At 45.8% G+C, this 72,089-nt stretch overlaps 2 protein-coding genes across 4 annotated transcripts; both read left to right on the plus strand.

Moving 5' to 3' along the window:
* Positions 1-15,169: 15,169 nt before the first annotated feature.
* On the plus strand, positions 15,170-28,139 carry LOC109744392 (uncharacterized). Of its 2 annotated transcripts, none has more exons than XR_005767663.3 (20): positions 15,170-15,488; positions 16,636-16,692; positions 17,170-17,197; positions 17,311-17,433; positions 17,593-17,704; positions 18,721-18,758; positions 18,866-18,919; positions 24,729-24,797; positions 24,868-24,984; positions 25,095-25,163; positions 25,636-25,715; positions 25,828-25,959; positions 26,031-26,304; positions 26,385-26,477; positions 26,582-26,746; positions 26,830-26,946; positions 27,040-27,160; positions 27,410-27,534; positions 27,611-27,772; positions 27,863-28,139. XR_005767663.3 is itself a non-coding variant. In XM_020303505.3 (20 exons), exons 1-20 carry the CDS (start codon positions 15,394-15,396, stop codon positions 27,900-27,902), a joined length of 2,079 nt encoding a protein of 692 aa, XP_020159094.1. In that variant the 5' UTR covers positions 15,173-15,393; the 3' UTR covers positions 27,903-28,139. The 2 variants fall into 2 exon arrangements, 1 of the variants encoding a protein (XP_020159094.1); XM_020303505.3 differs by having other exon boundaries at positions 15,173-15,488; positions 26,830-26,954.
* A 1,448-nt stretch (positions 28,140-29,587) lies between these two features.
* Positions 29,588-34,444, plus strand: LOC109744397 (protein TPX2). Of its 2 annotated transcripts, none has more exons than XM_020303513.4 (20): positions 29,588-30,007; positions 30,097-30,191; positions 30,298-30,356; positions 30,543-30,649; positions 30,735-30,945; positions 31,040-31,148; positions 31,222-31,338; positions 31,474-31,575; positions 31,921-32,097; positions 32,187-32,249; positions 32,326-32,406; positions 32,485-32,564; positions 32,644-32,722; positions 32,800-32,928; positions 33,005-33,094; positions 33,167-33,286; positions 33,359-33,525; positions 33,622-33,730; positions 33,834-33,893; positions 34,004-34,444. In XM_020303513.4, exons 1-20 carry the CDS (start codon positions 29,824-29,826, stop codon positions 34,181-34,183), a joined length of 2,319 nt encoding a protein of 772 aa, XP_020159102.1. In that variant the 5' UTR covers positions 29,588-29,823; the 3' UTR covers positions 34,184-34,444. The 2 variants fall into 2 exon arrangements, with proteins under 2 accessions (XP_020159102.1, XP_020159103.1); XM_020303514.4 differs by having other exon boundaries at positions 29,643-30,007; positions 30,738-30,945.
* Positions 34,445-72,089: the final 37,645 nt, after the last annotated feature.

Consider the following 72,089-nt stretch of genomic DNA (forward strand, 5'->3'; position numbering starts at 1 on the left):
TCAAAATTTATAACAGCGATTTATGCATAGCTTTGTTTTCAGTACTTTTCAAAGCAGTTCACCGATGATTACCTCTCGAACCACCTGCATGGTCAAGAGGCAAGGAAGGTATTCATTCAACACCCACGGTACAATATTGAAGTCTTGCTGAAGAGGACGAAGGTTGGGCGGGCAATTATCCATAGCCACTGGCCTAAAGTTGCAAGGACATTCAACATCACTGAAGGCTCAAAATTTGCCTTCCGCTTCTGCAGTTTCCCAGATGAGATTCATCTGTCTATTTACCATGTATGATGCTACTTTCCAAAGGTTTTTGATGCTGCATGTGAAACTTGGTGTTGTTGTGTAATGGCGTAACTGAGTGCCGAAGCTATTTGATGTAATTCGATTATGAAATCTTGGTTGCTGTTATACGGATATGAAATATCTGGTGTGTTTTACAAGAAATATCAGTTTGATTAGTACATGGATTATCAATAATAGGCTAATTACCCTGATTATTGGGGTTTTCTATTGCAGACGGTTACTCAGACAACACCGTGGGCGATGAACTCAAACAACCCGCACGGTTTCTAGAAAGTAGGCGTGTTCGATCAACTAACAATCACACACGGCTTCCGGTAGCGAACTGTTTGCGTTAGGCCACCTTGCACAAACGTTTCCACACAAAGAACTGTGTGTGATATACATACCTATGAAAATGTTTTCTAGGATTCACCGTGTGGGATGTACATACCTACGGAAATGTTTTTTCTGGGATTCACCATGTGGGATGTACATACCTACGGAAATGATTGGGTTTCGATGCCTCGCCCGATCGCACACGAGCTCATTTGGTGTCCCAGGAGGGCCTATCCCCGACGATTTCTAGGTCATGTGGGAAGGACCCACCAAACGCCCACACTCACTTGGTGACGGTTCCAAATGCCTTCGCGGAAAGGGGTTAAAAACCGTTTGTATAGCACGTCGATGTACCAGTGTTACCCCCATTATAAGGTTGCTTGCCATTACAACGCTGATTTTTGAACCTTGTATTAGTGTTAGCCACAAAATCTGACCCGCCGTCGGGATGTCTTCGCTTTCCACCATTGCCATGGTTATTGTGATTACCATTCTGTGCTGAGGCATTCTGTTGCTGACCCTTGGCACCATCGTTTTTATTGCCCTTACTCGAGTTATCCTCATAAGAGCCGGGATCCCTTGTTCCGTCAGAGTCGACATATCTGGTAAGTACATCCATAAGATTGCCCATGTTCATGCACTTACGCTTAAGCCGTCCTAACTTCTGGTTAAGGGACTCAAAGTGGTAGTTCTTCTCAAGGATCAGAACGGCTTGAGCCGCCCCAATGTTTCCGGAGGAGTGGATAATGGTAGCGACTCTACTGGCCCAATGATGGGCCGACCCATCTTCACGGTGCACACAATGCTCCAAATCCACATTTTTCATCGGTTGCTTGCAGGTTCCTTGAAAATTTCTGATGAAACACTCCTTCAACTCCGCCCAGGTGTTGATAGAATTTGGGGGCAGGTTTTTCAACCAAGTGCGAGCCGGCCCCTCCAACATCATTGTGAAATACTTGGCACATACTGCATCACTGACATCCAACATATACATGGCTAGCTCATTGCTCTCAATCCAAGCCTCTGGAGGGAGATCCACCGTGTAGTTAGGTACCTTGTGAGGACCCTTAAAAACCTTGGGATGCGCTCGTTACGTAAAGCGAGCACTAGGCACGACACTCCAATGGTTCTGAAACTCGACCTGGCCCCCACCGAAGCTGAAGGAACCACCGGGGGTGGCTGATAAGCCCCCTGGTTTGCTGCTTCTGCTCCATGCCAGGCTCTTGCATCGTCCACGATTGCCCGAGCACCAGTCCTTGGGTTAAGGGGCGGCTTGCGGCGTCATTCATTGCTTGAAACCACCAGCGACTCGGTGTGCCGGTTATAGCTACGACTCGTCAGCGGTGTCGAATGAACACGGTGCCGACTATAAGAGTAGTTAGCCTGTTGAGCAATTGCCATCTTCAACATCTCAATGGCGTTCCAGTTTTCAACTGCGACCGGTGACTCGCCAGTGATAGGAATTGCAGAAAGTCGAGTTGTCGCTGCTACCATGTTATCCACCGAGTTGGAGAAGTGACTGGTGCTGTTGGAAAGTGTGGTGGCGGCATCTGGGCAGGGCGAGGGTCCGCGACTGGCTCTTCCCTCTGGGGTGGATCTAACTAGAGTGGTTACGCCGCCACTCTGCTCCCTGGTGCATTAGGGGTTAATCGGGGTATAACCGGTGCCCCTGGAGTACTTGGACCTGCCCCTGGCATGTTGAACAAATGCACCGACTCATAATTCAGAGGTAAATGGCTCCAGTATCTCCATTGATGTACTGCGTTGGAAGCATTCTGCTCAAGGTTTAGACGCCAAGCCTGTGTCTTCAGACATTCTGCCTCTGCGTTAACCTGAGCTTGCAACCCGGTTGTCCGTGTGCTTTTAGCGTTGATATCTGATACGTCTCCGTCGTATCTACTTTTCCTAATGCTTTTCCTCTTGTTTTAGACTCTAATTTGCATGATTTGAACGAAACTAACCCGGACTGACGTTGTTTTCAGCAGAACTACCATGGTGTTGTTTTTGTGCAGAAATAAAAGTTCTCGGATTGGAACGACACTTTGCGAGGATTTTTATATAATATATGAGAAATACTGGAGCCAAGAACCACCGGAGGGGGGCACCTGGGTGGGCACAACCCACCAGGGCGTGCCTGCCTCCCCCCCGGGTGCACCCAGGTGGGTTGTCCCCACCTGGTGGCCCCGCAGACCTCAACCCTGATGCTATAAAATCACATTTTCGGGGAAAAATTAGGGAGGAAGAATTACACGTTTCACGAGACGGAGCCTCCGCCACCTCCTGTTCTTCACTGGGAGGCCAGATCTAGAGTCCGTTTGGGGCTCCAGAGAGGGGGATCTTCGATTTTTGTCATCACCAACCCTTCTCCATCGCCAATTCCATGATGCTCCTCACCAGGAGTGAGTAATTCCTTCGTAGGTTCGCTGGTCGGTGAGGAGTTGGATGAGATTCATCATGTAATCGAGTTAGTTTTGTTAGGGCTTGATCCCTAGTATCCATTATGTTCTGAGATTGATGTTGCTATGACTTTGCCATGCTTAATGCTTGTCACTTTGGGCCCGGGTGCCATGATTTCGGATCTGAACCGTTTATGTTATCACCATTATATCTATGTTCTAGATCTGATCTTGCAAGTTATAGTCACCTACTACGTGTTATGATCCGGCAACCCCGGAGTGACAGAAGTCAGGACACTTCCCGGTGATGACCGTAGTTTGAGGAGTTCATGTATTCACTATGTGTTAATGCTTTGTTCCGGTTCTCTATTAAAAGGAGACCTTAATATCCCTTAGTTTCCGATAGGACCCCGCTGCCACATGAGGGTAGGACAAAAGATGTCATGCAAGTTCTTTCCATAAGCACGTATGACTATTTACGGAATACATGCCTACATTATATTTATGAACTAGAGCTAAAGCCGTATCGCCCTAGGTTATGACTGTTATATGATGAATATCATCCAACGAATTCACCGATCCAATGCCTACAAATTTCTCTCATATTGTTCTTGCTAAGTTACTACTGCTACTGTTACTATTGCACTTGCTACAAAATCATTGCTATCACTGTTAGCGTTACTATTGTTGTTGCTAATACTATCAAAACTATCATACTACTTTGCTACTGATCACTTTGCTGCAGATAATTAATCTCTAGGTGTGGTTGAATTGACAACTCACCTGCTAATACTTGCAAATATTTTTTGGCTCCCCTTGTGTCGAATCAATAAATTTGGGTTGAATACTCTACCCTCAAAAACCGTTACGGTCCCCTATACTTGTGGGTTATCAATATCCTCCTGGGCCCTGGTCATCTGATCGCGAATCTTTGCAATCTCTGTACACTCTGCCTGATTTTCTGCACTGACCTCGGTTGCCAGCAAGGTTGTTAAGGTGTTCATCAAGTCAGATAGAAACTTGGGTCGGTGGCCTGGCTGAGCCGGACGCTGACGGGTCTGTCGTCACTGCAGCCCCGACCGTCGTACTGTTAAGAGCCAGCGCCGTGCCTGCCATGAAGATGGCGGCATAGCTCGGCGGCTCGTAGGGGTCCGAAATAATGTCGCCATCGAACTGCCCCCAAGCCCGCCGTCTTGAAGGTGGTAGATCGACTCCGTCTCCCCGGTCGAGGACTCATCACCTGAGTAGACGAGAGTCTCTCCTCCAGATGCGGAATTCTCCGTGAGCTCCACTCCCTGTGTGAAACCAACAAAGACATGCTTTCGGCCGGCTTGGATCCGGGTGGGTTGCACGCGCCGGGCTGGCTCGACGAGGTCAGTGCAGATGTCCGGCTCAGGCTCAGATCCACCAATCTTGCCGATGAAGACGTGGATTCCGCCGAAGGGGACCCGGTACCCATACTCGATTGAGTCGGCCTCGGGGCCCCAGCCGGCATCGTCTATGTAGAGCTTATCGCGAGGACTCTTGGTCATCCTGCCAACGGTGTATCCCTCGATCCCTAGGAAAGAGCCCTTCAAGAACTCGAAACCACCGGGCGCTAGCGCCACGGTGGGCGCCAACTGTCGTGGTTTTGTCATGGCAGATGTCCTAGTGTGAGGACTTAGATGTGAGGCCATCGCAAACGGTGATTAGCTTGTCGGGGTTGAGCAGGTCAAGAGACACGAATTACCCTGGTTCGGCCCCTCACGGTGGAGGTAAAGACCTACTCCTGCCTTTATGCTTATTGCTTAAGTATCGATTACAAGGGAGCAGACTTGCTTGACCTAGCTATTGATTGATTGTAACCTGATCTATGTATCCTGGGGACTCGCCTTTATATACAGGTCAAGGCCCCTAGGTTTACAAGAGTCTGGGCCATGTTATGACCCGTGACTGAGTCCAACTCTAAGTTGCTTTACTTCTCTAGCAATTCATCATATGGTGGCTTATGCTTCTGGGCCGTCACCGTCGCCTTCTGGTTCCGGGCCTTAAGCCAGCCCATCTTGTAAGTTGCCCTTTCCGTCTTGCATCTTGATCGCTCCGGCCCATCTGAAGTTTAGCTCCAAGATTCGCCAGTGATATGACCTGGCCGGGATATATCGTGGGGACAAATCCCCAACAACGTTCAAACCATTTTAAGCATGGAACAACAAATTCTTCCTGAGAGGCGCTCATTTATTGAGCGAGTAATGAATCATTGTCTTTTTGAAGACCATCATGAGACGCTCTCAGCTTTTCAAGTTCTTGCTTCCTTTGAAGAAATTCATAGGACACCTTCTCGTGTTCAGTTGAGAGGGCCACATGATGACTTTCAAGTTCGCCATATTGTGACTTTAGGCATATGAGATCTTCACACAAACCTTGACTGTTATCCATTTCCTCATCTAACGAGTCATCACTTTTGTCTAGCAAATTTTTGAATGTTTCCATGGCATTTTGTTGTTCAGTAGCAATTTTAGCAAGTTTTTTATAGATAGGTTTTGCTTCACATTCAGAGTCATCAGCACTTGAAGTGTTAAAGTAAGCTTCTCGTGAGGTTACCTTGGCACCTCTTGCCATGAAGCAATAGGTGGGAGCATAGTCATCAACACAGTCTTTAGAGTTGGTGGAGTCGCCTTTTTCTTCATGGTCGAAGATGGACTTGCTGACGAACTCCATAGCGAGGGCCAAGCTTGCAACACCGAAGTAAGATTCTTCCTCACATTCCTCAACTTCCTCAGATTTTTCCTTAGAATCAATTTCCTTCCCAATGAAAGCGTGAGACTTGCCGGAGGTACTTTTCTTCTTTGATGAGGACTTTGATGAAAAATTTTGATGAGTTCTTCTTGTCATCAGAGTCGTCATCCTTGCTGGACGTTTTCTTCTTTGATACCCTTTTCTAGAGGGGTCAATCAACAATGTAATGACCAGCCTTTTTGCACTTGTGACACGTTCTATTGTCATAGTCTCGAGCAGAATCTTCAGTGTTCTTTGAGTCGTAGTTTAAAGATTTTCCGAAGCGGTTCCTTTTGGAGAACTTCTGGAACTTCCTCACAAGTATAGCCAGTTCTCTCTCAATTTCCTCAGCGCCATCAGTGCTGCATTCTGACACTTCTTCTTCTTAAAATGAAGAAATTGCCTTGGCTTTAGCCTCTGCCTTCAAAGCACGAGATCGTCCATAGCTGGTACCATATATATCTCTCTTCTCAGCTTGCTAAAATTCATGAGTATCGAGTCTCTCAAGAATATCAGCTGGATCAAGTGACTTGTAATCTAGACGCTCTTGAATCATCAGGGCCAAGGTGTCAAAGGAGCTGTCAAGAGACCTCAGCAATTTCTTCACAACCTCATGATCAGTGATGTCAGCAACACCGAGAGCTTGAAGCTCATTTGAGATATCGGTGAGGCGGTCAAAGGTCTGCTGAACATTCCCATTGTCGAGTATTCTGAAGCGGGTGAAGAGATTGTGGAGTACATCAACACGCGAGTCATGTTGAGTGGAAACGCCTTCATTGACCTTGGAAAGCCTATCCCAGATAAGCTTTGTTGTTTCCAGAGCACTCACACGGCCATACTGTCCTTTGTTGAGATGTCCATATATGATGTTCTTCGCTTGAGAATCGAGTTGCTTGAATCTCTTCACATCAACATCATTGATGCTAGGAGCAACAGTGGGAACGCCGTTCTCAATGACGAACCAGACATCGTTGTCAATTGCCTCAAGATGCATGCACATCTTGTTCTTCCAGTAAGGATAGTCTATGCCATCACATATGGGGCATGAAGCAGAAACCTTGATCATACCTGTGGTCGACATAACGAAAACTCCAGGTGGTTAAACCAAAATCACACAGAACAACGGAGTACCTTGCCCTGATACCAATTGAAAGCGCGGGTTATCTCCCGAAGGGGGGGTGAATGGGAGATTTAGAAATTCGTCAACTCCAAAGAATTTGATGAAGATCAGAGTGAAGAAATAGAAACGCAAGGGAAACTAAGTCATCACATAATCAAATTAGATGCAATCAGGATACGTAAGAGTGAAGAACATGCAATCATACAATCATGAAGAATATGAACTGAGGAAATGAAAGATAGTGTGATGAAATTCTTCACCTCTAATTTGTCAGATCATATATCACAAATTCTTCAGCAGCGGAATAATGTAAGAGAGGGTGAGGAATTTGAAACCAGGTTGGCTCGGTGAAGACAATTGTAACGCCCACGATGCGGCTATATCTCCCACGTGTCGAGGCACGACTTAGAGGCATAACCGCATTGTGGTTTTGTCGCAAGAAGGGTCATCTTCACACAATCCCATGTAATGAACAAGAATGGGATAACGAGAGTTGGCTTACAATCGCCACTTCACACAATACATAAATATAATTCATACATCATCCAAAATCCACACATAGACCGACTATGGTCAAAATCCATATGAAAATAAGATAACCCCAAATGCTAGATCCCCGATCGTCCCAACTGGGCTCCACTACTGATCATCAGGAAAAGAAACATAGTAACGACCATGTTCCTCGTCGAACTCCCACTTGAGGTCGATTGCATCATCTGCACTAGCATCGTCGGCACCTGCAACTATTTTGGTAGAATCTGTGAGTCACGAGGACTCAGCAATCTCACACCCGCGAGATCAAGACTATTTAAGCTTATAGGAAAGGATGGTGAAATGAGGTGGAACTGCAGCAGGCACTAAGCATATATGGTGGCTAACATACGCAAAAGAGAGCGAGAAGAGAAGCAACGGAATGGTCGTCAACTAGCAATGATCAAGAAGTGATCCTGACACTACTTACGTTCATGAATAACCCAAACCGTGTTCACTTCCCGGACTCCGCCGAGAAGAGACCATAACGGCTACACACACGGTTGATGTATTTTAATTGGGTCAAGTGACAAGTTCTCTACAACCGGACATTAACAAATTCCCATCTGCCTCATAACCGCGGGCACGGCTTTCGAAAGATAATACCCTGCAGGGGTGTCCCAACTTAGCCCATCATAAGCTCTCACGGTCAACGAAGGATAAACCTTCTCCCAGGAAGATCCGATCAGTCTCGGAATCCCGGTTTACAAGACATTTCGACAATGGTAAAACAAGACCAGCAAAGCCGCCCGAATGTGCCGACAAATCCCGATAGGAGCTGCACATATCTCGTTCTCAGGGCACACCGGATAAGCGAAGCGTACAGGTACCAACATAACCCAAGTTGCCAAGGGACGGTCCCGCACGGTGCTCTAGGTTGGACCAGCACTCAGAGGAACACTGGCCCGGGGGTTTAAATAAAGATGACCCTCGGGCTCGCGAAAACCCAAGGAAAAAGGCTTAGGTGGCAAATGGTAAAACCAAGGTTGGGCCTTGCTGGAGGAGTTTTATTCAAGGCGAACTGTCAAGGGGGTCCCATAAATCACCCAACCGCGTAAGGAACGCAAACTCAAGAAACATAATACCGGTATGACAGAAACTAGGGCGGCAAGAGTGGAACAAAACACCAGGCATAAGGCCGAGCCTTCCACCCTTTACCAAATATATAGATGCATTAATTAAATAAGAGATATTGTGATATCCCAACATATCCATGTTCCAACATGGAACAAACTTCAACTTCACCTGCAACTAGCAACGCTATAAGAAGGCTGAGCAAAAGCGGTAACTTAGCCAAACAACGGTTTGCTAGGAAAGGATGGTTAGAGGCTGACATGGCAATATGGGAGGCATGATATAGCAAGTGGTAGGTAGCGCAGCATGGCAATAGAACGAACAACTAGCAAAGCAAAGATAGAAGTGATTTCGAGGGTATGGTCATCTTGCCTGCAAGGTTCTCAGAGTTGTCGAAAGCTTGATCCTCGTAAGCGTACTCAACAGGTTCCTCGTTCACGAACTCGTCTCCCGACTCTACCCAAAACAAGAACACAAGCAACGGAACCACAATCAATCACGGGAAATGCACAAGCAACATGATGCAAAACATGAATGATATGCAAGATATGATATGCGATGCATATGCGTGCTCCGGAAGGAAAATGATGAACAAGGCAGTAACTTGGCAAACCAAGCATGCCACTGGAAAGATGAGATGATTTTGGTCGAAATCGATATAAAGATCACCGGAAACGGATGCACGGTTTGCAAATGGCAAGCAAAACAAGAATGACACGAATCTGTGATTAACAGCATGATAGAACTTAGAATGCAACAAGTAACAATGCTACAGCACTCCAACGTAGCAACAAAGCATATGACAATAATCTACAGGTGATGCTTGACAAAAGATGAACACTGAGCTACAGCTAGATCACACCACAGCAGGTTCAAACAAGCATGGCAAAAGTGCAAAAGATATCAGGTTCACAGACTTAGAGAAATTACTGGGCATGACTGAAACAGCATCAGGTAGCAACGTTCAGAGCATGAAATCAACATGCTACAGGAACTTAACATGGCAAAACAAGGCATGGCAGTAAAACAAGACATGGCAGTATTCTACTAAATGCATATGACAAAAGTCCCTTACTGACCATAAGCCAAAAAGGACCAGAAGATATGATGGCAACCATGTAAACATAGCAAGTTTCGTTAACAGGTTTCAGACTTAGCAGAAAACAGAGCATGGCAGAAACAATAATATGAAGGCATCTTGGTGAGCTTGATGCACTCACCACAAAGCAATACATGACAAAACAAGCATACCTACAGCAAGATGGCATGTTTATGAAGCTATCCATGGCAAGAGAAAGTACATAGCATGTATGGATCAACTACAACAAACTTGGCAAAATTGAATAACACGTAAACAATCTGCCAGAAATATTTTATAGCAAAAGTAGAGCCAGATTGAGTCATGTTATGGAACTCCATAATTGCAAACAAGGGCATGAATGGATCAATTACAACAATATCTACAAAACATCCTTACTGAACCTCACCAAAATAAGCATGGATCTCTCTGTAGACACATGGATACATTGCAACAAAATAACAGCAGTCACAGACTTAGTAAAATTACTAAGTCCCTGAAATCAGAAACATTACGGAGCCTAGTTTGCATGCTTGTGCTAGTCACCACAGAGATCACAAAAACACATGGCATAAATCTCTGTAAAGATGGCATGGCATATATCAAAACACATGTAGAGCTCATGCCCATAAGATGCACACATCAACAGCAACAAAAATAACAAATCCTCAAGTTCTGATAAGTAACAGCAGATAACAGCAACTAGCACTCTTGCATCAGAGATTTTGGCATCAAGGTGAACTCTAATGAACATGGTGCAATGGAACAAAATTAAGAGCATCTAAAGATGAACATTTCAATATATTACACGCGCGAAACGGAGCTACATGCAGAGAGTTATGATGAGATGAACATGGGCATATATTGTAAAATGCATGGGACGGAGAAATATAAGAGGGGGGAAAGTCAACCCTAGGCGCTGGATCTGGATCGGGCTCTGGCACTCGCCGGCGATGGAGCTGGCCGGAGCAGCTGCCGGAGATGGAGAGGGGCGGCGCCGGCGCAGAGGAGGGAGAGGGAGACGGCGGCGACGGAGCCGCGACGGCGTGGCGGCGCGGGCGCGGGACGGCGGCGCGGCGGCGCCGGCGAGGCGGCGGGCGGGCGCCGGCGCGCGGCGATGGAGGCGACGGGTGTGCGGGCGAGGCACGGGCCCGCGGGGGCCGGACGCGGGCTCCCCGGGCCGCGGCGTACGGGCGGCGGCGGGCTACCACGTGGCAGGCGCGGACTGGCTGCGGGGCGGCGGTGGAGAAACGTCCGGCGCCGGGCGGACGTGTCCGGCGCGTGGAGGGAGAGGGTTAGGGTTTTGGACTGCGGGAGGATTCGGGAGAGACACATATATATAGCTAGAGGGAGCTAGGAGAGTCCAAATGGAGTGCGGTTTTCGCCCACACGATCGTGATCGAACGACCTAGAGCATGGAGGAGACTTAGAGGGGTTTTGGGCTGTTTGGAGGGGGAGTTTTGCTGCAACACACAAAAGGACTTTGCGGTTGCCCAGTTAACCGTTGGAGTACCAAACGACCTTCAAATGGAACGAAACTTGACCGGTGGTATACCAAAGGCCACTTGACAAGCCTCGGTCCATTCCGAGAACGTTCAACACCTGCTCACGAAAAGAAACAAGAGGGGTGCGCCGGAGGAGGTGGGAGTGCCGAATTGCAAAACGGACAACGGGAAAAATGCTCGGATGCATGAGACGAACACGTATGCAAATGCAATGCACATGATGACATGATATGAGATGCATGACGAAAACAAAATGCAAAACGAAAGACAAAACCCGACCACGTAGGGAATATCATAACACATAGCCGAAAATGGCAAGAGTTGGAGTACAAATATGGAAAGTTACATCAGGGGTGTTACAACAATGCAATTTGGTAGACCAGTTCCAGTTGCTGCATCAACTGTATGTCTAGTTGAGGCGTCTGAGTCGCAACTCAGAGGACACACGGTCCTCACCGTATTCCTCTTGAGCTAAGGCCCACATACCTCGCCCAATCACTCGTGTTAAGTCTTCAAGGTAGACTTCCAAAACCTTCACAAACTTGTTCAACGACACACCACAATGACTCTTGGTGTGGTCAAAACTTGACGCCTAACCATCTGGAAGAATGACTGTCTTCAAAGGTAATAGGCGTCGGATCACACAGATCAATCTCTTCAGTGATGCTCAATCACTTTGGCTCTAGGTTTTTCCTCACTTAGGATTCTCTCAAAGTCGTCAGAGGATGGGTTGCTCTCAAATGACAAGTGTCAAGTTCTCTCGGAGCAGCTAACCAACAAGTGGTTGTGGGGGGTGGCTATTTATAGCCAGGGGCAACCCACATGAATTTTCATAAATGCCCTTCTCTAATTCGACCATTGTCAGGATAAGGATCCACTCGACAGCTGGCACGCGGCGCAACAACGGTCAGAATTTGAACTCTCAAATTCGTCGGGGCACTCAATTTCCTCACTTTTAGGCAGATCGCACTGGTGAACTCCTAACTCTTCAGTGTGACCAATTTCCTCAGGGACCAGATGAACTTCGTCACTTTTGCTAGCAAATGTGTCAGCTGTACTCGAGATTTCCAAAGGCTTCACTCGAAGCGGCTTTTGTGTATGGGTTTGAGTAGGTTTGAGCATTACTTTAGAAATGTGAAATATGTTTCACCTAGACCCCCTTTAACATTACGATTTTTCCTATGACTCGAAAAGAAACTATGAAAACAAGGTCTTCAAACTTCAAAGTCTTCACATCAATTTCTTCAAAGGTCGTACCAATTTCATCATCAAATTCTTCACTTGAAGAAAATCATTTTTAGGGGTCATCTTCCATGTGTTAAACCAAATCTTCTGGGACTCTGTCTCCTGTGTATACTCACAAACACGTTAGTTCCCCAACCTATTTGTCTTCAATACTCCAAAACCACTAAAAATTACACTTCAGCGGTGGCCAACTTTGTCAAATGCGCTTTGCTGCGGTGGATTGTACCAGGCCTAGACACAACCTGTTTGTCACATCCCAGATTTTCCCAAATCTAGTATGTTGAAAAATTCACAGGAATTAAAAAATTTCTAGGAAATACCCATGATTGCTTAGGAATGCTTGTGATTGACCTTGAATTGCTTGATTGTTTGCCTAGAAGAGATAAAATCCCAATGCCACTAGTTCAGGCCTAGCCAGCCCTGGTAGGAACCAAACCATTTTGAAATATTATTTGAGCATAAGGCCAACTCTAATAAGTCTCAAGAAAGAAATATTCAAGCCAAAATAAACTCCCCAGTAATTGGATTGGATCTATTTTGGAATCAATTCAAAATCAAAGGGATATTATTTGAAAATGGCTTTGCATTAATTTTGGCAGGAAAAGAAATTCCACAAGTCCAAATGGCATGTTGACCTTCTGCTAATTTTCTAAAATGGATTGAAACACATTTGGTTCTGAAACAAAATTCAAATTCAAATGATAAATGTAAGCTGTAGAAGATATTTATCTAAAATGCCCAAACAAAAACTTCACACAGTCACAAATATTCCCTCCGGATTTTAGGAAAGATTCACTGTTGGAACAAATTTCGAATTCAAAGTCTATTTGAACTTATAGAGCAAAATAGAAAAGAAAAAGGAAGAAAACAAAAAATAGAAAATAAAAAGAAAAAGGAAAAAGGCCCAGCCGAGTCAGTCAGCCAGGCTGAAGCCCAACTAGCCAGCCCAGCCAGGCCAGTGCGCCGCACCCTCTCTCTCCCTCTCACTGACGCGTGTGACCCCACGCGTTAGCTTCGTCCCTGCTACTTGTGAGCTGCGTTGAGATTTTCCCCGAAAAGGAAGGGTGAAGTAATATAGTAGGAGATAGTATTTGCCTCAGTGAGAACCAAGGTTATCGAACCAATAAGAGAACCACGCAAACGCCTAGTAAGCAACACCTACACACGCAAGAGCAAATACTTGCACCCAACACAGGCAAGAGGGGTGTCAATCCCCTTAAACTTCTCAAGATTTGAGGACATCTTATTGGTCAAAACTTGGTTGGCCACAACGATGGATCCAATATGCGGCACCGAGCAAAAGGGGAACACCTATTGGACGGAGATTTGGAAGGAGTATCATGAGCAAAAGGAGTATGTGGAGCCGCATCCTATCGTGACCACCGGCAATGTGGCATCTCTCCAATATCGTTGGGGGATCATTCAAGGGGAAGTGACCAAGTACGTTGGCTACTACTCACAAGTGACCAAACGACCTCAAAGTGGGATGGGAGCAGTGGCGAATCTAGCAGGACATTGGAGGGTAGGCTTAAAACACAAATTTCTAAGTCTAATTAGCAAATGCATTCAATTGTTGCATGTAAAACCACCAGAATATACTTGTCAAGTGGTATGTTTAGCTTAAATAGGATTTGGGAGGGTAGGCTTAAGCCTATTGAAGCCTCCCTAGTGGAATCGCCACTGGATGGGAGTCGCAACTCACGCAAGCTCGATTGCCTCATCTTGTCGTCCATTGCATATGCTTCTTGTGTTTGAATTCTCGTGCTCATACATATGTTGTTTGCTAGACCGCGATGGCGGCCACTTTGTATCACGAGGTGGAGAAGAAGCCATTTGCTTTTAGCCATTGTTGGGTCATATTGAATGGCAAGGCGAAGTGGAACCAACTTGTGGCCGACCTCAAGTCCGGGAAGAAGAGGAATGATGGCTCAAGCTCGAACCAATCAATTGGGTTGGACGATGTTGTCGTGACGAATGGAAAAGATACCATTCCAAAGGACAACCGCCAAGTCATGTGAAACAAGTGGGAGAAGGCACGTGCCGCCCGTGATGCCGCGGCTATCAAAATGTCGTCCACGTGGACGGGCATTTTTTCGGCGAGGGAGAACAAGAAGGAGGAGAGGTACAAGCTCATGTTAGATGCGCAAAAGGAAAGAATTGAGTGGGGCCAGAAGATGGCGGAGAAGAAGTTGGAAATTGAGAGGTCGAAGATCGAGCTCGAGAAGCAATAAGCGGGGATCAAATGGGAGCTCGAGAAGGCCAAGACATTTGGTGACATAGAGCTTGAGAAGGAGAGGTTGCAACTCGCACGAGACGCGGAAGATGCGATGATCATGTTGGCGGATGAGACCCTCTATGATGAGCATGCGAAGAAGTGGCTTGTGGACAAGAAGATGAGATCAACGACCATAGGAAGTACGAGGCGGCGAGGACGGCTGCGGCCCGGATGCATGCGGAGGAGGCTGCCCGGATGCAGGCGGAGGAGGCTGCCCGGATGCAGGCAGAGCAGGACGAGCAGGAGCAGGCGCCCAACCAGTGATTCGAGGCCATCCGTCATGCTCGGACATTAATTTCATTTTGCCATGTCCGGTTTGTTGAACTATGATTTATTTTGCTTTGTTTCGAACTTTGGCATTCGGACAGTTTGTATCGTATGATCGAATATGCATAGATTGCGGCGATTTGAGAATCGGAATTTGCGGTACGTGGATGCCTGATTTGAGAAGTCCGGCTGTAGATGCTCTAAGCAAACACACGCTAGCGGACACCCCACCATCCCGCGTCTGACAGACTGACACCGCTGCCCCACCTTCCAGCTCTTCCACGCGGCCCCACCACCTTGGCCACTCCAACTCGCCCAGATGAACAAACCAAACACCTGCACCAAATCTCGCGACATGTAAAAATGGGCCAAGCCGGAAGAAGCCAGCCGCCGACGAGGGAGTAGCGTGACGCGAGCACGCCCACGAATCCTGACCCTAGCCCCGAAGGAGGAAAAGGAGGACGAATCCGGTCGTCTCCTCTTCCCTCCAAAACCCTAGCCGCGGCGGAAGCGAGATCTCAGGGACGATGTCGGACTCGGCGTCGATGGCGGCCGCCACAGAGGCGCGTTTCAGCAACCGCGACCTCATCGGCCGTGGCTCCTTCGGCGACGTCTACAGAGGGTTCGTTTGTTGACCTGCCTCCCCCCTCCATCGTCGCGAACAAAGTTTATTTAATCCTCTTCTTCCTCCCTTGTACGTGGATTTTAGCTGATGTTCCTCGGTGGCGGCTAGTGTAGCCTTTCGTTTCGCTTTTGATCGAGCAGCATTGGGGATTAGAGTGTCAACAGGGTACGTCTCATGGCGAATTGGGACATTAGGCGGCATGATTGAGGCACTTAAGTAGCCAATCTAGTGCTGCTCGTGGCGTTTTTCACTGATTTATTCCTGTTAGTAAGGTGGCATTGGTGATTTGATCAGGATCTACGTCGATAGGGTCCTATTTTAATGCAGGGTAAGGGATTTACGGAAACAAGCAGTGCTAATTCGGTCAATTTAGTGCCTATCAGGCTATTAGAGATAGGCCACAAATTTGTGCTAATTTGGTTTTAGATAGCAGGGCTTCACTCTGTGTGAGAATTTGTCCCTATTATGAGTATCATTGCCAGTTCCTGCTAAATTAGATAAAGCTGGATTTGTCCTCTATTCGACTACTGTAGTGCAAGCAACGGAATAAACCAAATGTTATGCGATGCTATTGTTATTTTCACTATGCTCCTGATCATTAAGCTAATTAATTTGTGATTGCTCAACCAAGTACGAACCAACGGTTCACAAGTGTTGTTTTCAAACACGTTATGTTTATTTTCAGTAGATGTCAAATTTACATGTATTGTCCTGAAATGATTAGTACATAGATGCCAGCATGTTATCTCAACAGAGGATGAAATAACTTGAATGATAAGTTGTTATTCGCTTTTCAATAGAATTTGCTATGCTGTCTAGTGCCAGTATTTTTAATGGTTATTTTGTTGTGTACCTGTGTCATGCCTTCCACAAATTATACACATAGAGGCCAGCATGTTTAATGGTTATTTTGTTGTGTACCTGCGTCATGCCTTCCACAAATTATACACATAGAGGTCAGCATGGTATTTACATAGAGGATGAGATATATATATATGCACTAATTTCTGGGTCCACTTTGTAAGCTATTGGATATTTTCTGGGCCACATGTAGCCCATGACTTGTATTTCTTATCCTTTCCTTCTGTTTTGTTGGGATGATACATTTAATGCTTATCGAATATTTACCTGTGTTCATTCATAGGTTTGACAAGGAACTCAGCAAGGAGGTTGCAATAAAAGTTATTGATCTGGAAGAAGCGTGAGTCTCTAGCCTAAATTTCACTTTGACTCTGTATCTAAAGCAGCATATTATATTTAATAGGTTTACACTATAAAATGTAAGTGCACCTGTTGTTAATTGCATTATTTGCTGCTATTTAAACCATGGTTCCATTTACTTTGGGATGTCAAAAAGAGGTAGTGTACTAATACTAATATATTTCACAACCTTTATTCTACACAATGCGTTTAAATGGGAAACATAAAAAATTGCATCCTTGTTGCAGTGAGTTCAGCCTGGTTGCATTACATTTCCTCTGATTAGTGTTCTAAACCTAGCGTAGAACTATATCATGTCATCACATCATTTTTTTGTAAAACAACTTTTTTATCATGAAAACATGTTTGTTTATGTACTGTAGGAAAATGTAAACCGAAGATAACCTTATTTCATATTGGTAACTGAATTCGAGGATTTTATCTAACTTCTAATGTACTTATAACCTATTCTATGCAGCGAGGATGATATCGAAGATATCCAAAAGGTTTTACTTCCACCTTATGCGCTATGCTGAGTATTAGGTTATCATGGCGTATCAACTTACTGTGCAATTAAGACAGAAAAAGCTTTTCTAAAAGGATTTGTTTCATGTTGCAGGAGATATCTGTTTTATCACAATGCCGGTGTCCATATATAACTGACTATTATGGCTCTTATCTTCATCAAACCAAACTGTGGATAGTAATGGAGTACATGGCTGGTGGTTCTGTTGCTGACCTAGTATGTCCTGTATATTCTATATCTTGATGGACACAACACAATACTTGACACCATGTAGATAGTAGATCAAGTGTATTTGATGAATATTCCAGTTCATAGTCAGCGCAAACTACTTGGTTCAAATTGTGATGTTCCTGCGACTTCTATTTCCACATGTAGCTTCAAGCTGGCCCTCCTCTGGATGAAATATCTATTGCATGCATTCTAAGGGACTTGTTACATGCAGTTGAATATCTGCATTCTGAAGGAAAGATCCACCGTGACATTAAAGGTCTTTATTACTCCTCTTGACTCCTTTCTTTCTTATTATCTGCATTTGCCTTGCAAACATTCAATACTGTTTTGAGAAAATACCAATCGGATAACCCCTAGAACTCCCAAGCAGCATCAGTCTTCTGAGGATGCAAAATGGAAGTGATCCTACCATTAAGCTGTGTTTGCTTCAGATGCTTTCTGGGTAATTTGTCTGTCCAGATTGATCCCCTTGCCGCTTAGTGTGTTAGGTCTCTCTTTCTAGTTGGTATTCTTTCCTGCCTTGGCTGCTGCGGCTGTTATGACCACTGTAGTCAGCCTTAGCACCACTCTGTTAAACACAACAAAGAACCCCATGGAATCGAATATCTGATCACCCCAGCGTTCTCTTGCGATCCTTACTCGGTCACCCTTGAAGCACATTGAACCTGGCCTGCATTACCGTGTTCTCCTTTGTCTAATGGGCAAGCAACCAATCATATTTTTTTACTGTATCAAAGGTTACACGCACGGACACGACCTTTCAAATAGATGCCTTTCCGCAATGGAGAAACCGTTTCTACAACTGTATTGTCTCTCATGTAATCTTGCACATAAATGCTAGTGTTACACATGCATGAAAAGGAAAGGAAAAGGCAGGAATGGAATTAAGGATTATAGATAGCCATGTATACTCCAACTAAAAAAAAAGATAGCCATGTATATGTATGTGTGGCACAAAGATTCCTTTGCGATAAGTTTGTATGCAAGCCTTTTCGTTCCCTTGTTTTGCTAATGTGAGAGCAAATGACAGTTTTGGTTGGTTGTTCGTAAGGATTCAATGCTCCGGTGATGCATGTTAGCTAAAGGATGACGCAAATTAATATGTAGCAGTCAGTTTTAGATTAAATAAGGACAAGCTATTGTGCAAGCATTAAGGACTTATTAATATGGGGATGTGTTCTTCAGTGCATTGCATATATTTTTATATACCTCGTTATTTACTTCCAAGTATAATTCAAATCGTAACAGACAACACCATGTCATGTTTTGCAGCGGCAAATATCCTCCTGACTGAAAGCGGAGATGTGAAGGTATCACTTCTGTAGAGCATGCGGATGATTCTGTTTTTTGTAAGGTTATTACTGCATAACATATAATATATATTCCTAAAGTTAATACGTGTATTTATATTCCTTAGGTTGCAGACTTCGGCGTCTCTGCACAGCTGACTAAAACAATGTCTAGGAGGAAGGTAACGTCTAAACTTCTAACCATATGCATCAGGAACCTACCGACTCTTCTCAGCTGTAGTTTTAATTGACTGGGCTGTATATATAATGGTTATACTAATAAGGGAAGCTTTGAAAAAGAATTAGATTTAGTGTTGTTTGGTATTTACTGTAGTTGCACTCACCTAAATAATTGTTATTTTACACGTGTAAACTGGCAGTTTGTATTGCTGACAAATTTTGCTGTGTTTTTATATCCTATGCTCTGAATTATTCAGAAGCTTTAATTCGTTCCAGCTTGAGTGAATGCTGCATATCAATTGCCACCTCTTTTCTTTTTTTGATGTTATGTCTTTTAGCGCAAAATATAGCTTCTCCCCATTGTACTGAATGGACTTTTGTTGACATCATAGTAGCTTGTCCTTCACTGAGTGCATGTGGGCTGTTTTAGTTGCGGAAGGCAATTTATTCAGGGTTCTAAAATTGGATACAAATAGGCTAGCTGGCTGTTCACGAGGAACTAACTAACAATGGCTAATTTTTAGTGGAACTTGGTAAAGAAATGTTATATATGTGTCATTTTGGGAGAACTTGTTCACCCACCTGCAAGGCACGCTCGGTCGGGTTGCGATGAGCATACTTCTTGAAGCGCTTCTGGGCTCGCTCTAGTTGGGCATGGAGCCGTGTAATGTGCGCCGCCCAGTCCCACTTCCACTCCTCGACTTCTGGCACGGTTGGTGGTGACTCGGGCCAGAGGTGCATGCTCCCTAGGTTTGCTTCCACTCCATAGAGGGTCTTGAATGGTGAACAACAGAGTGACGCATGGAACAAAGAGATGTACCAGAATTCCGTGGACAGCAGCCACCTTCCATTGCCGAGGTGTATCGTGGACGGCGAGCTCGCGCAAGAGAGCATTGGTGAACGCCTTGTCGCCGTCAGAGACAATGATGCCAGGACGCCGTGGAGCTTGACGACGTTGTCCAAGAATGCCCGCGCTACTTGAATGGCAATGAAGGGGTGGCACAGAGGGATAAACTGCGTGAATTTGGTGAAGCGTTCGACTACCACCATGATGGCATCATAGCCCTCTGACTTCGGCAATCCTTCGACGAAGTCCATCGTCAGATTTGCCATGGCGCGATAGGCACAGGAAGAGGCGCTAGTTTCTTGGCCGGTTTCTTGAGCTCGTATTTCACTTGCTGACAGAATGTGCACTGTCGCACATGGTTGTCGACGGCGGCCTTAAAACCATTCCACTCGAGGAGTTTCTTGGTACGGTGGTACGCGTCCGTTGCGCCGGAGTGGCCGACCACCGCACTGTCGTGCATCAGACTGGTTAGCTTGGTGTGGAGTGCGGTGTTGGCGCCGATCTAGAGCAGCGCCCCTTGCGGCGAATGAGCCCGCGGTGGAGCTCAAACCCCTTGGCGTCTGGGCTCTGCAGAGCCAATTGCTGGAGTAGGCCCCACGCGTCTTTGTTGGTTTCATATGAATTGGCCACCTCGTGAACCCATGCTGGTTGGCACATGGACAACGTGTCAACATTGAGCCGATTGCCGACACTGGAAAGGGCGTCTGCCACGTCGTTGTCGATACCGCACTTATACTGGAAGCGGAATTGAAGTCCAACCAACTTGGACATCGCCTTTCGCCGAACTTCCGTCTTCAGATGTTGTTCCCCCAGCTTACACAAACTTTTGTGCTCGATGCCGATCTTGAAGGGGCAATGCTGGAGATAGGGCTGCCACTTGTCGATGGTCATCATGACGGCGAGGAACTCTTTCTCGTTTGTTGGAAGCTTTTGGTTACGAGCGTCGAGGGCCTTGCTGAAGTAGGCGACGACGTGACCATCTTGAACGAGGACGGCGCCAATGTCTATGTCGCAGAGCGAGAACCTTCGTGGTCACAATCGCCTTGAGCATGTTGAAGGCGAGCTGCGCTTGATCCGTCCATGTGAAGCCTTTCTTGGTCAGTTATTGTGTCAGCGGCTTGGCGATGATCCCATAGCTTGGCACAAACTTACGGTAGTATCCAGTAGGTCCAAGGAATCCACAGAGCTCCATGGCATTCGTTGGTGTTGGTCAGCGCGCCATGGCCTTGGTCTTGTCGCTGTCCGTGGCGACGCCTTTCCGAGAAATGGCATGGCCGAGGTAGTAAATGCGATCCCTCGTGAATGAGCACTTGGACATCTTGGCGTAAAGCTTGTGCGTGTGCAACAGGTCGAGCACCGTGCGCAAGTGCAGTTCATGCTCCTGGAAGTGGCACTGTAAACCAAAATGTCATCAAGGAAGACGATTACGAACTTACGAATGTAGTCCGCGAAGATGGAGTTCATCAGGCATTGGAAGGTTGTCGGAGCATTTGTTAATCCGAATGGCATGACGTGAATCTTGAAAGCGGTCTTCTCCTCATTAGCTTCATTCATGCGGATTTGATTATATCCCGCATGGAGATCGTGCTTGGAGAAGCATGCAACGCCGGCCAGCTCATCCAACAACTCATCAAAGATCGGCCACAGAAATTTGTTTTTGGTCGTGACGTCGTTGAGCCGGCGGTAGTCGAAGCAAAACCTCCATGTAGTGTCCTTGACCAGCCGCGCATGGGTTGCATAGGGGCTCATACTGTGGGTGATTATGCCCGAACGTAGCATCTCACGAATATGCCGTTTGATCTCGTCCTTTTGCAAGGGTTAGTATCGGTAAGGGTGGGTGTTCGCCGGTTGCCCCATCCATGAAAGTGACCGCATGGTCGTATTGCGGTTGCGGAGGCAGTCTCCCTGTGGCTTGGCAAACGCGTCTTCCATTTCGTTGATGAGGACGTGGATCGGCGCGGTTATGTCAATGTGTTGCGCCATTGTGGTGGCTGTCGCATCCACTGTAGCAAGCGCCCATACATCATTGCCCGCGAGCAGTTTGCGGAACTCCTCGGGCTCCAGTGCGGACATTGTGCTTGCGGTCGATGGACGAACACCTTGGAGGGTCACGGACTCGCCGTTTGTAAACGAAGGAGACGAACTTGTCTTGCCAGTGACAGTTCATTGGAGTAAACTGGGCTAACCAAGCTCCAGTGCAGACAATGTGCTTGAGGTCGATGGGCGAACACCTTGGAGGGTCACAGACTCGCCGTTTGTAAACGAAGGAGACGAACTTGTCTTGCCAGTGACAGTTCATTGGAGTAAACTGGGCTAACCAAGCTCCAGTGCAGACAATGTGCTTGAGGTCGATGGGCGAACACCTTGGAGGGTCACAGACTCGCCGTTTGTAGACGAAGGAGACAAACTTGTCTTGCCAGTGACAGTTCATTGGAGTAAACTGGGACAACCAGACCATGACAAGAATGCCGTCGTACGCGTCGATGTCCAACTCGCACATTGGTGTCGTGAATGTGTGCCCTTGCATCCACCATTTGAGCTCGGGAACAATGCGGGAGCAGGTGAGGCGGTTGCCGTTAGCGGCGTGCACCTCCACTGGCGGCAGCGCCTTGGTGACGACACCGACGTGCTCGACGAAGGCCATGTTGATGAAGCTGTGTGTACTGCCCGAATCGAGCAACATCGACATGACTTGGTTGCCCACAAGCGCTCGCAGGCGAATCATAACCGTCCAAAGCATGCGCTGACAACAGGCAACACTGGTGCGGTCGCGTCGACGACAGGATCGTCGAGAAGGGCGAGAGCATGAATTGCCACGTCGGAGAGGAGCTCTCCATGCTCGCCCACCTGGATGGTGAGCAACTGTGCTTGGTGATTGCACTAGTGCTCCCTGCAGTAGCGGTCCCCTCACTTGAAACACAATCCGTTCGTGTGCCGAAACTCGCGGAGCTGCCACTTGCTGCTATAGTCGTCACTCGGCAGGCGAGGTGCCGCCGCGGGATGAAGGGGAACTGCTGGTGGCGGTGGACTGTTGAAGTGCATATGTGGATTGCCTAGCACTTTCCATCAGTTCGGACTTTTGGTTGCATTTGCTAGTGCATGAAGCTTAACATGGTATCAGAGCCCAAGGTCTTGAGTTCAAGTCATGGCTTTCGCAATTTATCCAAAAATTGCTGCTGCCTCCCTTTTGGCCTTTTGAGCCATACAGTTGACTTTCCGCGTCACACGTGAGAGGGGGTTTGAAGTGTATATGTGTGTTGTCTAGCCCTTTCCATCAGTTCAGCCTTTTGGTTGCGTTGGCTAGTGCATGAAGTTTAACAGGCCGGCAGGTAGAGGTCGAGCACGCGGTCGCTGTGCCCCCAGCTCCTCATGTATGTGCGCCAGGACTGACGCCTGCATGATGCTCGACGGTGCCGGAAGGCGCATCGCAGCGCGGTGATGAAGAATTTGGGACTGAGCGACGGGTCTAGCGCGAGCAAGTGGTACATGTGGGCGTTGAATGCTGCCCTGTACTCGATGTCGCTGCCGATCTGACGCAGTTGGAGAAGTTTGTGCATGTCGAGTTTGAACTCGTCCGAGCCAAACTCCTCGGTGATCTACGTGCCCTTTACGCCCAGTCATTCCGAAGAACACTCCCCACCCCCCCCCCCCCCCCCCACCCCCAGTGTCATGCCTTTGTGTGTTTGATGAAATGCATGAAGCTAGTGGGCTGCTTGCCCTTTGATGTATAGCTCGCCGTTGTGACCCAGTTCGGTGATATGGCAGTGGTGTGCTGCCGTTGAATCGAGGGAACTCATGTTGTGAGGCTTGGTGTAGTAGTCGTCGCGTCCGACGCGGTTAGGGGTGGCGCTTCCGGGATCTACGAGTGCGCCGCCTCCTGAGTCGATGCGACGGCATGATTCGGCACTCCTGGTGTTTGCGGAATCAGAGGGGGCCGCTTGCCTCCAAGCCTGGCGAACGGGTCAGCCCGCGGTGCTGGTTATTAGCTTGTGGGGTGCGCGGCAAAGGCAGTGGTGGCAGCACGAGTACCGGAACCGAGCCATGTGGGGATGCCGACGCCTCCAGCGTCTTGCGCGTCTCATCCACATCTGCCTGGGTAAGATCAATTTGCTTGGTGAAGCGCGGAGCTCGTGCTGACACCTGATACCTGATTGTTGAAGCTGACTTGCGTTGCTTGTCGCTGTTGATTTTCTGCTCATCGAAGTGAGTGATCAGGCCTTTGATGAGGGCCTTGAATGAGTTGGTGTTCTCCTCCATGGCCGACAGGATGTGACTGGTCTGCACGGAGGGCTTGGTGTTCGCCGTCGTCGCACTCATACCAGATCCAGCCCTGCTTGGGACTTTGGGTGGATCTTGCCGGAGCGAAATATACACCCTTAGCGGTGGATGTCATGGATCCAGAGAGAGGAACAAGCAACTGACGACGAAGATTTCTTTTGGGGAAAACGCAGGTGGCTCTGGATACCGATTTGTCACGCCCTGATCTCTGGATCGTGAGCGACCAGTAGTAGGCAGGAAGAAAGGGTAGTTGGGGTGAGAGACTTGGAGAGGAAGAAGGTGAGAAGAGAGAACGGGGATGAATTCAGATCTCACTTCAATGCATAATTCTCACGTTACAACACAGAACACTTAAGTATCTACGAAACGCACACACACACGCCAGCTGGCCTAGGCCACACACGCAACAACCCTGCCTAAGGGCCCAACCACTAGTCACACTGCAGTGGTGTGCGGTGCAGGTGTGACAACCACACGTATGTTTGCACCAGCCGAGCATGCACTAAATGGAATTCCCCTTATCAGTTGTTGTGGGCCCGTGGCAGTGTTTTAGCTTAACAGTGAACTTGTTGTTTCCCTTTGTTGGAATTGTGTACAAGAAACATAATTTGTTTTTTATTTCAGATAGATCAGCTAAGAATATGCCATAGTATATTGCTAATGCCTAATGGCTTTGATTTGCCCAGACATTCGTCGGAACTCCCTTTTGGATGGCACCTGAGGTTATTCAAAATTCTGATGGGTACAATGAAAAGGTGCTTGCCAATTTGTTGAACCTTTTGCTTCATAATGAACTTTGTTACATAAGCTTTTGTCTCAATGCAGGCGGATATCTGGTCTTTAGGTATAACTGCTATAGAAATGGCAAAAGGTGAACCCCCCTTGGCAGATATTCACCCCATGAGAGTTCTTTTCATGATACCTCGTGAAAATCCTCCTCAGGTCACTGGAGTACTTTTAACAACTATTATCAAGTACTTCATTTCAGTTTATCAAAGCATCTGTTTTGCATTTTTTGCAAGAAAATAAGTATTATATTTTTTAACATGCAGCTTGATGAGCATTTCTCTAAACCAATGAAAGAGTTTGTGTCACTATGTTTAAGGAAGAATCCAGCAGAGGTAAAATTCTTATCATGTACCAGGAAGCACTTCCTCTGCACTTGTTCAGTATAGAAGTTTCAGATTCAGAAAAAGTTACCGTGTGTTCTCACTTTGCTTTGTTCTTTTGAACATATGCAGTGTCACTCTTCTTTTTATAATTTCTTGTTGTCCGTCGTGACACTAGTTCTGTACTGGCCAAATTTGGGAGTCCCACTAGCTAGAAGGCTACAACTAACATTACGAGATGCCATGAAGGGTTCCAGTCCTGCCAGATGTAACCTTTAGTATAAATCTAGTACATAATTCTACCTAGAAGTATTTGACAATTTAGTAGTTGCTATGCTGAAATTCAGAATTTTCATTTTTTGTGCAAGTCCCTGGGCCATCTTATTTGAGACTAAGGTAGTGTCATGTCTAAGCTGGAAAGAGTGCATTTTATAGTCTCGGTCGTTTTTGCTTAGTTCTGTTCATGTGTATTACTTTCTCACAGAGGCCTAGTGCTAAGGAACTTCTTAAGCACCGTTTCATAAAAAATGCCAGAAAAACTCCAAAGCTTCTGGAGAGAATAAGGTACATGATGTTGTTTTTCTTTACACTTTTTTAGTGAAACAATGTTTGACTAATAATTCAAGTGTATCGACATCTCATTGTCTTCGTGTGCCTCTGTTGGTGTTATTGGCAGAGAGAGGCCAAAATTTACAGTAAAAGGTAGCATTGATGCCACGCAAAATGGTCAAACACATATCGAAGAAGATGATTATGGAGGTACTATTAAGGTTGATAGAAATACAAGACATGCAGCCTCTCCTTCCAGGTATGTTTGTCAAAATAGTTAATAAGCTTTGTTTTGTCTTCATGGGCTTGATTATTTTTGATCTACTATAGTCAAGGAACAGTTAGGAAAGCTGCTGGCTGGGATTTTCCTGATAGATCAGAGGGCACGGGAACTGTTCGAGGTGGTTTGAGGCCACCACAAATAACCTCCACCAAGGATGGTAGATTTGATATGCCTCAGAATCCAAGTACACTAAAACGTACAGCTGATCGAGAAAACCAATGGAGAACATCTGGGACTGGATCTGAAGAATCATCCTCAACAAACATGTCTAAGAAAGAAGCTCAAACTGATCATGGGAGGCTAGAAAGTTCTACAGAATACGTGAGATTTCCATCTACACGTGCAATCTGTAAACTCCTGATTAATGGTTAATTCTGATTTTAACCATGGCTTCTTGTCAGAATGACCAATCTGTAAGTGGGTCTGGAACTGTGGTGTTACGCTCTCCAAGAGCGTCTCAGGTCTACCCAGCAGGTCCTAATCACAGTTCTAAGGTACATTGATATCAGTTTGGGGTTTTTAATATTTGCAATCCTACCTTACCCTGCAAGCAAGATACTAAGATAAGCAGCAGCATCTGATTCATCATATTCATTAGCCTCCCAGCAGATTCTCCTCATACGAAGATATGTCTATCAGTGGGACAGTTGTTAGGAATCAAACTGAAGAAGCAGAAATGCCACGATCTTCAAGGTCAAGGCTGGGGACTCTAGAAAAAACATCAAATGCTTCACTTGAGGATAGTGCTACTAACCTTGCGGAGGTAGCGGACATGAATGTTTTGTTGCCAAATGCTCGATTGCTTGGTTGATGCATATTTATAATGCACTTGAGCAATATACGCAGGCAAAGGCTGCTCTACAAGCTGGGTTCAGAAAGGGAAATGCTCGAGAAAGACCAGCCACCAACAAACATGAAAAGGAATCACACGAACCTAGATTTTCTGGGGTAAACAGTCATGAGGTTCGAAGGTATTTCAAGTTTAGTTAAGTGTTGTTTGACTTACATGTGTGCTGTTTATATCATTCCTTAACGAAAGTATGTTCTTTGTCCTAGTGAGAATATTGACTCGCAAAAAGGTCGCAAATCACGGCAGCCATCCGATGGGCAATCAGCTCCCCGAGCTTCTGCAGCTTCACCTGCACTATCATCCTTGATAATTCCTTCTCTGAAAGAGGTAAACTATATTAGACGCATTAACCTCGTGCCCTGTTATTGGAGTACATTGATTTTGCATTAGTGCCTCTTAACTCTCGTGAAGACCAGAGTGGGTTCAAGTAAATGCTGATGGTCTTTATAGGAACCAAATTGAATGCTAGATAATCAAATCCCAATAACGGTTTAGCTGTGCCATCACTGTGATATTCCAATATTGACCTTTGCATCCCTCCAGAAGTGTCTTCCAACTTTAGAACTTCTCTTGTAGGCTTCTGGTGACAAGTATGAAGGACCTGTTGTTCATGCAGTCCTCAGTTCTTTGATGGATCTAGAGCAAGAAATACCTGGATCCTGTGAGGTATTGGTTGGCAGAATTCTACATCGGCTAGGGAGGTACGACCTTGACTCTCACCGTGTGTGCTTGCTCACTTTCATACTGTGTCCTTAGCTTATTGTGCCTCATGTGCAGCTCGAAGGATTTGTCGTTGCAAAGTCTAAATGAGACGGCAATATCGATTTTTACAAAGAAACCTGAGCCCCCCTCGGAAGCTGCAAGCAACAAGAAACAAGCTAGTACGCCACCATTGGCTGCTCCTACCGTAAGCCCTCTGGCGAGGTTCCTTCTTACCAGGTTAGTCTAGAGACATTACACTCTTTTGCCCATCTTGATATTATGCACCCAAAACAAAGGGAGGTGTAATAGCTGCTATCATTGGTGCAGGTGGCAAAACCAAGTTTCCCAAGACCTTAACTCCGTTTGATCGAAAATTCTTCCATGTTTTGATTCGGTGTATAATTAATTTTGAGTGTACATAACTCCTTAGAAGAAACCCCATTCTGCTAGATGTTCTCAGCGGCTTGTGCTGCCATCTGTTTGTTCTATTTGTTTTGTTTTACTAGGACAACATATTTGCTGCCCATTTTCTAACGTAACTGCTACCGCCATACGTGCATGACATCTGAGATGCACAAATAACATATCCAAATCTTGCTGGTTATACTTGGGAATATTTGTGAATGACTTGTTTCAGGACTGGTGACAAAATCTAACCATGCATTTGTCCCTGGATGTGACCAACTGACCATGTGTAGCCTGTACATCTATTGTTGTCAACGGTTTACCGAGTGCAGAGGCAAAACCACGCGGGTTGCAACCTGAGTGCTCAGTTGGTTGTTGGGAAGTGGAAATCCAGAGCAATAGGGGCTCTTTGATTTGTAAAATGTAGGAATAGGAAAAACATAGGAATAAGTGGCATGACATCTTCAATGCTATAGGATTAGTAGTCTTTTGATAGTGATAGTGCACCGGAAATATGTTGGATGCTTCACATGAGGTTGGAGTGGATGAAAATTTCCCTATGAAAACTAGCACAAATGAATCCTATGGATTGTAATCCTACGAATCAAACAAGCTACATAGCAAAAAAAACTACGAATTGGAATGCTCCAAAATTTCTTTAGGAATTCTTTGAATCAACGAGGCCTAAACCTCTAGGGAGAGATTTTCCTATGCATATGGAATCCCTCCCACTACCCCAGGTGCCCAAATGGCAACAAGGGGAGGGAAGGAAATCCCTCGCAAGAGCAGGTTCGTGGATCTGCGGCCTTGTCCACCATTCATAAGCAAGAACGCTGGGGTGGAAGAGGGAGGTGACATGAGCTGAGCTGACGGAGGGGAGATTCAGGAAAAGAGGAGGGTGACAACCCCGATCCACTGGCATCGTGGGAGTGCCTTAGAGCATATCAGCGTCGCTGAAGGGGATCACGGGCTACCAAACAAGGCCTGAAGGATGGTAGGGGTTCATCACCCATTTGCCAGGGCAAATTTGTAAGCATAGAGATCACCGAATATTGTGTGAAATAATCCTCCCTTACCAAGTGCTTAGAAATCAACTTGTTGAATTTCCAAATAAGATCCAACACAGTAGGGCGAGTTGTTAGGCGAGAAGAAGGCATCCTGTTATTCTAAGCAAGTTTTACATTCGCCTAAAAAAAAAAGCAAGTTTTACATTGCATCATGACCGTTAAGCTACAACCAACATGGGCAGTCTGTGCCAGATCGATAGCTGTAGCAGTACCACTAATCTGTTGGTCCCTCGAAAAGTTGCTAGTCCAGCGGACCATTAGGTGGTGTTTGGTTCTCTAGTCCTAGGACTTTTTCTAGTCCCTAGGACTTTTTAAAAAAGACTCTTAAGGAGGTGCTTCTAAGGACTTTTAACAAAAAGTTCAAAAAAGTCCCACCCTGTTTGGTTTGCTAGGGACTTTTTCTAATCCCAGCACAAAAAAGTCCCTGGAACCAAACACCCCCTTAATCTGAATGGGCACCGCTGGCAGCCGCGCCGCAAAAATAGCCGTTGCGCACACAGCGCCGAGATAGATCTATCTCTCTCACAGCACCCAACCACCCAGGTCCAGTCCTCCTCTCCTCCCCTCCCCTCCGTTAAGACTTGCCCCTTTGGCAATCGGCAAACACTTCAAATCCCCCGACCGTTGGACTCGCAACGTTCTTCTCCAACCCACCCCACCAGGCTCCTCCCCCTCGATCCAGCCGATCCCCTTCCCTTCCCTTCTTCTCCCCGCCTCCAATCAAAACCACACATCACACACCACCACATCCGGAGCGAGAGAGAGAGAGAGAGAACCCTAGCTCGCGCGCTCCTAACCCTAGAATTCTGCCCGTCCATGGCGGCGGAGACCAAACCTTCCTCCGGGACGGAGGCGGCGGCGGCGGCCGTGCAGTTCCAGGTGGATGAGGCGTACGAGTACCGCGCGCCCAAGTACTTCGACTTCGTCCTCGACGAGACGGAGGCCGACATCCGCGCCGCCGAGCGCTGGTTCGAGGCCGGCGCCAGCCACGCGCCCTCGCGTACGCACCCCGCCCCCTCCCCCTCCCCGCGGCTTCTCTCCCGGAAATTTACCCTGACTCGCTCTTCTCTCTCTACTTCTTGCGCGCAGCCTTCGCCCCGAGGATCAAGGAGTCGAGAGCGGAGGTCAAGATCGACGCACTCTGCGACTTCGCGGACGCGGAGGACCCGGCTCCATCTCCAAAGGTAACGAAAATGGAAAGAGATTGCCTCGATTTTCCTCTGATTTGGGTTGGGTTGTTTCTGTTCCCCCTTCTCATCACCCAATCTGTGTTGGTGTTTGCGGCGGTAGAACCAAGCAACGGAGGAGGCAGCAGTCAACGTCACAAATCCGGCAGGGGATATCGATGGGTAAGCGCTGGGGTGATTCTCTTTCTTCTAGAATTTACATATCATTCCTTGTGTTCTGTTTCTGCCAGTTAATTGTGTTCTGTGACACCCCCAAAAATTGCCTATTTGGACCTCGTATCTCTCCTTCTGTCTTTGGCATACTTTTGTCCTCATACCATGTTTGCCTGTCTTTCTTCATTTGATCAGCACGTCTGCTTGTCCTGACACCATGTCAGAGTCGCCGCCAACAGAAGAGAAGGAGGAGTCACCCAAGTCTTTCGAGTTCCCCCTGTCCAAAGATTTGGCTGCAAAATGTGAGTCACTAACTAGTATTTCTTGGAGGAATGCCGGCTGGGAATTGATTCCTCAGTTCTGATATTGACATTGCCGTGGTTTTAGCAGCAGATGTTGGGTCTAGCACGCCCAAGATTCAGAGGCCGCCTCCACCTGCGGAAGTTACCACTGCTGCGACCACTCGTGCCAAGTCAACAGTGAAGGCTGAAGCGTGCACTCCCAAGGTGCAGGGGAGCTCATCCACTCGCTCAAAGACCGTGCAACCGTCTAATCTGAAGCAGTCCTCGCTGGCATTAACGAAGAAGAGTGTGATCAAGTAGGGGAAATATATGCTGACTCGTAGATACTGATACCGTTGTCCAAAGTTTGAGATGGTTTGCTTAACGATGTCCTGGGTTGTTGGTTCTTAGGGGGGCTCGTGATGCGGTGGCCGGAAAGGCAGCTGCTGCTGCAAATGATATTAGGCAAGAAAATCAGGCTGTGAAGAAGCAAAAACTAGATGATGGAAGTACAAGACAGGTATAGCAGGAACTTATATTACTGGCAGAACTTGTCCATGTACTGTGAACTTACAAATCACTGCAATGACCAGATATTGAACGTCAAGTCCCAGGTGCTGCCTCACAAAGGAAGATGTAGTTTAGCAGGAAGCACCGAGGTGGGACAGTCTTCCATGAGGCACCGCCATGATGACGCTCACTCTCTGAAGGTGGGGATATCTTCTTCTGACTCTAAATAAAGCTCATTTTGTTGCGTAGTGGGGAGAGATATGAAACTGCAGGTGTAATGTGATTTTATTATTTTGTGAATTTGTACTTACTGTAATTGTTGCCCGTTTTTTCAGGACGTGACAGTGACTCCATATATTTCAGCAGCTGAAATGGTCAAGAAGTTTGAGTCAGGGACTAGAGATTTGGGCAGCCACTACAGCAGATCCATGTCTAATGTAAGTTTAAGTATTCCTTTCCACATATCTTGTGGGTGTATGTTGCTTAATTTTTGTTATTCTTGGCGCATGATATAGCAGTTCGAAGTTTGATAAAAAAATCATACCTTTATCATCAATCTGTGAATATTCGATGATGAAAACGGTATTAGTAGTTGACTAGGAGCTTTACATCCATATTGCAGTTTGTATGCTCATTGTGAATTGCTGTTGTTTAATTTATTTTTCTTGGTGCCATGATATGGATATCTCCACTAGCAATCCAGAGTTTGATGAATTGTAGCATTTATTACATCTTAATACTTGTCCATGAAAAATATATTATAATTTGCATTAACCATGCAGGAGGATGCAGCAACTGCCTCACAAAGAAGGCCCAAACTTATGCTAACAAGGCCAAAGGAACCTGAGTTTCAGACTACCCACAGGGTCCGAGCAGTCAGAATGAAAAGCTCTTCAGAACTAGAGGAGGAAATGCTGGCCAAGATTCCAAAGTTCAGAGCACGGCCATTTAACAAAAAGGTGGGAAAATTTCCTGTGTTTCTGTTTAACTAAATGAATTGCACGCTTCAGGGCATGAAGCCTAACTAATTTCTTGCTTCTGCTTTTAGATAGCTGAAGCTCCGTCTTTCCCTCCTCTTCCAAGGACAGCTCCACAGCTCCCCGAATTCAATGTACGTATTTGACTGTCATAACAAATTCACCGAGTGATCGTCCACTAATTAACTCATGCCTTTGCATTGACTACAGGAGTTTCACCTTAAAACGATGGAAAGAGCGTCTCGACATGCTGACACGTGTTCAGAAGCTTCTTCCGTAGGAACTATGCGGGTAAGCATACTAGCACCTGGTTTTGCCACGTTATGTTGTTGATTGTGGCAATTACTGAAAGTTAAATACATCTTGTAGAGTCAGGGTAGTAAGCCACTTAAACTTGCTGAAGCGAAACCCCCACAACTTGAGACAGCACTGCGCGCAAGGCCATCAAGGTACATTTATTGAGAAAATAATAATCACTTTTACTGTGCTGCAACCTTGTATATTCGACTCTAACATCAGCTTTAACAGGGTGAAAAGTACTCAGGAATTGGAACTAGAAGAATTGGAGAAAGCCCCCAAGTTCAAGGCCAAGCCACTGAACAAAAAGGTCTTGTACATTTCAAGCTTGTATACATTCAACTATATAATGCTTCGGAAAATTAGTCTGAACATCATTCCATGCAGATTCTTGAGAGCAAGGGTGATATTGGTGTTTTTGCCCACCCGAAGGCCCAGGCAACAGAGCCCAAGGAGTTCCATTTTCGTACTGACGACCGCTTGGGACCTCCTGCAGTTGCGGATCTTCTCGACAAGGTGTGTGCTGAAGTAAACCAAATAGTGTTGTCAGCAACCTTTTCACCTTTTTAAATCTGTTGTCCTTTTTTTGCAGCTTTCTCTGTACTCTGAATCTTCTTCCTACCATGACAAGAAAGATATGCCGAGACTGACGATACCCAACCCTTTCAATCTACATACAGATGTATGTGAAATGTGTTTATACTCTCTTGCCGATCTTTGCTTCAAGCGAATAACACTGTACCCATGTTTACAGGAAAGAGGGCATGACAAGGAGAGGCAACTAGAGGCACAACTGTTGCAGAAGAAGCTAGAGGAAGAGAAAGCCCGGAAATTCAAGGCTAATCCCTATCCTTACACCACAGACTATCCAGTGGTACGTGCAAAGTGATAGATATATGCTGAACATATCCTGGTCCCAGGCCATCTCTTAACATTTTCCACTCAGGTGCCACCAAAGCCTGAACCGAAACCATGCACGAGGGCAGAAGGTTTTCAGCTGGAGAGCTTGGTGAGACATGAAGTGGAGCAGCAAAGGCTAATGGAAGAAAGAGAGAGGATGGAGAGGGAAGAGGCTCAGAGGAGAATTGTCAGGGCACAACCGATACTGAAAGAGTAAGTAGCATATGCAATCTCTTGTCCTACGTACGACCTCTTGATTTATGATTTATCTATATCTGGGAGGAAGGCTAACTTGTAATTTGGTTGCAGGGATCCTATTCCTCTTCCACAGAAGGAGCGAAAGCCTCTTACTGAAGTGCAACAGTTTGAACTGCATGTTGATGAGAGGGCGGTTCAAAGATCAGAATTTGATAACAAAGTCAGTAATTTTCCCTGCTTTTGCTCCTTGTATACTACTATACCTCTGAAATGAACTAGCTTTGTAGGAAGGAGGGTTTATGGAGCATTTCATTGTGATGCAGGTGAAGGAGAAGGAGATCACTTACAAGAGGTTGCGAGAGGAAAACGAATTTGCACAGAAGGTACGAACATACATACACGCGACGCATCCCTGCCTGTTCGTCAGTCTTTTTTCTTGTGTTGTACCATAGCGACTAACCAACCTCTCTGTATATGTAATGTGTGTGTGAAGATCGAGGAAGAGAAGGCGCTGAAGCAGCTTAGGAGGACCTTGGTGCCACAAGCACGGCCCCTCCCAAAGTTCGACAGGCCGTTCCGTCCACAAAGGTCGAAGAAGCAGGTGACCAGGCCCAAGTCGCCACAGCTTCAGGTGAATGAAAGAGGGGCGAGAAGGCACCCGTTCATGAGATAAGAATAGATGATCTCAGTCTCCAGCTCCTGCTCTCCATCTGCTGTACCTGTTCCCCTGACGCCAAGATCATCCCTATCTGGTCACCAAAGTATTGTTGTCATTCTTTCTCATCGTTATATAGGCCTCAGAGTTCCGTGGTACTGTAGTATATAGTCAGTCAACACAGCTGACTCTGTGGATCTGAGATGGGGCTATTACGGATTGCTGATTGATTGATGTTATTGTGTCTATATTAATTCCAGTTTATCTGTTGTTTGTGCACGTCTCACTATTTTGATGAACAACTTGTAGTGCCGCTTAATTGTCTGTCCCGTTGCTGCAAAACTCGTGCTGCTTTTGTTCTATTTGATTGAAGGGCTTGAGTTTTGTTCCACATTATGACAGCCAAAACGTATTGGTCCAAATAAAACACATGCGCAACATCGTCTGCAAGAAGAGGATGAAAAGAATATGTTTGGATGAAATGAACACTAAAAATAAAATAAACAACTCGCTTCTTTGTACTTCCTCCGTCCGAAAATACTTGTCATCAAAAAGGATAAAAGGGGTATCTAGACGTATTTTAGTTCTAGATCCACCGCGACTTCTCTTTTCATCCATACCAGCTCCACCTCGCTTCTTTTGCCCTTGAATGGAAGCGGCTTCGCGAGTTTCTTCGTCAGCCCGTCTATGGGGTGGTTTGAACGTGACTCCTGTTTTCGTCCACACAGCCATCGCCAGCCTCTCGAGATGGGCGACGGCGGCCGGATGTTTTTTGAGCTTTGCCTCTTAGGGCACTCTTCGCGTGCTTTGGTTTGAGGTGGTTTTTGGAGCATACACGAATTCTAGGTGAGCCATTTCTTTGGGCATTTTCGTGTGCTCTGCTTAACAAAGTGGGTGTGCCCGACCCTTGTTTCTTTGGCAGGTTTGGTTGCTTCGTGCGCCTGGAGGATTCGATGATGTTGTCGTTTGGTTGAGTGCACCGTCCGTCGTCGTCTTTCGTCTTTGCTGCACTGAGGTTTGCTCGTTTAATTTGCGTGTGTAGCGTAGTTTGTTCTCTTCGTGTTGATATCCATGCATTTTGTTTTTGTGTGTGTCTTCTTGCTGCGATAGAATTTATCTGTTCGAAATTGAGATTCATGCGGGTATATTGTGTTCGGGAATTGTGGGTGGATGGTGAGAGGATTGGTGAGTGGCTTGTCCTTGGGGTCACGTCATGGGGCTCCACTCGAGCTCCCTGGTAGATCGCCGCGAGAAACCAAGTGCACCGTAGGGCCCAAGCCACGGGTTCTAAGTCCATACATTCTGAATAGTTTGGTCGGTGGTATTGAACGACAGGGCACGAACAAGGATTAAGTGGTTGGTTGGAAGGCCCGGGCAACCGCTCTCCAGCAGATGATGCATCACACGACAGGTCGGGTAGGCTACCCGACAATTCCGAGCAGCCTCACACTCGGTGATAGGCCCGAGCAAGGCACACGCCCACCAATGTGTGGATCGCCGGTGCCAAACCAGGACGCTATTGTATATGTGATGTGTAATAGTCAGATTTGTTGATGCGGACTGACCTCTCACTTACTTGGAATTTTATGATGGACGTGTATTGGGTGCTATTATTTATTCTTTCTAATTCCACATATTGTATTGCTTAGCTTTTAAGCTCTGTAATTGCCTTGTTGACATGGTCACAACGGGGGATCCTCTCGCCGGCTCATGGGCGGATGTGGGCTTGGCCATGGAGGAGCTTGCGGGTTTTCATTTTGTGGGTTGTTTGCTCGACTTGCACGTGCATGCCATGTTCCTGGCCGTACAATCGGGTCTGCTCCAACTATATCATTAACCTATGCGATTGTATGCGGAACGCACATTGTACCGTGATATATCATTGGAGGGTGTCTGGTTCATGCATGACTATCAATAAGCAACAAAGAAGGCAAGAAAAGCATATGAAATAGACTCAACAAACGATGCTTAAAAGAAACACATTTTATCCATTGCGCTTTGGCACAAAGACCCTTCTGGTTAAACCCAATAGCAAGAGTAGACCACACACTCTTCGTTTGGGCTTGCTTTTTAATGCTGTGTGGCTTTTCGAAGCTGTTGGAGTCGGCCGGCTGCGGTCTGCTGGTGCTTCTCAGTTCTAGTCCAAGCTTATTTTTGTGTCAACTTACTCCTCAGGTAAGAAGTGCCCACACACTACTGCAGGATACTGCTAACGCGACACTACGATCAGAGACCCTTTCACGAAACTGTGTGCGATGCATTAATCACAAACGGGGATGTAAAAAACCCGTCAAAAAGGTGCAAAACGTTTGCGATGGAGGATGCATTAAACACGGTTCAGATTTTAGTTGCGTGTGCGATGCAGGGCACACGGTTAACCCGTTCGAACTGTTTGCGATGAGGCAGAACAACAGAAACGGGCAACCATATCAATGTGTGTGCGATATACGGCATACAGTTCGCTCGATGAGCCGTTTGCTATTAGGGAGTGCAACATAAACGGTTAGCCAGATCAAGGTGTGTGTGATATAGGGCATACGGTTCACTCGGACAAATTATTTTCGATTAGCGAACACAACAGAAACGGTTCAACTTAACAAGATGCGTGTGATACGTGGCAAACAACCGACTCGGATGAACTGTTTGCGATGAGAATTTACAACACAGACGGTTAATGCAGTTAGTTCGTGTGCGATTCTGTGTGTACAAAAAACTTTAAAAAATACAAACTAGTTGCTTGCGGTGGCTAGGAGTATCGCACACGATGCGTCTGCGAGTACTCGTGTGCGATGATTAGTAAGTTACACATGCATTTCCTTATGTTAACACTTGTGTGATAAATAACACGTGGCACCAGATACGGTATTCGGGTTGTGTGTGTGCTTCACTTAGTCTTCCCGCGCTCCAGCGAATGCTTCCCGCGCTTCACATGGGTGAATTGTAAAATCCACGCCTATTCCCTAATCGGTTTCCCGCCACCAGCTAATGGCTTGCTGCATATAACCTAGGCGGCAACGCACCGCCGCGACACTCTGCGAAGATCTAGTCCTCACCCATCTACCATTAGTTATTCCAAGCATGTCAGGCAACGACCAAAGCTTCGATGTGGACGCCTACCGGCGTTACATCTTCGGCGAGGAGAATGAGCCGGAGCAGGTTGGGGAGCAAGAGCTTCATCGGCCGGTGCAGGCACCATGGCCCATCGTCAGCGATATCGGCGTCACAGTCCTTGGGAGCACAATCGACATATTGCAGAGGAGGTGTGATGAGCAGTTTGCCATCCACCGTGCAAAAGATCCAGAGCTGCTCGGCGGCATGATCGACGACCCACCCGAAGAACCGTCGTCACCAGTGCTCATCGAGAGCCTGATGCCCCGCAAGGAATGGGCAGAGGACCTCTGCGATTCAGTCAAGACAAAAGCAGCCTCCGGATTCATCATTGCCCGCGGCGGCCGTGTCAACCTCGATCCCGATGATGTGGTGGCCAGGCTCGAGCGCATCCTTGGCGGAGTTGACGTCCCCGACGAAGTAGAACATCGCCAACGTGATATCTTGAGGATGCAGGTGATCGACGGAATTTCCTACCAGGCCAGAGACATGGAAATGGTGCGGTTCCGTGGAGTTGTCATGCGCGCGATTGCACACTGTCAAGCTCTTCTGGAAGAGGCCCAGCAGCCCCAAGAGCCTCCCAGCGCCAGCAGCTCCGTAGGCGGAGGCGGGTCGGGACACTAGGAGTGAACGGCCGCAAGGGTGCTATGCTGATCATGGAGTCCGAGAAGACCATCGTCGGAAGGCTGCCAGCTCAGCCTTTTAGCTTATATTTTATTATAATTGTATGCATATGTAGGTCGTGAGTGCTCTGGGCCTTGCGCATTTGGCATTTTAAATTATCCTGAATATGTAAGACAATTATTAAGAATTGTTAACCGTTGCCATTGTAACTTTGCCTCAACGGCAAGCAGAGCGTGCGCAGGGACGCTAGAGCGGAGCGCGCCGCGGCCGCCTCAACGACAAGCAACCACGTGGTCAACCTTGTGCCATCAATAAATTTTGACCTTGTTTCTCGTCACATTGCTGATTACAAAGCAATAAGTAATTGCAAATATGTTCACGCCTATCAAACTAATATGTGTTCACACTTAGCACCGGGCTATAAAAACTACCCACTCGAAAATTACTTCACAGTTCCTGTCCTCATCACCCACAAAACTAGTTTTTTCTGTCAAGTCGTTCCGCCATGACCGGTAGGAGGAGTTTAGGGTGGACATATAACCAGGCAGCAAAGACCAAGGCCTCGGAAGCACTAGAGAGGTCCCGCCGCGAAGCCGCAGCCGCAGCAGAGATGTCCCGGCGCGCCGCGGAGCCCTCGAACGAGCTCACACGGGCACGCGAGGGATCTCACAAGCGCATTCGCGGCATCGGCCATCGCGATGAACCGGCGTTCCTGAAGTCCTTCGCCGGCGACGATGACATTCTCGCTGGCGTCACTACGCAGCAGGAGCTGGTCGACGGCTTGATGAAGCTGCTCAAGATCAGCGATGCCTCGGTTGACAAGGCGACCGGCCTCGTCGAGCAACTCATGGGTGACAATGCGAAGCTCCTCAAGTTGGTCGCCGAGAGGGAGGAGGAGGCCGCCAGCTAGAAGATGCTGCATGAGCAGAGCAGTGCCTCGGAGATGATGCTGAAAGCGGTCGTCGAGAAACTGATGGGTGGCTCGAGGAAGCTCCGGATCGAGCACGAGCAGGAGGTGGAGGAATCCATGGCTGCTTTCAAGCAAAGTCGTGAGGAATTGAAGAAGGAGCTGGAGGATTTCGCCGCCTGGCGTTCCATCGACGAGTAGAGACAGTAGCGACCCAGATCGTTGTCTGCAATTTCCTTCTTCTCTTACCCCCGTGTCTTCTGGGCTTTGCTGCATGTGGCATTTTAAATTATCAGGAATATGTAAGACAATTATTATCTGCGCCATTATAAATTTGTCATCGTATTATCCGTTGCCATTTTATTTGTGGTCGTATTATCCGTTGCCCTTTGTGGCAATTTAAATTAGGGTGGAATACGAGTTGAAAACACGAACAAAGCAAATCTTGCCATGGGATCACAAGCAAACACCCTCCATCCAGGTGATTTAATTAACCCATTAATGGAGAAGTTATGAGCGAGGCGGGCGACGGCTAGTGCATGAAGGTCAAAGAGCTCGCTTCCCGGTGAGCATGGGCGGCCTTGCTGCTCGCACGTCTCCCGTCGAGCTTGCGAGGTGGACATGATGCACGCGTCCCGTCGAGCCTGCGCGGCGGACTGCTCGCACGCATCCCGTCGAGCCTGCACGGCGGACTTCTCGCGCTCGTCCCGTCTAATCAAACAGCTGCACACACGCCACCGAGTATGGTTAAATTTCGACACGGTAAATATAATATAACCGTTTGCGATATTAACGTGTCAGCTTTTTGTTTCAAAAAGGACTTCGTTGGCTACTAATGTGTGCGCCTCTTCTCAAACTGGACGATTTTTTTTACCACGGCATATATGTGCCATGTCATGAAACCATTCCAAGTTTCATGTTTTTTGGGCAACTTTTTGATTTACTAGGATTTAAAAATCGATATTCTCATTGTTTCAGGACGACGACAAGTTTGTAATTAATTCTCATTCCTAAACGAGACCTAAACATGCACCCAATGACACATGTACGATTTCCCACCCATTTTGCTTCACTGGAGCATGTGGTTGTAGTTCAAATTTGAATTATGGACTACATTAAATGCATAGAAAACTTAGTAATTAGTAATATATATACAATGGCCAAACGAACCCTGAACAGTTTCAAATTTCAGCCCGGCGCTCCTGTTATTCTATGTTGCCTGTAGAAAACAAAATTCAAGGCGAGAAGAGGCATCAATTATCGTTTCGCCCACAAGAGGGGCATGTTTCCCTACCGGAACCACGAGGGTTGCGACGGGCTCCGGTTTGTAAAAGGCTTGTAATATAGCTTCACCCAAATTGGGCAATTATATGTACCATGTAGTGACACCCTGCCAAGTTTCATGATTTCCTGGTGAGTTTTGGATTTACAGACATTTAAAAACTGAGATTCGCAATGTTTGTGGCCAAGCCAGGATGGCGAGACGGTTGAATTCGTTCCCATTCGTTCCATGGGACCTAAACATGCACCCCAAGAAAACATGTACGTTTTTTCTAGCCATTTTGGTGCAGTGGAGCATGTATTTGTAGTTCAGATTTGAATTATGGACATTAAATGCCTAGGAAACTCAATTAGTGTATAAAAAGGCCAAACGAACCCTAAATAAGTTTAAATTTCAGCACGGATATCATGTTGTTCCATGTTGCCCGTGGAAGAAAATACAAGGCGAAAAGAGGCAGTGATTACGTTTCGCCCACAAGGGGAACACGTTTCCCTATCAGAACTATGATGCTTCTTTGAGAGAAGCTCCAGTTTTTGTAAGAGGTTTGTAATAAAGCTTGGACCAAATTGGACAATGTTTTTACCACGACATATATGTGCCATGACGTGACATTGATGACTTTATGGTGAGTTTAGGATTTATGGGGACTTAAAAACCGAGATTCGAAATGTTTGAGGACGAGCCATGACACCGGTACGGTTGTAATTCGTTCCCATTCCTGGCATGGGACCTAAACATGCACCCAAGGACACATGTATAATTTTTCTAGCCATTTTGGTGAACTGGAGCATGTATTTGTAGTTCAGATTTGAATTATGGACATTAAATGCCTAGAAAACTCAATTAGTGTATAAAAAGGCCAAACGAACTCTGAATAAGTTTAAATTTCAGCACGGATATCCTGTCGTTCCATGTTGCCCGTAGAAGAAAATACAAGGCGAAAAGAGGTAGTGATTACGTTTCGCCCACAAGGGGGACACGTTTCCCTATCGAAACCACGAGGCTTCTTTGAGAGAAGCTTCGGTTTGTAAGAGGCTTGTAATAAAACTTGCGCCACAATGGACGAAAAAAAATCCTCGACATATAAGAGCCATGTCGTGACACCATGGCAGGTTTCATGATTTTCAGCTTAGTTTTGGATTTATGGAGATTTAAAAACCGAGATTCTTCTCACGAAATGTTTTCAAATAGCACACGGTTCACTCACGAAAGCCGATATTCAATGAAAACTTCGTGGAAACCATATTTTAAAGTTTCATAAAAATCTGAAAAAAATGTGGGATGTTAAGAAGGCGATGTTTTATTGCGACACAAAATTTCAAGTTGAAAAACATTACGAGATGTGAGCTATGAAAAAGACAAATTCCGCCCTGAATAGTGACATTACTATTCGACACTGATTTTGTCTTTTTCATAGCTCACATCTCGTAATGTGTTTCAACTTGAAATTTTGTGTGGCAATAAAACATCATCCTCTTAACGTCCCGCATTTTTTTGAAACTTCAAAACATATTTTTCTCGTGGTTTTCACCGGTTTCCGCCGAATGTTGGTTTCCATATGATATCCCCCCCCGCTGCGCGCGCGATCTGAGTCATGCGTTCTGACTGGCCAGAACCCAAACCCCACGGATCATACGTGTGCACCGTTGGATGCTCCCAGATCGAACGGGAACCCTGAGCCCTTTCGACAACACATGCAGTACATGGGTAAGCACTGTGCGCATGCGTCGTGTAGCTCACGCTTCCTTCTCTACTAGGTTTTCATTCAAAATAGGCTACCATTTCTCGCCACTCCTCTCATCGGTTTCCCGCCTCTTCTCCCAGATATGCATGATGTAGATGTTCATTTAATTCTTATAGTTCATCTCATCCAAAATCAATTATTTTTATAAAAAAACTATTTTAAGATTCATGGAATTGTGCATTGTAAAGGTAAAAATAAAAAGTGACAATTCATCAAAAAAAGGTTTGGGCAATTAAGATATGGAAGATTCTAGAGAACAAAGGAGAAGTGCTTGTGTTTTGAGGTTTGTGCATTATGCTTAAGTTCAACCATGGAGTCTTCTAGATTGTACATGTGGCAGAATCTGGTGGAATGTAGATGATATCCAATGGCCAGTAGTGCTCGGATTTGCCATCCCTGTACCGTCGGATTGGCTTCATCCAACGAGCAACTTTCAAAGTTATTCGCACACTATATAGGTGTATAGATGTATAGATATATATAGATGTGTCCCATGCACAAAATAAAGTTGAGCGCATGCGTGGGAAGACCCCCTGCCGCCGCCGCCTCAAAGTTGGGAAACTGACATCATAGGTATTGAACCAGGCTTGGAGTCGGGTACGGTGTTTGGTTTGTAATGTAGTTGGCGTGGCCCATCGAAGTCATGCATTTGGGATTTAAACACCGTTGGGGAACGTAGCAGAAATTCAAAATTTTCTACGCATCACCAAGATCAATCTATGGAGTAATCTAGCAACGAGGGGAAGGGGAGTGCATCTACATACCCTTGTAGATCGCGATGCGGAAGCGTTGCAAGAACGCGGATGAAGGAGTCGTACTCGTAGCGATTCAGATCGCGGTTGATTCCGATCTAAGCACCGAAGAACGGTGCCTCCGCGTTCAACACACGTGCAGCCCGGTGACGTCTCCCACGCCTTGATCCAGCAAGGAGAGAGGGAGAGGTTGAGGAAGACTCCGTCCAGCAGCAGCACGACGGCGTGGTGGTGGTGGAGGAGCGTGGCAATCCCGCAGGGCTTCGCCAAGCACCGCGGGAGAGGAGGAGGAGGGAGAGGGGTAGGGCTGCGCCGAAAGAGAGACGTTCTCCGGTCAATAACCAACAGCGGGATCTGGATACCCATGTTGGCTCCCACATGTTCCACGATGATCTCATCGGATGAACCACGATGTCGGGGATTCAATCAATCCCGTATGCAATTCCCTTTGTCTATCGGTATGTTACTTGCCCGAGATTCGATCGTCGGTATCCCTATACCTTGTTCAATCTCGTTACCGGCAAGTCTCTTTACTCGTTCCGTAACTCACATCATCCCATGATCAACTCCTTGGTCACATTGTGCACATAATGATGATGTCCTACCGAGTGGGCCCAGAGATACCTCTCCGTTTACACGGAGTGACAAATCCCAGTCTCGATTCGTGCCAACCCAACAGACACTTTCGGAGATACCTGTAGTGCACCTTTATAGCCACCCAGTTACGTTGTGACGTTTGGTACACCCAAAGCATTCCTACGGTATCCGGGAGTTGCACAATCTCATGGTCTAAGGAAATGATACTTGACATTAGAAAATCTCTGAGCAAACGAACTACACGATCTTGTGCTAGGCTTAGGATTGGGTCTTGTCCATCACATCATTCTCCTAATGATGTGATCCCGTTATCAACGACATCCAATGTCCATGGTCAGGAAACCGCAACCATCTATTGATCAACGAGCTAGTCAACTAGAGGCTTACTAGGGACATGGTGTTGTCTATGTATCCACACATGTATCTGAGTTTCCTATCAATACAATTCTAGCATGGATAATAAACGATTATCATGAACAAGGAAATATAATAATAACCTATTTATTATTGCCTCTAGGGCATATTTCCAACAGTCTCCCACTTGCACTAGAGTCAATAATCTAGTCCACATCACCATGTGATTAACACTCATAGGTCACATCACCATGTGACCAACATCCAAAGAGTTTACTAGAGTCAACAATCTAGTTCACATCACTATGTGATTAACACTCAATGAGTTCTGGTTTGATCATGTTATGCTTGTGAGAGAGGTTATTAGTCAACGGGTCTGAACCTTTCAGATCCGTGTGTGCTTTACGAATATCTATGTCATCTTATGGATGCTACCACGCGCTATTTGGAGCCATTTCAAATAATTGCTCTACTATACGAATCCGGTTTACTACTCAGAGTGATCCGGATTAGTGTCAAAGTTCGCATCGACGTAACCCTTTACGACGAACTCCCTTTCACCTCCATAATCGAGAAAATTCCTTAGTCCACTAGGTACTAAGGATAAGTTCGACCGCTGTCATGTGATCCTTTCCCAGATCACTATTGTACCCCTTGACCAACTCATGGCAAGGCATACTACATGTGCGGTACACAGCATAGCATACTATAGAGCCTACGTCTAAAGCATAGGGGACGACCTTCGTCCTTTCTCTCTCTTCTGCTGTGGTCAGGTCTTGAGTCTTACTCAATACTCACACCTTGTAACACAACCAAGAACCCCTTCTTTGCTGATCTATTTTGAACTCTTTCAAAAACATGTCAAGGTGTGCGTTCTTTGGAAGTATCATCGGGCGTCTTGATCTATCTCTATAGATCTTGATGCCCAATATGTAAGCAGCTTTATCCAGGTCTTCCTTTGAAAAACTCCTTTCAAACAACCCTTTATGCTTTCCAGAAATTTTACATCATTTCGGATCAACAATATGTCATTCACATATACTTATCAGAAATGTTGTAGCGCTCCCACTCACTTTATTGTAAATACAAGTTTCCAACAAACTTTGTATAAACCCAAAAACTTTGATCACTCCATCAAAGCGTATATTCTGACTTCGAGATGCTTGCTCTAGTCCATGGAAGGATCGCTGGAGCTAGCATACCTTTTAGCATCCTTAGGATCGACAAAACCTTTCTGATTGTATCACATACAACCTTTCCTTACGAAAACTGGTAAGGAAACTTGTTTTTGACATCCATCTGCCAGATTTCATAAATGCAGCTAATGCTAACATGATTCCGACGGACTTTAAGCATCGCTACGGATGGGAAAATCTCATCGTAGTCAACTCCTTGAACTTGTGGAAATACTCTTTGCCACAAGTCGAGCTTCATAGACGGTAACATTACCGTCCACGTCCGTCTTCTTCTCAAAGATCCATTTATCTCGGATTTCATGGCTTCTAACCATTTGTCGGAATATGGGCCCACCATCGCTTCTCCATAGCTCGTAGGTTCAGTATTGTCCAACAACATGATATCTCAGATAGGATCACGTACCACTCTGAAGTAGTACGCATCCTCGTCGTCCTACGAGGTTTGGTGGTGACTTGATCCGAAGTTTCATGATCACTATCATAAGCTTCCACTTCAATTGGTGTAGGTGCCACAGGAACAACTTCCTGTGCCCTGCTACACACTAGTCGAAGTGACGGTTCAATAACCTTATCAAGTCTCCACCATCCTCCCACTCAATTCCTTCGAGAGAAACTTTTCCTCGAGAAAGGACTCGTTTCTAGAAGCAATTACTTTTGCTTCCAGATCTGAAATAGGAGGTATACCCAACTGTTTTGGGTTTTCTATGAAGATGCATTTATCCGCTTTGGGTTCGAGCTTATCAGCCTGAAACTTTTTCACATAAGCATCGCAGCCCCAAACTTTTAAGAAACGACAACTTAGGTTTCTCTAAACGGTGTCGTCTCAACGGAATTGCGTGGTGCCCCTTTTAAAGTGAATGCGGTTGTCTCTAATGCCTAACCCATAAATGATAGTGGTAATTCGATAAGAGACATCATGGTATGCACCATATCATATAGGGTGTAGTTATGATGTTCGGACACACCATCACACTATGGTGTTCCAGGCGGTATTAATTGTGAAACACTTTCCACAATGTCTTAATTGTGTGCCAAACTCGTAACTCAGATACTCATCTCTATGATCATATCACAGACATTTTATCCTCTTGTCACGACGATCTTCAACTTCACTCTGAAATTACTTGAACCTTTCAATAATTCAGACTTGTGTTTTATCAAGTAAATACACTCAGCATCTACTCAAATCATCTGTGAAGTAAGAACATAACGATATCCACTGCATGCCTCAGCACTCATTGGATTGCATACATCAAAATGTATTACTTCCAATAAGTTGCTCTCTTGTTCCATCTTAGTGAAAAACGAGGCTTTTCAGTCATTTTGCCCATGTGGTATGATTTGCATGTCTCAAGTGATTCAAACTCAAGTGATTCAAACTCAAGTGAGTCCAAACGATCCATCTGCATGGAGTTTCTTCATGCATATATACCAATAGACATGGTTCACATGTCTCAATCTTTTCAAAAACGAGTGAGTGCAAAGATCCATCTACATGAAGCTTCTTCATGCGTTCTATACCAATATGACTCAAATGGCAGTGCCACAAGTATGTGGTACTATCATTACTATTTTATATCTTTTGGCACGAACATGTGTATCACTGCGATCGAGATTCATTTTAGGTGCAAGACCATTGAAGGTATTATTCAAATAAACAGAGTAACCATTATTCTCCTTAAATGAATAACCGTATTGCAATAAACATAATCCAATCATGTTCAACGCAAACACCAAATCTCGATAGTAGAGGGAGCATGCGATGCTTGATCACATCAACCTTGGAAACACTTCCAACACACATCGTCATCTCACCTTTATCCAGTCTCCATTTATTCCGCAGCTTTTATTTCGAGTTACTAACACTTAGCAACCGAACCGGTATCTAATACCCTGGTACTGCTAGGAGTACTAGTAAAGTACACATTCATATAATGTATATCCAATATACTTCTGTCGACCTTGCCTGCCTTCTCATCTACCAAGTATCTAGGGTAGTTCCGCTTCAGTGACCGTTCCCCTCATTACAGAAGCACTTAGTCTCGGGTTTGGGTTCAACCTTGGGATTCTTCACTAGAGCAGCAAATGATTTGCTGTTTCATGAAGTATCCCTTTAGCCCTTGCCCTTCTAGAAACTAGTGGTTTTACTAACCATCAACAATTGATGCTCCTTCTTGATTTCTACTTTCGCGGTGTCAACCATCGCGAGTTGCTCAAGGATCATCATCTATCCTTGATATTTATAGTTCATCACGAAGCTCTAATAGCTTGGTGGCAGTGATTATGGAGAACCATCACTATCTCATCTGGAAGATTAACTCCCACTCGATTCAAGTGATTGTAGTACTCAGACAATCTGAGCACACGCTCAACGATTGAGCTTTTCTCCCTTAGTTTGCAGGCTTAAGAAACTTGTCAGAGGTCTCATACCTCTTGACGTGGGCACTAGTCCGAAATCCCAATTTCAGTCTTCGGAACATCTCATATGTTCTGCGACGTTTCAAAAACCGTCTTTGGTGCCACAATTCTAAACCGTTAGCATTACGCACTGAACTATCACGTAGTTATCAAAACGTGTATGTCAGATGTTTCGCAACATCTACAGACGACGCTGAGGTTCAGCACACCGAGCGGTGCATTAAGGACATAAGCCTTCTGTGCAGCAGTGAGGACAATCCTCAGTTTACGGACCCAGTCCGCATAATTGCTACTACCAACTTTCAACTAAATTCTCTCTAGGAACATATCTTAAACAGTAGAACTAAAGCGTATGACATAATTTGCAAAGACCTTTTGACTATGTTCATGATAATGAAGTTCATCTAATTATTTAATGAACTCCCACTCAGATAGACATCCCTCTAGTCATCTAAGTGATACATGATCCGAGTCAAACTAGGCCGTGTCCGATCATCACGTGAGACGGACTAGTCATCATCGGTGAACATCTCCATGTTGATCGCATCTACTATACGACTCATGTTCGACCTTTCGATCTCTTGTGTTCCGAGGCCATGTCTGTACATGCTAGGCTCGTCAAGTCAACCTAAGTGTTTCGCATGTGTTCCGAGGCCATGTCTGTACATGCTAGGCTCGCCAACACCCGTTGTATTCGAACGTTAGAATCTATCACACCCGATCATCACGTGGTTCTTCGAAACAACGAACCTTCGTAACGGTGCACAGTTAGGGGGAACACGTCTCTTGAAATTTTAGTGAGGGATCATCTTACTTACTACCGTCGTTCTAAGCAAATAAGATGCATAACATGATAAACATCACATGCAATCAAATAGTGACATGATATGGCCAATATCATTTTGCTCCTTTGATCTCCATCTTCGGGGCACCATGATCATCTTTGTCACCGGCATGACACCATGATCTCCATCATCATGATCTCCATCATCATGATCTCCATCATTGTGTCTTCATGAAGTTGTCACGCCAACGATTACTTCTACTTCTATGGCTAACGCGCTTAGCAATAAAGTAAAGTAATTTACATGGCGTTATTCAATGACACGCAGGTCATACAAAAAATAAAGACAACTCCTATGGCTCATGCCGGTTGTCATACTCATCGACATGCAAGTCGTGATCCCTATTACAAGAATATGATCAATCTCATACATCACATATATCATTCATCATATCTTCTGGCCATATCACATCACATAGCACATGCTGCAAAAACAAGTTAGACGTCCTCTAATTGTTGTTGCAAGTTTTTACGTGGCTTGTATAGGTTTCTAGCAAGAACGTTTCTTACCTACGTAAAACCTCAACGTGATATGCCAATTTCTATTTACCCTTCATAAGGACCCTTTTCATCGAATCCGTTCCGACTAAAGTGGGAGAGACAGACACCCGCTAGCCACCTTATGCAACTAGTGCATGTCAGTCGGTGGAACCTGTATCACGTAAGCGTACGTGTAAGGTCGGTCCGGGCCGCTTCATCCCACAATGCCTCCGAAACAAGATAAGACTAGTAGTGGCAAGAAGAATTGGCAACATCTACGCCCACAACTACTTTGTGTTCTACTCGTGCATAGAAACTACGCATAGACCTAGCTCAGGATGCCACTGTTGGGGAACGTAGCAGAAATTCAAAATTTTCTACGCATCACCAAGATCAATCTATGGAGTAATCTAGCAACGAGGGGAAGGGGAGTGCATCTACATACCCTTGTAGATCGCGATGCGGAAGCGTTGTAAGAACGCGGATGAAGGAGTCGTACTCGTAGCGATTCAGATCGCGGTTGATTCCGATCTAAGCACCAAAGAACGGTGCCTCCGCGTTCAACACATGTGCAGCCCGGTGACGTCTCCCACGCCTTGATCCAGCAAGGAGAGAGGGAGAGGTTGAGGAAGACTCCGTCCAGCAGCAGCACGACGGCGTGGTGGTGGTGGAGGAGCGTGGCAATCCCGCAGGGCTTCGCCAAGCACCGCGGGAGAGGAGGAGGAGGGAGAGGGGTAGGGCTGCGCCGAAAGAGAGACGTTCTCCGGTCAATAACCAACAGCGGGATCTGGATACCCATGTTGGCTCCCACATGTTCCACGATGATCTCATCGGATGAACCACGATGTCGGGGATTCAATCAATCCCGTATGCAATTCCCTTTGTCTATCGGTATGTTACTTGCCCGAGATTCGATCGTCGGTATCCCTATACCTTGTTCAATCTCGTTATCGGCAAGTCTCTTTACTCGTTCCGTAACTCACATCATCTCGTGATCAACTCCTTGGTCACATTGTGCACATAATGATGATGTCCTACCGAGTGGGCCCAGAGATACCTCTCCGTTTACACGGAGTGACAAATCCCAGTCTCGATTCGTGCCAACCCAACAGACACTTTCGGAGATACCTGTAGTGCACCTTTATAGCCACCCAGTTACGTTGTGATGTTTGGTACACCCAAAGCATTCCTACGGTATCCGGGAGTTGCACAATCTCATGGTCTAAGGAAATGATACTTGACATTAGAAAAGCTCTGAGCAAACGAACTACACGATCTTGTGCTAGGCTTAGGATTGGGTCTTGTCCATCACATCATTCTCCTAATGATGTGATCCCGTTATCAACGACATCCAATGTCCATGGTCAGGAAACCATAACCATCTATTGATCAACGAGCTAGTCAACTAGAGGCTTACTAGGGGCATGGTGTTGTCTATGTATCCACACATGTATCTGAGTTTCCTATCAATACAATTCTAGCATGGATAATAAACGATTATCATGAACAAGGAAATATAATAATAACCTATTTATTATTGCCTCTAGGGCATATTTCCAACAAACACATCATACACCATCGTACCCATACATATTTTCGGGCCGCATGCAGTGTATACGGGTCTTCTGATCGACTACGTCTCCCTTGTGCGGTTTTTTGTGATGACACGGATATCTGTGGGCTCCCTGAGTGTATATATATCATCCCTTTGACCGATAATGAGGGGTATGTGTTGGCCATGAATGGATTCCTCCTAATTCGTGTTAGGGCCGGTCACCGTCAAATGTCGGTCAACCAAAGCTCGAGCTCATGTGTTGTCAGGATTCCCTCCTAGATGCTCGGATTGCTGGGTTCGACCTACATCAAACCCTGCATACATATCTCGTCCTTAACTACCTTGCCTTCATGGTTGTCTGTATCGAGAGGTAGGCACCACATCTAAATTGTACATTATTCTATATTGAAAACACACATCACCCCTTCCCAACGTACATCATTTTGGGCCGCATGCAAGAGGTGCTGGTTTTGTGGTCCCTCTCGTGCGATTTTTATGATGGTTCAATCTATGGGCCCAAGCGGTTTATCGACAACAACAACTGTCATTTGACCAAATGAAAGATTCATTGGTCCATCTTATGGTAGGTCATGGCGACATGCATGTATGACCAAAGTATCGATCATTACGTGCATCCTCCCCGCTGACACGAAGTGGGAGGTGGTGGGCCAAGCATCCTAGCTAGGTATGACATTATGTCATTATATATATATATCCTAGCTAGGTGGTTGTTAGGGTACTTTCGGGTTTGTGAGGCAGGTGCCACCAAAGTTATGCATTGTGTATTTAAATTTTTAAACATCCCCAATATTCGTACATATATTTGGCCACTTCCAGGTGGTTCTTGACTTCTGGCCCCTCTCATCGATCTTCAACGACGCGCCCAACCGTGGGCCCGCGGGGTCAAAGTTGTGCATTGAAATTTTGAACATCACAGACCACCCTTTTCACTCATATATATTTGGGCCACATGCTGGTGTGGCTGTCTTTTGACCCTCTGTAACGTTATTTTTTGCTGCAAAGACTCTGATGACCCTCAACGGACACGGGGTATAATATCTTGACCGTTTGCGATACAAGTGCGATGTGAATCACCACGACCGCGCAAGCGCGAGAAAATTAAGGTGGAGGTACTGGCTCAACCGTGTGCGATGCAAGTGCACTGAAATCACCACGACAGCGCAAGCGCGAGCAAAGGGTGGAGGTACTGGCTTAACCGTGTGCGATGCAAGTGCGCTGTAAAACCACCACCTGTGCAAGCTAAAGGCGGGCAAGTTTATTTGGAAATTAGGACGAACCGTGTGCGATAGACCAGCTAGCTAGAAATATAAAAAACAAACTACCCGCCTTGAGCGTTGCAAAAATCGGCAGATCCACCCCACTTTTCCTTATTATCACACACGCATATTGTTATTGGACCGTGCGCGATCTTGGGCATTCCCTCCCCGCATTAATTCCTTTAACCAAATTTTAGTAGCCGTCGTACTTCAACCGTCGCCCACACTCCTCCAGCACCGACCTTGTAGTAAAATTGCAGTAGCCGAGGCATTTGAACCGTCGCCCTCCCTCGTCCACCACCATCTCCACCACCATTACTAAAAAATTTAGTAGCCGCGGCGTATCCTCAAACACCACCCCCCGTCCACAGTCCCCCACCCGCCCCCTCCCCCCTTGAACCCTAGCTCGGGGCCGCCGCCGGCGCCGCCGCCAACCCTGCCGGTCTGCCCGTTCCTCCTAGCTTAGATAATAAAGTTCAGGTTACCCAGCGATTCCCATACCGTCGCCCCACTCCCCTGAGTTTTTAGATGAGGCATGTGGTCTCCCTTCCCACCAGATCCACATCCCATGCTCCAGAATGTCGCAACCTAAGCTCGACCACGTATCCCGGGGAGCTCGACGAGCGTTCGGCCAACAAGAGGTTTATCATGGCCTCTCTTGCGGACGTTGGCGAGGTGGCCGCCGTTTGCCCCGACCTGTCGATTCGGAGCAACACGTCACCGCGGAAGCCGGCGAAGACGTTGTCTACGTTGCCATGCCGAAGGCTTCATGTCAGCGGGCTAGCGTATTACTGTATCTCAGGAAAGCTGGCTACGACATCAAGCTCGTCCACACCGACGGCTTCACGCAGGCCATGTCACAGGTTAAGTGGTCCATCCCCAACCCTCTGGTTCAACCGCCGTCGATCTCTTCGACGGCCCTGCCGCTGATCTCCTCTGCCAAGCGGTCAAGGATTTGCGAGCTTTATACGCCATCGAGCCCATTTTGTCACTTCTGAAGGACACGTTCTACGGCGACGGCTTGGGATCCTCAATTGCCAAGTCAAATCTCATCAACCACGACCACGGGGAGGGCACCCACGAAGGTTCTTCCAAGGTGAAACAACCCATCTGTGACATCAGAGAGCGCACCATGGGTCTGTGCTCTTCCAACTGGAAGGATCCTGTCCATGAAATGTGAGGCAACATTCTATCAGCAAATCTTACCTTTTCTAGCTTGCCAACCCATACCCTTTGTTGTAGTAGCATTTGCCGTGCGGTGCTTTAACTGTGCCATGTTTAATTATTTCAGTTATGCTAAAATGTATTGTTCAATAGGCCTATGTGATGTTTAAGTATGAATTGTCCACTTCAGTTTCATGAATGGCTATATTTGGTTGTTTATAGTGGGTAGATGCCTTGTTTATCTGTATTTGGTTGTTAGGTTGGTTGGAGTGAGCATTTTTCTAGTTATCGAGCAGATGCCTTGTTTATCTATATTTGGTTCTTAGTTTGGTTGCAGTGAGTATTTGTCCAGTTATCAAGAGATGCCTTGTTTATCTGTATTTGGTTGTTAGGTTGCTTTTTTAGCATTTGTCCAGTTATCAAGCAGATGCCTTGTTTATTTATATTTGGTTGTTAGGTTGCTTTTTTAGCATTTGTCCAGTTATCAAGCAGATGCCTTGTTTATCTTTATTTGCTTGTTAGGTTGGTTGCAGTGAGCATTTGTCCAGTTTTCAAGCATATGCCCTGTTTATCTGTATTTGCTTGTTAGGTTGGTTGTAGTGAGACCCTGTCCAGTTTTCAATGGCTATATTTGGTTGTTATACTGGTCATTTATGCCTTGTTTATTTCAGTCATTCACAATGTGTTGTTCATTATGTGCAAGTCGGAACTGTGCTGCTCGACTACATCAATACCAGTTTGAACGGCTATATTTGGTTCCAGTTATTCCTGGTGTAGTTAACACATGCCTTTTATTTCAGTTTGACACATTTATCCAGTGTGATGTTTAAGCATTACCTACGTTCTATTCATTTTCAACAATACCAGTTTGAATTGCAATATTTGATGGCTGTTAAGCCTGCTGTCGGTAACATCCGCCCTTCCATTTTATACCTGCTTTAACAGCATGCTGAAACCAACACATTCAAGCTATCATTTGGAGATGATGTTGTTTACCTTTGCTATATTTGTTTGATGTTAAGATTGCTATACTTATCATGCCTTTCCACTACTTATGCAGGACAACAACAGGAGTGGCCACCATTTTTCGCCGAGGTTAGCTTCATCCCTCGGCTTGTACTCCCCCCATCGTTCCATATTGTAGTGCATATAGATCCAGGCCTGGACACTAGTTAGCTTCTAATATTGACTTGTTGCTTGTAGGTACATATGCCCTTGGCTGTAACATCCCAAATTTTCAATTTGGTATGTTATACATAGATCATCATTGCATATCATATTTTATTGCATTTTGACAAATCCTCGATAAATCCTAAGCAACTCAAGGACCCTCGGAGAGAGTTGGGGAATTTCTCGAATTTTCATATTTGATTTTCATCAAATAATAAGACGAGGATTTTGGTTTTAATTATTTTCTCTCCGGAAAAATATTTCATTAAACAAAATAAATGAGAGGAGAAAATATGACTTCTCCAAAACAATTGAAATACTGGAGGAAAAGTGTTAAAATCAGTTATTGGAATTTATTCGGATTTTATTTGCAATTTTTATTGCATTAAAAATATTGCATGTTTTCAAAAATTTATTTTGTGTTAAAAAAATGTTCACCCTATTCTAGATTTTCTAACTAGACGGGGAAATTTTATTTTATCTTTTTTGGACTTTTATTTATTTTTCTACGAATTATTTTCCGCGGAACGTTTTAAAAAAAAACAGCGCAACGCCCGACTGGGCCGAGCCCAGCCGCGCCAGGCCGCCGGCCCGCCCGCGTCGTCCTCCTCGCGCACGAGCGCCGCCGCCGCGCCGTGTCCATGGCGGACACAGGAGCAGCCCCGCCCGGCTTGCCCCTCCCCCAAGCCACCGGAGCCCCCCTCCTATTTATACCCCGCACCCCCCCTCTTCTCTCACCCCCGCCGCCGCCGCACTTGCCCGCCGCCGCCGGAGTCGAGCACGGAGCCGCCGCCGCCGCCGTTTGCCGCCGCCCCTCGCCGCCCCTCGCCCTCCCCGAGCACCCCGCACCCCGCCGCCCTCGCCGGAGCACGGGAGCCCCGCCGGAGCACGCCCCCGACGAGGTAGCCGCACCTCGCCTCGTTGCCGGTTTTGTTTTTTGTTTAAAAAAAACGTTCGTTAAAAAAAACCCTAGATCGGTTTTTTTTTCGGTTTTGTTATTTTGCGAGCGTTCACCGAACCGTTCGTTCTAACGAACGCGTTCGTCGGTTTTTCTCTGTTTACGAACGTCCGTTCATTAACCGTTCGTCCGTTTTTCTTTTTCGTCGGATTTTTCCGCGATTATCTCAGATTCGATTTCTGATCGAATCTTCGTTTCTGTTTAACTTTTCGCTCGTTTATCGGAGTCAGGCGATTCAGGCGCCTAGAGTTTTGTCTCGAAATTCTCTTTCCGTTTAACCTACTCAAACAAGTTTTTGCTACTGTAAAATTTGACCTAGATCCAGATTAGTAAACGAAGCTTGTTTCTTTCGCAGTTTGACTTTCGTTGCTTCGTTCGAGTTGATTCTTTTTGCAAACCGGAGTTCTTAAGTTGAACTTTCTGGTTGGATCTTTCATTCGAGTTTTACCTGTGCATTAGATGAGTACTGATTGTATGCTTGTTTGTTTGCGATAGAGTACCCGGAGTGTGCCGCTTGTTACTTCGAATCGCTAGGTTTCGCAGATCATCGGCATGGCAAGTAACACTTTGATCATACCTTCCATACCCAGTTTTATTGCATTAGATCTTTTCCTCAAACAATTGCATGATTAGGATCTGATTAAATTGTGGGAACTGGGAAGTAGTTGAGGTAGTACCTATTACCTGTTTTCTTATCAAACCCTTGGGAGTTACTTCTACGTTGCTATTATATTGCCTTGCTATGCTCGTAGACGTGGATTGGGTTTGAGAGATATTCATGACAGATGTGAGATGTTTATTAATGGTTCAACTTAAGGTGGCAACTAAAACTCACATCTGGGTGGATTGAGGCACCTGGAGAACCCAGTGTTGTCTGATTTTATAAGGTCTGCCACCCAGGCTCAAAGGGATCATAAGATTATTCATGCTAGAAACTTCCGTGTGCAGCCACAAGCTATTATGGGCTCTAGCATAGTTGAGTAGGTTACATGATCTCTTGAAGAGGTGGGCTAGCAGATGTAGGGGAAAGTAGGTGTACCGGTCCACCCAGAGTAAAGAGTGATTGTTCCTGAAAGACTGTGTCTCGGTCATCCGTTTCTCAAACATCATGCAGTGCGAGAATCAAGCGGAGGCGATCGAGTCTTGTGGGGAAAAGTGCACAAACCTCTGCAGAGTGTACAAACTAATCATGGTTAGCCGTGTCCCCGGTTATGGACAACTTGAGTATCTAGTACCTGGATTATCATTTGAATCTCATCACCATGTTACTTTTAATTAATTTTGTTGGGTTAATGATGATACTTAATTGGGATTGAGTTGGAGGTACCTTCTCAATGTTTAACAACCACCATGATAGTTAAATAAAATTTATTCCTTTGAAGTAGGGAAAAATTGGCTTTTCGCATAAACTGTAACCATAGAGCTTTCCACCAGCCATATATGCATGTAGTATAGCATTATTATTGTTCATTACTCTCTATGTGTTACTTTGCCAGCATATTCTATGTGCTGACCCATTTTCGGGCTGCAACGTTTCATGTTGCAGACTTTTCAGACGACAAGTAAGGTGCTTTAGGTCGTGGTCTTATACTCAGTGATGCCGCTGGAGTTGATGGACTCACTTATCTTCCAAGTCTTTCGCTGTTATCGTTATTAGATGGCCTTAAGCCATATTTATCATACTTAATCTCTTTGGAGATATTCGATGTAATAAGTGTGTGATTGCTACTCTATTATAAATCCTCCATTTGTACTGTGCGTGTCAGCATTACTGATCCAGGGATGACACTGGTGCACAGCAGCACAGACCATTTGAGGTCTGGTCTCTACAAATGGTGGTATCAGAGCACACGCTGACTGTAGGACACGACCACTAAGCTTAAGCCCTAGAAAGCTTCTCTCTTCTCATTTCTGACCCCTCTCCACTTTCTACTCTTTTAGGAATGGCGGATGCAAGGAGCAAGTTCATGCAACCAGATGAAGACACGCCGTTTGGTCGACACTTGAAGGAAGTCACTAAGTATTTGAACATAGGAATACCAAGCATCACCGGAACCTACAACGCCACATTACCCGAAGAGGAGAGCTGGAAGATTCAAGTTCACATTCCAGGAAGGACGTTTGTGCCAACTACTGAACCCATAAGATTGGTTTTCGAAGCACCAACCTGGAGTTTAGGGAAGAGCATGGCCGCACACATCGCCATGGGACGGATTGGAGAAGTCTACCACCAGGAGCTTAAGGATACAACTTATCAGATTTGTGGACACCGAGACGCGCAATGGGAGATGATCAGAACCAAGAAGGATGGATCAATCGCAGCTTTCATCCAGGAGCAAAACCAACAGATTCGTCGCCAGGAGAACCAGATGTGCACGGACAAGGAAGAACTGAAGAAGGCACTAACCAAGATCAAGGAGCTGGAGGAAGAACTCAAGGTTACACGCGAGGATTATTTGGAGGAAATCATCGCACTAGTAGGGAAGAATGACGACCTGGAGAAGAAGATTGGAGTATTCATGGGAAATCCAGTGCCAAAAGCAAAAGATGACGAATGCACTTGTCCGGATAACTACATCATCATCAACGACACCGACTCGGAACCAAGTGAAGATGACTGGGTTGACGAAGCTGGAGCAGACATCATGGAGTCTTCAACGGATTAGAATTTTTATTAGACCACCATATTAGTAGTAGTTTTCCCCCATTTAATAGTATAGTTCAAGCACTTTGTAACGCTAGTTAGATCGATTGTTATGCCTTGTTTGAATTGATTGAGTGATATTGATTGTATTTGTCTCATGAGCATATGGGTAGTGTTTTCTCTCTAGACCTCATTCTACTATTAACTCTCACCTTTTCTAACCTATCAGATGCCTCCGAGACGCGACAACGGATTTGTTTTCCCGCCAGAGATCACCCAGTTGATTCAGCAACAGAATGCCCTGATGCAAGTGTTAGTGCAGAACCAAGGCAACAACAACAACAACAACCCACCGCCACCACCACCTGTTGATCACTTAGCCCGTTTCTTAAGGCTAAACCCGCCGGTGTTTTCCAGTAGCACCGAGCCGATTGTTGCAGATGATTGGCTCCGCAAAGTTGGAAGGGAGTTGACCACTGCAGGATGCACAGATGCGGAAAGAGTGCGTTTTGCCGCCCATCAGCTTGATGGACCCGCAGCATCATGTTGGGAGAATTATACAGCCACGCACCCTATTGACACTGTCACATGGGACCAGTTTCAGCAAGCTTTCCGTACAGCACATGTTTCAGCAAGAGCTATGGCTATGAAGAAGCGTGAGTTTCGCAACCTACGCCAAGGAGGACGCACCGTAGGCCAGTATGTGGAGGATTTCAGTAAGTTAGCACATTATGCACCAGATGACGTTACTACAGATGCTGCCAAGCAGGAGAAGTTTCTTGAAGGACTGAATGATGAACTGAGTATGCAGTTGATGGTAGCAACCTTCAACAACTACCAGGAGCTGGTAGATAGAGCTCTCATGATTGAAGGGAAGCAACAGCAGATTGAAAACCGTAAGAGGAAGTATGGACAAGGGAAGTACAATTCTGGAGCTCAGCAGAAGCCAAGATTTGCCCCAAAGCCGGGAGGACAGTTTCAGCATACCCATGGAGGAGGTAGTTCGCACAACCATAATGGCCCCAAGAATGGTAATGGGAATGGAGGAACCAACGGACAGAACCGTACCAACCCATCTACCCCAACCAAGAGGGATCTAAGTCACATTACTTGTTTCAAGTGCCAGAAGACTGGACACTATGCAACTGATTGTCCTGAAGCCCAAAATGGAAATGGCAATGGAAGCTCTGGGAAGAAGCCGAACCCGTTCAATAAAGGACATGTGAACCACGTGAGCGTGGAGGAGGTTGAAGCTCAGCCTGATGCAGTAATAGGTAAGTTTTTGGTTAAGTCATTTACTGCAACCGTTCTTTTCGATACTGGTGCATCGCATTCATACATATCAAGGGGATTTGTGAATAAGTTTAAGATGTCCACCCAAGTTCTCAAAACCCCTATGTTAGTAACCTCGCCAGGAGCAGAGTATATGGCAAGCCAAGGATGTTTTCAGATACCATTGGCCATTGGTAGGCATGTTTTCCCCTCAGACCTCATTGTTTTGGAATCGCAAGGTTTGGATGTGATTTTGGGAATGGATTGGCTATCGTTGTATGGAGGGAACATCGATTGTGCCAGCAAGACGATTTTGCTTACCACCCCAGAAGGAAAAAGGATCAAGTATGTATCCCGGCATATGCCGAAGAGGACTCAAGTAAATTCCTTATCAGGAGTTGTACAGGAGGAAGTAAGAGTGGTGAAGGATTATCCGGATGTATTTCCAGAAGAGTTGCCAGGCATGCCACCAGATAGAGACATTGAGTTCTTGATTGAACTTTTGCCAGGCACAGGACCAATATCTAAGAGACCGTACAGGATGCCCGCAAAAGATTTGGAGGAAATTAAGAAGCAGATCAAGGAGTTACTGGATAAAGGCTATATTCGCCCAAGTTCGTCACCTTGGGGATCACCAGTACTTCTAGTGGAGAAGAAAGATGGATCGCTGAGGATGGTTGTTGATTACCGAGGATTGAATGAAGTAACCATCAAAAACAAGTATCCACTGCCGATGATCAATGATTTGTTTGACCGCCTACAAGGAGCTAAAGTATTTTCCAAGATCGATCTACGATCAGGATACCATCAGTTAAAGATTCGAGAGCAGGATATACCCAAGACGGCATTTACCACCAGATATGGATTGTATGAGTATACCGTTATGTCATTTGGTCTGACTAACGCACCTGCCTATTTCATGAACCTGATGAACAAAGTGTTTATGGAGTTTTTGGATAAGTTCGTCGTGGTGTTCATTGACGACATTCTAGTATTTTCCAAGAATGAGGAAGAGCATGAGGAGCATTTATGATTGGTACTTGAGAAGCTCAAAGAACATCAGTTATACGCCAAGTTCAGCAAGTGTGAGTTTTGGCTGAAGGAAGTTGGATTCCTTGGACATGTTATTTCTGGAGAAGGAATAGCAGTAGACCCTGCCAAGGTTGACACAGTGACAAGTTGGGAAGCACCCACGACAGTTGGAGAAATCCGGAGTTTTCTTGGACTTGCAGGATACTACCGGAGATTCATCGAGAATTTCTCAAGGATTGCTAAGCCCATGACTGAGCTATTGAAGAAGGACACCAAATTCAATTGGACTGAGGAATGTGAAGCTAGTTTCCAAGAGTTGAAGAAACGATTGGTTACATCACCAGTGTTGATTCTGCCAGATCAACGCAAGGATTATGAAGTTTACTGCGACGCTTCTCGTCGAGGACTTGGAGCAGTGCTTATGCAGGAAGGAAGAGTTGTGTCATATGCTTCACGACAACTTAAACCCCATGAGAAGAATTATGCTACGCATGATTTGGAGTTAGCAGCCGTGGTGCATGCATTGAAGACATGGAGACATTTTCTCATCGGAAACCATTGTGAGGTGTACACGAATCACAAGAACTTGAAGTATATTTTCACGCAGAAGGAGTTAAATCTCAGATAGAGGAGATGGTTGGAGCTCATTAAAGATTATGATATGAGATTGCATTATCACCCTGGAAAGGCTAACGTAGTAGCAGACGCGTTGAGCCGCAAGAGTCATGTCAACACCCTCATGACAGGAGAGTTACCTCAGGTGTTAGCCGAGGACCTTCGCGAGCTATGTTTGGAGATAGTCCCAAAAGGCTATTTAGCGACATTGGAGATTCAGTCTACCTTGATGGAAAGGATCAGAGAAGCTCAGAAGACAGACAAGGAGATTGAAGAGATAAAGGAGAAGATGAGCAAAGGAAAAGCCAAGGGATTTCGTGAGGATGAGCACGACACCTTATGGTTTGAGGACCGCGTATATGTGCCAAATGATCCGGAGATCAGGAAGTTGATTTTGCAAGAAGCCCATGATTCACCGTACTCGATACACCCAGGGAATACCAAGATGTATTTGGATCTGAAGAATACTTTCTGGTGGACCGGAATGAAGAAGGACATTGCAGAATATGTAGCAGTTTGTGATGTGTGTCAGAGAGTGAAGGCAGAGCATCAGAAGCCAGCAGGATTGCTACAACCATTGCCGATACCCGAATGGAAGTGGGATAAAATAGGCATGGATTTTATCACAGGATTACCCAGGACTCGTTCAGGCTATGACTCAATATGGGTTGTAGTCGACCGTTTGACGAAAGTGGCTCATTTCATTCCAGTGAAGACCACTTACACCAGTGCTAAGTTGGCAAAGATATACATGACCAGGATCGTATGTTTGCATGGAGTTCCGAGGACCATTGTATCAGACAGAGGAACCCAATTTACCTCGAAGTTTTGGAAGCAGTTACATGAAACATTGGGAACCAGGCTAGAATTTAGTACAGCTTTTCACCCGCAGACAGATGGACAGACCGAGAGAGTCAACCAGATTTTGGAGGACATGTTGAGAGCATGTGCATTAGATTATGGATCTAGTTGGGACGATAATTTGCCATATGCAGAGTTTTCGTATAACAACCAGTTTGAAGATGGCCCCTTTCGAAGCTTTGTACGGAAGGAGGTGTAGAACACCGTTGTTATGGGACGAAGTTGGAGACCGTCAGTTGTTTGGACCAGATTTGATTAAGGAGTCTGAATAGAAAGTAAGGTCGATTCGCGATAGGCTCAAGGTAGCCCAGTCCAGGCAGAAGAGTTATGCTGATTCTAAACGAAAGGAGACAGTTCACGAAGTTGGAGACCGAGTTTATCTTCGAGTATCACCACTTCGAGGAGTGAAGCGCTTTGGAGTTAAGGGAAAGTTAGCGCCCCGTTTTATCGGACCATACAGAGTTGTGGAACGTATGGGAGAGGTTGCCTACAAGCTGGAATTGCCCGAAGGATTGTCTGGAGTTCATGATGTATTTCACGTTTCCCAGTTGAAGAAGTGCCACGCAGAGATGGCTGAGATACCACTGAGAGATACCGTGCCACTGGAAGTGATTCAGCTGGAAAGTGATTTGACCTATGAGGAGAAACCAGTTAAGATTCTTGAGTATGCCAGCCGAGTTACCCGCAGTAAGGTTATCAAGTTTTGCAAAGTCCAGTGGAGTCACCACACGGAAGATGAAGCCACCTGGGAGCGAGAGGAAGATCTACGGAAGGACCACTCCCACCTGTTTTCTAGCCAACCCGAATCTCGAGGGCGAGATTCATCTTAAGGGGGGTAGGTTTGTAACATCCCAAATTTTCAATTTGGTATGTTATCAATAGATCATCATTGCATATCATATTTTATTGCATTTTGACAAATCCTCGATAAATCCTAAGCAACTCAAGGACCCTCGGAGAGAGTTGGGGAATTTCTCGAATTTTCATATTTGATTTTCATCAAATAATAAGACGAGGATTTTGGTTTTAATTATTTTCTCTCCGGAAAAATATTTCATTAAACAAAATAAATGAGAGGAGAAAATATGACTTCTCCAAAACAATTGAAATACTGGAGGAAAAGTGTTAAAATCAGTTATTGGAATTTATTCGGATTTTATTTGCAATTTTTATTGCATTAAAAATATTGCATGTTTTCAAAAATTTATTTTGTGTTAAAAAAAGTTCACCCTATTCTAGATTTTCTAACTAGACGGGGAAAATTTATTTTATCTTTTTTGGACTTTTATTTATTTTTCTACGAATTATTTTCCGCGGAACGTTTAAAAAAAAAACAACAACAGCGCAGCGCCCGACTGGGCCGAGCCCAGCCGCGCCAGGCCGCCGGCCTGCCCGCGTCGTCCTCCTCGCGCACGAGCGCCGCCGCCGCGCCGTGTCCATGGCGGACACGGGAGCCGCCCCGCCCGGCTTGCCCCTCCCCCAAGCCACCAGAGCCCCACCCTCCTATTTATACCCCGCACCCCCCTCTTCTCTCACCCCCGCCGCCGCCGCACTTGCCCGCCGCCGCCGGAGTCGAGCACGGGAGCCGCCGCCGCCGCCGTTTGCCGCCGCCCCTCGCCCTCCCCGAGCACCCCGCACCCCACCGCCCTCGCCGCCCCTCGCCGGAGCACGGGAGCCCCGCCGGAGCACGCCCCCGACGAGGTAGCCGCACCTCGCCTCGTTGCCGGTTTTGTTTAAAAAAAACGTTCGTTTAAAAAAAAACCTAGATCCGTTTTTTTTTCGGTTTTGTTATTTTGCGAGCGTTCACCGAACCGTTCGTTCTAACGAACGCGTTCGTCGGTTTTTCTCTGTTTACGAACGTCCGTTCATTAACCGTTCGTCCGTTTTTCTTTTTCGTCGGATTTTTCCGCGATTATCTCAGATTCGATTTCTGATCAAATCTTCGTTTCTGTTTAACTTTTCGCTCGTTTATCGGAATCAGGCGATTCAAGCGGCTAGAGTTTCGTCTCGAAATTCTCTTTCCGTTTAACCTACTCAAACAAGTTTTTGCTACTGTAAAATTTGACCAAGATCCAGATTAGTAAACGAAGCTTGTTTCTTTCGCAGTTTGACTTTCGTTGCTTCGTTCGAGTTGATTCTTTTTGCAAACCGGAGTTCTTAAGTTGAACTTTCTGGTTGGATCTTTCATTCGAGTTTTACCTGTGCATTAGATGAGTACTGATTGTATGCTTGTTTGTTTGCGATAGAGTACCCGGAGTGTGCCGCTTGTTACTTCGAATCGCTAGGTTTCGCGGATCATCAGCAAGGCAAGTAACACTTTGATCATACCTTCCATTCCCAGTTTTATTGCATTAGATCTTTTCCTCAAACAATTGCATGATTAGGATCTGATTAAATTGTGGGAACTGGGAAGTAGTTGAGGTAGTACCTATTACCTGTTTTCTTATCAAACCCTTGGGAGTTACTTCTACGTTGCTATTATATTGCCTTGCTATGCTTGTAGACGTGGATTGGGTTTGAGAGATATTCATGACAGATGTGAGATGTTTATTAATGGTTCAACTTAAGGTGGCAACTAAAACTCACATCTGGGTGGATTGAGGCACCTGGAGAACCCAGTGTTGTCTGATTTTATAAGGTCCGCCACCCAGGCTCAAAGGGATCATAAGATTATTCATGCTAGAAACTTCCGTGTGCAGCCACAAGCTATTATGGGCTCTAGCGTAGTTGAGTAGGTTACATGATCTCTTGATGAGGTGGGCTAGCAGATGTAGGGGAAAGTAGGTGTACCGGTCCACCCAGAGTAAAGAGTGATTGTTCCTGAAAGACTATGTCTCGGTGATCCGTTTCTCAAACATCATGCAGTGCGAGAATCAAGCGGAGGTGATCGAGTCTTGTGGGGAAAAGTGCACAAACCTCTGCAGAGTGTATAAACTAATCATGGTTAGCCGTGTCCCCGGTTATGGACAACTTGAGTATCTAGTACCTGGATTATCATTTGAATCTCATCACCATGTTACTTTTAATTAATTTTGTTTGGTTAATGATGATACTTAATTGGGATTGAGTTGGAGGTACCTTCTCAATGTTTAACAACCACCATGATAGTTAAATAAAATTTATTCCTTTGAAGTAGGGAAAAATTGGCTTTTCGCATAAACTGTAACCATAGAGCTTTCCACCAGCCATATATGCATGTAGTATAGCATTATTATTGTTCATTACTCTCTATGTGTTACTTTGCCAGCATATTCTGTGTGCTGACCCGTTTTCGGGCTGCAACATTTCATGTTGCAGACTTTTCAGACGACGAGTAAGGTGCTTTAGGTCGTGGTCTTATACTCAGTGATGCCGCTGGAGTTGATGGACTCACTTATCTTCCAAGTCTTCCGCTGTTATCGTTATTAGATGGCCTTAAGCCATATTTATCATACTTAATATCTTTGGAGATATTCGATGTAATAAGTGTGTGATTGCTACTCTGTTATAAATCCTCCATTTGTACTGTGCGTGTCAGCATTACTGATCCAGGGATGACACTGGTGCACAGCAGCACAGACCATTTGAGGTCTGGTCGCTACAAGGATCCACGCATCGACCCTTTTTGCGTATGGGGCAATGAGATATTGATGAACAAGCATCAAGTGAGGAAACTGATAAGGATTATTAGCAAAAAGATACGAATGGTGGCAAGCAAATTATTTGTTTATGCTCTATCCAACACAACAGTGAGCTGTAGGATGGTAACTACAAACTCTGTAGCCTTCTCTTTTTACTGCCCATAACGAGTTGTTAGACAACAATGTCTGAATCTTTTTCGTTCCCAGTAGTTCTCGAAGCAGTTCACTCAAGATTACCTCGCAAAGTACATGATTGGTGGACACGCAATGAAGGTTAAAGTATTTCATCCAGACTACAATGAGCATCGAAGTCCTAATGAAGACAGTGAAGGATGGACCGGCAGCCATCACAAGGGGTTGGCCTAGAGTCGTGCGCGCATTACGCATGGAGGAGGGCACAATATGGGCATTCTGCTTCACCTTCTCCAGCAACCAGAATGTCTTTCGCCTCTCTCTTTACAGTCTTTAGTACAACTATGGTTCATCATTCTTTACTTGGTGCTTCTGTAGTTCTTCAGTATATGTACCTGTGCATTGAATTATGGATTCGTGGTTGAACCTATATTTGTGATAAACATGGTTGGATATGAAATAAGTGATTGCCTACTTTCAAATTCAAAACATGTGATTTTTAAATTAGGGATTACACTGCACACGGTTTGCGAAAGCGAAACGTCTGCGATATACGTGGAGATCAGAAACGTTTCTAGGATCCACTACGTGTGCGATCAATCTCCACTGCACACACGACTTTCTCTTGAAAACTGTTTGCGTTAGGCCACCTTGCACAAACGTTTACCACATAAAAAGTGTGTGTGATGGACAACCTTTGCCACACAGTTTCTTCTACGCACCGTGTGTGATGCATTCAATAACACAAACGATAAAATTATTAATATCGTGTGCAATGGCAAGGCTATCACAAACGATTTAACGGGAAAAATTATGTGTGATGTACATATGAACGGAAACGTTTTCCTTGGAGCGACTGTGTGGGATGTACATACGAACGGAAAAGTTTAGCGGGGACTGACTGTGTGGGATGTACTTGCGAACGGAAACAATTTCGCTGCATAATTGTATTTTTAGCTCTACTTTACGTATTTCCGTATTTGAGCGCTCGCCGATCGCACACGACCTCATTTTGCCGAGCGTGTGTGTCAGGAGGGCATATCCCCGACGGTTTCTGGGTCGTGTGGGAAGGACCCCCCTATCGCCCACACTCACTTGGCGACGGTTCCAAATGCCGTCGCGGAAAGGGGTTAAAAACCGTTTGTTTAGGACCGACGCGTACCAGTGACACTTCCACATTTTAGAAGGAATGAGTGTTGTAGTACCCACACTTCCACATCTTAGAAGGAATGGGCGCACAACACTCAAAGAGCTTGAAAATTTTGTGTCAGCTTACTGCTCTTTGTGGAATTTTACCATACCAACACTTCCACATCTCAGAAGGAATTGGCGCAGAACACTCGAAGAGCTTGAAAATTTCGACAACGTGAAATTTTCTTCCAGAGAGTGAATACATTAACGAAGAACTCGACTATTATGGTGCCACGACAAATTGTGCGATGCCCTGGGTCGCATAGTTCTTATACGGTGAGTTACGCCACCAACATTTCTATTCGGTTCTCAATTCTATATGATATTTTCACTCATATTTCTCTTTGCTATTTGGATTATGTCCCCTCCCCTATGCATTTCACTCATAGCTATTATTCAGGTATTTGTTTTTCGGAGTGAAATGTTGTAACACCCCAAAAATTGGGTTATCAATTTTTGTGCTGTTATTCTTTCCTAGATTTCTTTTTCCAAATCTTTCTCCGGAGTTTGCTGGATGATCAAGTGACTTCATGCAATTTTCAACTTTTCAGAGCCTTTCCCATGTCTTTGATGCTAGCCAAGACCCCATCTCCATCATCCCAAAACCCATCCAAACCCTAATTCCAGAAATTGGAATTTGAAATCCTGCCTTTGATATTACAAAGGGGCCCACCTTTCTTTTGCTATGTTGATCCTCCAAAAATTCCTAGAGATCCTCTTACACCTATAAACCCTGGATATGCAAAAATATTGCCAAGTCATATGCAATATTTTTCATCTGGGGTTAATTCATTTTCCTGTCTTTCTGAGGAATTAAATCCAGAGGCATAGCTAGACATCTCTAAATTTCATGAGAATTTGTGGAGATGATCTTGATGCCTATTCCAAGCTCTGGTAAAAATATTGGCCAAATTTAATGAAGGAAAATTTGATTTTCCGTTGACAAGACCAATATTGTCTATCTGCCACTTTCCAAAAGAACTACCATTTTGGTAGCCAGCAAAATTCCCAAATAATTTTTGGACCTTCTACTTGCTATATCTTCACCATTTCCACCCAAACCCCATGATCCATGGTTCAAACTTTGAGCACATGATCCAATACAAGTTTCTGCCTTGTGTGGAACTTTGTGAAAGAAGTGCTTGATTCTTTGATCTAATTGAGCTGAAATTTTGCAGGGCAGTTCATATTGATATATTACTACTGCAAACCAAAAATCAGCTCAACCCATTTATCCAATCTTCCCCTATAATTTTCTCAAGTTTATGTTCAGATCCTAACTTTGTGAAGGAAGTACCTTCATAGGGCATCCAAATGAGTTGCGATTTTACCAGATCATTCTCAAGACTACATCATTGGTCTCCACCAAATTTCAGCCAATTCCACCTAGCCATTCTTCCCCACCACTCATTTGCATTTCTGGCCAGTTGGGCACTTTGCAAACGAAGTACCAGCTAGCCTCATTTTTTGGAGCTGAGATTTTGGCACAATAATAACCTAAGTAGATGACCACCCTCACCCAAATTTCAGGCCAAATAGAGATGTGCATTGCTCTCACCTTCAATCAAACACTTTGCTACTGATTAAGGTTTGTGCACCGTGCAGTCACATAGTGGACCATAGATATTGTCTCTTTGCACCGCACAGTTAATGGACAGTGCCTAACCCGCCAAACATGCCCGGGCTGCCCAGAACACGTGGCAAGCCACGGTCACGCGGTGACCACGCGTAGAGTGCGCGCGTTGCATGCAGTGAGAGTGCACTGTGCACTGAACCCGCGGGAGGCCCTAGCTGCCCAGCTCGCCATGGCGTGCCATGACCTCGCCCCACGTCGCTTATTCACCCCCTTCCCCGTCCCCTAGCTTCTGTCCGTGCGTGCCGGCATCAGATGCTTCGCCGGAGCGTCATCACATTGCCAAGCTTCGTGCCACCTCTCCCCTTCCCGAGCCTTCCCCGCGGCTACTTTAGCGTGTCCCGAGCCCTCTCTCGCCACCCACAGGCCTCCCAAAGCCTCAGAGTTCCGTTTCCCCCCTCCATTGCTGGAGATTGCCACCGCTGATCCACTTGGCTAGTCCATGCTCGAAGCCCTCCCCCTCCCTTTCTTCGGTGCCCTTGGCCCTTCCTCGACGCCCGACGACCGCCGCCCCCTTCGTTTACTCCAGGGAGCCCTGCCGGCGCTACTCCTCCCTTGCCGTGCTCCGGCCGTGGCGCCGGCACTGCAGGCCGCCCCGAGCAACCTCATGGCCACCCATGGAGATGGCGTGGAGCGGCAGAGCTCCTGCACGCGTCGGCCAGCCCTCCCACGCTGCCACTCGTCGGCTGCGTCGGCAGCCGCATCCCCCTCCGCCTTCGGTCGGGAGCAAGAAGAAGACGAGGAAGGAGGAGAGTGAGAGAGGACGCGGTGGGCTCCGCGTGTCATTGTCACAGCGCTCACCTGGCGGGCCCGTTGACCAGTTTAAGTGAAGGCGTATTTCGCCAGATAAGCTTTTCACTTGAGGAAACGTACGTCGCCATGGCCTCGTGCGGAGGCGTATTTTCGGAAATGCGCTTTCAGCCCAGCCCGCCGGCGACATAGTTACATTGTTAACGTTCGCCCGTTAAGGGCAGAAACGAACAGATTTTGTCTGTTTTTCTACTTAACGAATGAACAACCGTATTTTTGCGACCATAACTCCGATTGAGGTAATTCCAAAGCCCACGTTCTCAGTTCGTCGAGCCCGTTTCGATGGTGCCATTTTCATAATGCTGTCACATGTTGAAAATGCCATCTTTTCCATTCTTTTATTCTAGGCCCCTCTCGAGAACACCAGTTCCGATGAGTCGTATTCTGCGGATCGTCGCATTTGCATCCGATGCATTCGTCCACCCCAAGGCAAGCCAACCTCTTATCATGAGCCCCAGTCTTGCATGTTGACTTTGCTTGAACCATGTGTGTGTAGCGACAGTATATTTATATCATGTTTCCGTCTGCATTTATACTATCTGTGATGTATGTTCGTATTGCTTGCTATGTCATGCCATGATTTAACTTTGTACTATATGTTGCCACGTTAGCTATAATACCTTTATTGACAATATCACGTTGATACCTTGATTTAGTATCATGTTATGGTTATCAATACTATTATAGTTTTGTTGCATTGTTGATATGTTTTATCATGTGTTGCCTTGCCTCATATGCTATGTCTGTTCACTTGAGAAATTTGGTATAATTGCTCATCAATGTATTTGTAATACTCATGTTCATAACTTTTGATGATATGATAAGATGATGGAGATGTTAAGTTAAACTTTAATAACAAACCTCCTCCGTTATCTATGGGATCAAGTCATAGTGCCACCGAACCGAGCTTTTACAACGCATCCACATTTGCCTGGATGGGGAGGCCCTAGTTCGGTCTATTGTCATGCCTCTCGCTGGTGCCGCCTACTAGGGAAGGTTATGTGCTTGCGCTACCCTGGCCCGGTAGGCGGTCATAACCTTGTGTGCCCGGTTTTGGTATTGAGCTCATGTCCCTGTTTGGGACCGTTATTGTTTGGCCACGACGATGGCGGCCACAAAGGTGGCAGATGTCACGAGTTGACATCGGGGCCACCGATGACATAGCCCAAAGGGGAGTTTGTCGGAGTGGCCAGGAGAGTGTCATGCAATAAATTGGTTTTGTTGGAACATCGTTGGTCCACCCGAATGGGAGCACGAGGCCATGAGTTCCATGGTATGGGTACAGTGTGCTAATCTCTGCAGAGTGTATACTCTATCGATAGCCGCGTCCTCGGTTATGGACACAATTCGTACTAGTTCAAACTATCAGGTCTTTGTCGTCATGGAGGATAAACTTGATATAATTATTTTGATAAAGAATGTGCTATAAAGAATTTGGTGACCTGGACTATGAGATAATCGTGAGAAGTCACGGTGTTGTTCTAACATGATCCCGAGATGAGATCTGGGTGAGTCGTGAGCTAGCCCAGAGGGGCAGTGGTAGTGAAACTAATTAATGAATAATGTATTACTTTAACTCTTCACGAGAGGTCAGTGGAGTTTATTTTTCAGCCTAGTTTCATGCATATATCCATGTCGTGCAGATACAACTATGCCATGCCATGATATGCCATGATATGTTAAAGATTTGCTTGATCCATGTTCCTTGTTAATATCATGCCATGCTTATCCATTGCCATGAGATACACTCATGTATTAGCATGGGACTTGCTTGGTCATATGCTTGTTTGGATGATATGTATTTGGTTGTCTTGCGAGTACATTTGAAGTACTCACCTGGCCTTGCACGTGGCCAGTTGCAGGACAAGACTTGTCGTGCTAGACCGTAATCTTGCCATGCTCGTGAGTTGTGAAGCACTGGAATTATCGGTAACAGATAGTTATGTGATAAGATAATTCGTAACGGGTAACAAGTAAGAAGTGTAACAAAGGTGCAGCAAGGTGGCCCAATCCTTTTTATAGCAAAGGACAAGCCTGGACAAACACTTATATAAAGCAAAACGCTCCCGAGGACACATGGGAATTATTGTCAAGCTAGTTTTCATCATGCTCATATGATTCGCGTTCATTACTTTGATATTTTGATATGTGGGTGGACCGGTGCTTGGGTGCTGTCCTTACTTGGACAAGCCTCCCACTTATGATTAACCCCTCTCGCAAGCATCCGCAACTACGAAAGAAGAATTAAGATAAATCTAACCATAGCATGAAACATGTGGATCCAAATCAGCTCCTTACGAAGCAACACATAAACTAGGGTTTAAGCTTTTGTCACTCTAGCAGCCCATCATCTACTTAGCACTTCCCAATGCCTTCCCCTAGGCCAAAATCATGGTGAAGTGTCATTTATTCGATGTTCACATAACACCACTAGAGGAAAGACAACATACATCTCATCAAAATATCGAACAAATACCAAATTCACATGATTACTTATAACAAGACTTCTCCCATGTCCTTAGGAACAAACATAACTACTCACAAAGCATATTCATGTTCATAATCAAAGGAGTATTAATTATCATTAAGGATCAGAACATACGATCTTTCACCGAATAAACCAACTAGCATCAACTACAAGGAGTAATCAACACTACTAGCAACCCACAGGTACCAACCTGAGGTTTTGAGACAAATATCGGATACAGGAGATGAACTAGGGTTTGAGAGGAGATGGTGCTGGTGAAGATGTTGATGGAGATTGACCTCCTCTCGATGAGAGGATCATCGGTGATGACAATGTTGATGATTTCCCCCTCCGGGAGGGAAGTTTCCCCGGCAGAACAGCTCCGCCGGAGCCCTAGATTGGTTCTGCCCAAGTTCCGCCTTGAGACAGCGGCGCTTCATCCCGAAAGCTCTGTCTTGATTTTTTCTAGGTCAAAACCCTTCATATAGCAGAAGATGGGCACCAGAGGCCTGCCAGATGGCCCACAAGCTGGGCGCGCCCCTCACTCTTGTGGTTACCTGGTGGGTCCCCTCTGGTGCTTTCTTAGCCCAATATTTTTTATATATTCCAAAATAATTCTCTGTAAATTTTTAGGACTTTTGGAGTTGTGCAGAATAGGTCTCTCAGATTTGCTCCTTTTCCAGTCCAGAATTCCAACTGCCGGCATTCTCCTTCTTCATGTAAACCTTGTAAAATAAGAGAGAAAAGGCATAAGTATTGTTCCATAATGTGTAATAACAGCCCATAATGCAATAAATATCAATATAAAAGCATGATGCAAAATGGACGTATCACCGCACGGTCCAATTTCCACCCAGTAGTGTGTACTAAAATCTTGTCTCGAGTCTTGAAGTCTTGGTCTTGAAGAAACAGGCCTTGAAGATGCCATCATGAAGTTGTCGTCTTGATGTAGAGTCATCATGGAGTTGTCGTCAGTGCCATAGGGTCCTCCATCTCACACCACTCTCGAACACTCATACCAACCCTGTCTACCTTAACCTGGCATTAAAACTAAACAACGTCTCGGGCTTGGTAATAGGGAGATGGGTTCCTACCTCATGCATTCTACTCAACTACAAGAATTCAACTTCACTACTGTAGGAATTGATTAAAAGATGGCACTAAATGCAAGTAAAATCATAGGTATAAAACAACATGGTCAAAGTGAACTTGCCTGG

Source organism: Aegilops tauschii, chromosome 2, assembly GCF_002575655.3.
Source record: "Aegilops tauschii subsp. strangulata cultivar AL8/78 chromosome 2, Aet v6.0, whole genome shotgun sequence".
In the NCBI taxonomy this organism is placed as follows: Eukaryota; Viridiplantae; Streptophyta; class Magnoliopsida; order Poales; family Poaceae; genus Aegilops; species Aegilops tauschii.

Bases quoted from the DNA above. Each gene is read 5' to 3' on its own strand.
- LOC109744397 (XM_020303513.4), top strand. From the start codon at position 29,824: ATGGCGGCGGAGACCAAACCTTCCTCCGGGACGGAGGCGGCGGCGGCG. The intron at 30,008-30,096 runs GTACGCACCCCG...TCTTGCGCGCAG, and splicing joins CGCCAGCCACGCGCCCTCGC to CCTTCGCCCCGAGGATCAAG. The intron at 33,287-33,358 runs GTACGTGCAAAG...TTTTCCACTCAG, and splicing joins ACACCACAGACTATCCAGTG to GTGCCACCAAAGCCTGAACC.
- LOC109744392 (XM_020303505.3), top strand. From the start codon at position 15,394: ATGTCGGACTCGGCGTCGATGGCGGCCGCCACAGAGGCGCGTTTCAGC. The intron at 16,693-17,169 runs GTGAGTCTCTAG...TATTCTATGCAG, and splicing joins GTTATTGATCTGGAAGAAGC to CGAGGATGATATCGAAGATA. The intron at 27,773-27,862 runs GTTAGTCTAGAG...TCATTGGTGCAG, and splicing joins GCGAGGTTCCTTCTTACCAG to GTGGCAAAACCAAGTTTCCC.